At 42.5% G+C, this 60,468-nt stretch overlaps 1 protein-coding gene, 1 long non-coding RNA gene and 1 pseudogene across 3 annotated transcripts; 1 reads left to right on the top strand and 2 right to left on the bottom strand.

Moving 5' to 3' along the window:
- The first annotated feature begins 986 nt into the window (after window positions 1–986).
- LOC116204129 lies at window positions 987–2,732 on the top strand (annotated as a pseudogene).
- A 12,414-nt stretch (window positions 2,733–15,146) lies between these two features.
- Window positions 15,147–17,478, bottom strand: LOC116202313. Of its 2 annotated transcripts, XR_004156044.1 has the most exons (4): window positions 16,982–17,478; window positions 15,733–16,855; window positions 15,579–15,647; window positions 15,147–15,497 (listed from the first exon to the last, which is right to left on the bottom strand). It is a non-coding gene; the product is annotated as an uncharacterized LOC116202313 (long non-coding RNA). The 2 variants fall into 2 exon arrangements; XR_004156043.1 differs by having other exon boundaries at window positions 15,733–17,472.
- A 3,599-nt stretch (window positions 17,479–21,077) lies between these two features.
- LOC116205127 (GDSL lipase-like) lies at window positions 21,078–29,912 on the bottom strand. The gene is made up of 7 exons (XM_031537619.1): window positions 29,660–29,912; window positions 26,917–27,073; window positions 25,089–25,289; window positions 22,990–23,117; window positions 22,476–22,712; window positions 22,109–22,364; window positions 21,078–21,446 (listed from the first exon to the last, which is right to left on the bottom strand). The coding sequence occupies exons 1-7, from the start codon at window positions 29,846–29,848 to the stop codon at window positions 21,253–21,255; spliced, it is 1,362 nt and encodes a 453-aa protein (XP_031393479.1). The 5' UTR covers window positions 29,849–29,912; the 3' UTR covers window positions 21,078–21,252.
- Between the last annotated feature and the right edge of the window lie 30,556 nt (window positions 29,913–60,468).

Here is a 60,468-nt window from a genome sequence, read left to right as displayed (position 1 = left end):
GTGTCTTGAGCTCATGGAACTCCAGCCACCATTTCTGTCAGTGGTTTGGAGTTACTTGCGGCCGAAGGCACCGGAGAGTCACCAAAGTTTCTTAGGGCATATAATAAGCTTAGGGGTACGGTTCCAGATACTCTCGGCAACTTGAGAAACTTAAAGTTTCTTTCTCTTGGGCAAAATAATTTAGTTGGAAATTTTCCTTCATTAGTCACCAACATTTCTTCCATGGAAGTTCTTGACTTGTATGCTAACCAATTGGTGGGTACCTTGCCGTTGGACTTGGGCATCACTCTTCTAAATCTCCATTTTCTCTCGGTAACAGATAACTGGTTCACTGGATCTATCCCCAAATCGATATCCAACATGTCCCAACTAAATAAATTTCAAATTGCAATCAATTGTTTCACGGGGGATCTTCCATCTTTCCGAAAGATGAGTAACCTCTCCTCTTTCGGTATTGGTGAAATTATCTGGGAAGAAGGCAAGCAAATGACCTCAACTTCCTCTGCTCCTTGACAAATGCCACAAATCTCAATTATCTTGATATAGGTGACAACAATTTCGGAAGGGAAGTGCCCAAATGCATGGGCAATCTGTCCATCATTCTTGACACGTTCGTGCTGCAAGGAAATGCTTTATCTGGAACCCTGCGAAGTAGTATCGGGAATCTCATAAATCTGGAGGTTTTGTCAGTGTCTGTCAACCATTTTTCAGGTCGCATACCTCCCGAAATTGGAAATCTCAAAAAAGCGAAGGAATTGTATCTCGCATACAATATGTTCACCGGAGAGGTCCCGCACACCCTCGGGACTTTGTCAATGTTGGCTCACCTGTCCATGAGCAAAAACAATCTTCTAGGCACCATACCTTCCTTTTTGGGCAATTGTCAGAGCTTATCATTTCTAGATCTTGCAGAGAACAAGCTTGCTGGTGCCATACCCCCTGAGATTATGAGCCTGTCTTCTCTATGAATCTATGCCAATTTCTCGATGAACAATCTAACAGGCAAGCTTCCTGTGGAAATAGGGAATCTGAAACATCTCGGCGTATTAGATCTCTCGGGGAACAAGTTGTCAGGAAAAATTCCAAGTAGTCTGGGTAGTTGTATGTCACTGGAGTACTTGTCCATGGGGGATAACATGGTTACAGGTCCCATCCCTTCAGCTCTAAGTTCCTTAAAGGGGATTCAAGAATTAAATCTCTCCCACAACAGGCTCTCAGGCCAAATTCCCGATTTCTTGGAGGATCTCAACCTTACAAGTTTAGATCTATCTTTCAATAATTTTCAGGGCAATCTACCTACGGGAGGAATATTTGCAAATACAAGTGCAACCTTAGTTCTGGTAAATGAGAAGCTTTGTGGGGGTCTACCTGAATATCGGCTGCCCAAATGTATGTCAACCGGTAGATCAACTAATGGGAGAGTGAGAAATGTTTCTATCTACACGTTGTCAGGGATTTTGGCAATAGTGTTTATGCTCTCGTTTCTTTGTTTCCTCTGGCATAGGAAACAGAGGAAAACAGTCGCTTCTAGCTCCTCAAATGACCGGTTTCTGAAAGTTTCATATCAAGAACTACTGAAAGCAACGGATGGGTTCTCTTCTGCAAATCTGATCGGGACCGGTAGTTTTGGATCAGTGTTTAAAGGGGTTCTTGCTTTGGATCAGACAACCGTTGCCGTGAAAGTGCTCAATCTTGATCGTCATGGTGCATCGAAGAGCTTCATTAAAGAGTGCGAGGCCTTGAGAAACATCAGGCATCGAAATCTTGTTAAGGTACTCAGCATGTTCGGGCACCGATTACCAGGGCAATGACTTCAAGGCCTTGGTATATGAGTTCATGGTCAATGGGAGCTTGGATGAGTGGCTGCATCCACGAGTTGGAACGAGTGCAGAGGGAGAGGTTATACCGAGGCAATTAGGTCTTCTCCAGAGGGTGAATATTGCCACAGATGTTGCTTGTGCTTTAGATTATCTCCATCATCAATGTGAAACACCCATGGTGCGCTGCGATCTTAAGCCAAGCAATGTCCTCATTGACCGTGAAATGACTGGGCATGTAGGTGATTTTGGGTTGGTCATGTTCATGCCAGGAGCTCCTAGCGAGCTGATTTCTGAGCTGACAAGTTCTATTGGAGTAAAAGGATCTCTCGGCTATATTGCGCCGGGTAATTATCCAAACTCTTCCTAACCATGTTCCTTTCCATTTCCTTGTATATCTTTTTCTGTTCATTGACCAGAATATGAATTGCAGAGGGTTGAAATATGCCCATGAAGTGATAATTGTTCATGAAAGTCGAAGCATAAAGATGTCATAAGGTGTTGATCGTATATGTAATTAGTAGATGAATTCTTATCGGTGCAGAGTACGGAGTGGGGGCTGAGGTGTCAACTAATGGAGATGTTTACAGCTACGGCATCCTCGTGCTGGAGATGTTCACAGGGAAGAGGCCCACCAATGACATGTTCAGTGATGGGCTCAACCTTCAGTTCTTTGCAAAGGCAGCTTTCCCAGAGCGAGTTCTGCAGATAATTGACCCTGTCTTGCTCTGGGAAATTCATGACGAGGATGATGACCGAGACATCTGGAGAACTCGAAGGAGCCACGACAGGTTCCTTAAGATTCAAGAGTGTCTGGTCTCGATAGTGGAAATAGGATTGGCCTGTTCTTCTGAAGTTCCAAGTGGCAGGATGAGCATGAGAGACGTTGCAGCTGCTCTGCGGGAAATTAGGTAGAAGGTTACCGGAAGCTGAGGATATTGAAGACTAGGGGTGGCAATTCGTGTCGTGTCGTGTTTATACGTGTCGTGTCTAAACGGGTTCATGTCATCTAAGTCATAACCCGTACACGACACGATTATTAAATGGGTCAGGTTTTGGAAACCCGGACGGTAAAAGATGCAGTCTGTTACATCTAATTGAGTGTACATTCACGTTGTTCTAAGAATGTATATTGTAAGTTGTGATGTTGTGGTTCAACTCTAATTCCACCATTACATATGCTTCCTTTTTCTCATGACCTGAATGTTGTGAATGTTGTGATGTTTGATTTCTCATCGCACATTTCTGATTTTTCATTTACAAAACAAACTAAACGTGTATAATGGCTTGGCTACCAAAACCTTTATATATATTAGACGCTTTCAGAACCAAATATATTGTCTTATGATTGCGAGCAGAACAAACTACGTAGGAAGTCAAGTCATGACTAGAGGGACCACTAACAGCAACTCCATACAGAATCAAGTTGTAACTTCCAATCGATACTTCCACAGAATTGGCATTTTCGGGTTGACTGAGCTCAAGTCAAGAGAAGAGAGCCCCCCAAATGAAAAGAACTGCCCTCCTTTCCAGTAGCGGAAATGAAGGCACTGATGTGCTTTGCATGCTGCTGCATGTAAAACTTTTGCAGCTTGAATACTCCACAAGCAACAAACACACTGAAAAGCCCGAAAGTCTCCTTTTGTCTTCACATATCAAAATGAAGATAATGTCGGCGGAGTCCTGCTTCAGCATTCTGGCAGTTTAACTGCATCACCGCCATCGCTGTTGCTGCATGCTCCGTATATGGTGTGCAGGGGTACACGCATGGGATGGTTTATATTAATAATTTCGTAGACGAGGTAGCCACCAATAAGTTGGTATCATTCCTTTTCCAACCACCAAGACTTGCAAAGTCTTCCGGGCACAGCAAAACAGAAGTCTAAGTCATGGGAAGAGGGACCGCTAACAACAATGCCTGCAGTCCAAGTGACTGATTACTGCTTGTAAAAATCGCCAAGGCACGGTTATCCATTGTGGACATATACTTCAGTGGAAAGAAAACATGTTATGCTTTTATGGAATAAAAATGTAGATATAAATTGGCTATATATTCACAATTGTCTTACATAGGCAGAGATGCATAAAACAAGATAATGTCATATAAGTGTGTTAAATTAATCATTACTTCTTATTCAAAATTTGTAAAATTTTAAATTAGAGGATTTAGTTATACAAACAAGAAGAAATGTACCATTAAAAATAACTAACACATATATAGTGGTAGCATTTCATTATTCGTGGTTCATCATCCTTCTCCAAGGTTTTTTGATTGAATCAGTATTTGCAGGCTAAAAAAATAATTGTATTGGTTTCTCTGCAACAGATTAGCTTGGTTTAAAAAGTTTTGGTGGCAAGAAGCATCGACCATTGTAAGGAGGAGAACACAAGTTTGAATCTCACGAAAAGCACGCTTGTTTGGTGGGGATTGTAAGATTTAGAAGCCTTTAGATAGCAAAGCCACTGAATTGCAACAGATCTATGAACATTTGCAGTTCTCAGCCTCACCCAAACAACAAACAGACTCAAAAGCCCTTGATTTGGTTCGCAACTTGAGAAACTTAGAAGGTCTTTATCTTTTCTATAATAATTTAGTTCGCAATATTCCTTCATCAGTCACCAACATTTCTTCCGTGAAGCTCTTGATTTGGGTGGTAACAAATTGCTCTCGATTGACCATAACCAGTTCTTTGGATCTATCCCCAAATCGATATCCAACATGTCCCGACTAAATGAAATTCAAATTTGCAGCCAATAGTTTCAACGGGGATATTTTATCTTTCCAAAATATTAGTAACCTCCGCTGGTACCAAATTGGTGGAAAACATTTGGGTAGTGGGCAAGCTAATGACCTCAACTTCTTCTGCTCATTGACAAATTCCACATTCCTCAGGTAATTGGCTATAAGTCGGAACAACTTCGGAGAGGCCATGCCAAGATGCATCACTCTTGACGAGTTCGTGTTGCATGAAAATGCTTTATTTGGAATCATGCCGAGTAGTATTGTGAAAACCGCAAATTTTTGGTATCATACACCTACATATATATATATATATATATTATAGCATATATTTATATATTATATTGATGCTGCCTTTAATTTTTTTTTAAGAACAGAAAAAATTTATAATTATAAAAAGATATGATTCTAGGTACATATGAAGGAGGGGAAGTATGGTGGATTTTCCCGCCCGCAGCCACCCTCCCTCTTCTTTCTTTGTTTTTTTTTTTTTTAAGTTTATATTGATATTTTTATATTTTTAAAACTTTTATTTATTTGAAGTATACGTTCTTTTTTACGGTGTGAATCATTGTATATCATAGCGTCCCATGAGTCCAATTGTTGAGCGAGATTAGTCCATTAAAGAATAAAACTTGCATTGACCTTATTTAATGAGAATAATTGTTGAACTAACCCACCTTTGTTAAGAACCTATTTAAGTTGTTTCTTCTTATATGTGGCATTATAAATATTCTTATTTAACTAATTCTAACTTAGATATACTTGGTTGTGCTATGGCCACCAGATACTTCTAATGAATTTCAAAATCCAACTGCGAGTAAAGTTCGTCCACTTAAAATTAGCGGGCGACTTAAGTCTTATTATATTGCGATCATGTTTATCTAATTAGGAATATAAAAATTCAAATTAAGATTAACTTGTAGAAATATTACCTTTTATATTGTATGAAAATTAATTAGTACAATCTTTCAAAAATATGAATTATTTATTATCAATCGACGACTCATAATTTTTACAAGTAAGTAGTTTTACATTAATTTCAGTTATATTCTATATTTGATGTTATACAAATTAAAAAATTGAAGAAAAGTTTTTGAACCCGCCGCATCCCGCGAGTGTACTTTAGTTATATAAAGTGAAAGTCTTATATGTAATGATTGTACCGCGTGGCAATGTGTCACAAGACACAATAAAAAAATTATTTTTTCAACAGCAATATGTCATAAATTTGTAACAATCTATACTGATGTATTTAACACTAATTGATTTGTAACACGTTAGACGTGGTACCTCCATTACGGACAATACTTTCTCATATATAAAAGCCAATATGGATTAACTTTTAGCCCGGGCTCCACGTCGCCCCTAAAATTATTCCCTTGAACCCATCCTTTCCACCGCCATCTTATTCATCCCATTTATCTTTCTTCGATGGGTATGCTGGGGGAGTCGAAGAAGAAACAGAGGGCGAGAGAGAGAGAGACTGAGAGTTGAGTTCGTCAAGAGAGAACGAGGGAGAGACAATGAGGGATGGTGTTCGGGGTGGCAGCTCCTCTGAGAGCGAGCAAGTGCGTTATGGAGAGTTCGGGTGATTGTTGGAGGGACTAGCGAGAGTCGAAGAAGAACAGGGTTAGTCGAGTGAAGCAAGGTTAAGCAGTTCTAAAAGGAAGAGTTTTATCGATTAGGTTGTGGACATATTCGACTATGCTCATGATTGATCGGGGCAAAGGATACCGATATTGTGCAACTTGAAAGGTCAGGTTTTGGTGAACCACTTTGGGTGTTCGATGAGTTGGAGAAGAGCTTAGCTGCGCAAAGAACCATTTTTTTTATATTGGAGATTGGTTTGGAGGACTCTCTATAGCTAGATCTTTTATCTTATAGGTAATAAGAGTTTTGTAGAGATTTCTAGTACTATGAAATAGAAATAAGGGGCACAGGTGGTCCCAAATGAGTATCGAACATAGAATCTCTTGATTATCAGGCTAAGCTATGCCACTACGCTACACCGCGCTACACCCTCTTTGATTATTGTGCGGAATTCCTGATTTAAATGTAGCTAAAGATTGAGAACAAAAAAAAATCTATCAGGTTAATATAATCAATAAAGTGGTTGTCAATTTCTTTTTATCAAGAGTGGGTTGGAATATCATTTAGATTTATCGCAAGGGAGAGGAATGCAAATTACTCAGTTCAATATTTTAGTCCGAACATTAAATTAATCAATTAATTTATTTATGATGATTCATTTCACGATTATATATATATATGTGTGTGTGTGTATATTGGCGACCGATAAATTCTATCGGAAGACATATCAAATATGATCATAACATTAATTTGCAGATGAGAAAATATGAGAATCGATATCCACTGAGATGGCTAGCTAGGGATGAAAAGACTTAAACATGGCACTATTCAAGCTGGACGTCCTTTGCCCTGAGAAGAACAGACTCTCCTCCAAGATAAACTTCAAGGTGATCTGATAAGGCAGACTTGTCAATGTTCTCGTGGTGGTAGGACTTGCAAACGAAGTAAACCACGGTCTGAATGGTAAGACCAAATAGGAAGAGACCAGATAGAAGCGTGAGGCAAATGATCCCGAACCCAACTTTGGCCAGGATCCCGAACGAGTCTCCATGCACGACTAGTTTCTTGAATAGTACTTGTACGAACCCTAGCAAGAAAGTCAACATTAAGAAGGTGACGATTAATAGACCTATCTTCCCCTTGATCAAATCGTTGCTCTTGGCCATGGCTCTAAAGCCGTATTCCTCCTTGAGCACTGACACGACGCTGGCCAACTGCCATATGATGCTCATGTTCACCAGCCCCACCAAGTAGAGGACTCCCACAGCGAGCAAGATCACTGCTCCGATGATATTATTTCCCACCACCATCACCAATGCGATGAACAATGCGATGGCAAAGGCGTTTTAGTGAAACATAGTGACAGAGATACACATGAACATGACCATGAGCCGCCTCCAGACCCGAGGGACAACGCTGAGGACCTTCTGGAAGGTGACCTCCCAACCGGTGTAGACACAAGCGATGATGTAGACCACAACGGATGTGGAGAGGAAGGAGAGGATGAGGAAGAAGGTGAAGAGGGCCGCGTTGAAGAGGAGGGGCATGGTCCACTCCTTGGCAAGGACGTTAGAGAGCTTCCCATATGTGGGCATCCCGATGCTCTGATCTGGGCCAGCCGCCTCTTCACTGGTGATGATCTTCAAGAAGAGGACATCCGACACGCTGATGTGGAGGAGGAAGAGAAAGGCGAGAGGGAGATTAAGGCAAGGGAGATCTGCGCAAGGATCTTCCTCCAAAGTGAATTAACTTGATGGCCTCAGAACGTTCGGATTGTTGAATGAAATTTTCTTGGATTTTTTAATTTTTATATTAAATTTTTAATAAAAATGATTTTTTAAAATTTTTTAAAAATATATGGCATAACAAAATCCGGCTTTTTAAATCTTTTATAGATACTAGTATACAAAATGGTCCATAATTAGTTGTGTGAATCCGGCTTGCACTAACCAATATTATCATAGTTGGCATATTTAAAATTTTACACACACATATATATATATATATATCCAATAAAAATGTGATACCGTTTTGCATAAAGGATAATTCTCTGTGGTAATCCAGCAAAAAAAAAATTTCTCTCTGGTAGTGCGGAAGTGTTGAAGGATAGCTTTTTTATGGTATAATATAACTCATATTAGTGTGAATATTCATGTGTAACAAAATAAAAAATTAACAATCCGTAGGATAATCATGTTATTCTCTCAAGGTCTTCCAAAACATTATGTACAATGATCATTCCACGGGACACAGCGCAATTTTGTTTTATGAAAAGTAGGATGTCCCGTTCAAGTTGTCCAATATTTCCTTCCAACAATCCTACCTTCTTTCCACCCATTCATGGTTGTACTTTTTAATTTGTTTATTAATAATTTAATTAATTTATATATAGTTTAATTAGTTTATTAGTCATTTTTACCAAATAACCACAGAAGCAAACATAACATATAAGATATCCCTTTTCTATAAAAACAGGCAATAATTACCCTCAACTTCCTCACCTCCTTTTATGTCTCCTATCAGCTCACAACATCTCCTCCGATTCATTTTCTTAATATAAGTAACCTGGATCGCACCAATTTTTTTTTCCTCTTTCAACCTTTAATTCCTCCTTGTAAATATGTAATTATTTTGAATACAATTTTTTTTCTTTTCAATTTGCACTATGATATACGAAAATCCAATACTAATCCAATTAAGTTAAGTCAACCCACTGAAGTGCAAAACTCTCCCAATATAGATTCTCTCTATTCATAAGACTCAAAGCTAAGAATTTTGAATGCAATTTGAATATATAATTTTAGCTCCCAATTGTAATTAACATTATCAAAAAATACACTCAACTGGAGAATGGGAAATGAAAATTTCTTTTATGTTAGTTCATTTGTCAATATGTAGTTTAATATATAACGTACGACTGATTTAATATATATACCATACGTAGTATGGGTTAGTGTCGAGAATAAATGTCATTAGAATATGAAAGTCTAATGGCCAATGTATCCTTAAAGTAATTGTAAGAATAATTACATATATTATTAGGATATGTTTGGATATCAGGGCTCGTCAAGATCCATGATCTTGGCTGAAATTAGTTTGGCCTACAAACCCGATCGTTATAGATCACATTTAGTCCCAATGACATCCATGTGAGATCGGTCTGAGCATCATTGAGGCTTGATGACCCTGACAGAGATTGGACAACCTCAGGCATAGCGATCTCAACCAGGGTCAGTTAGGCGATCTGGTACAATCCAATTAGCTTGACTGAGATCAATTAAGGCCCTATCAAGTTCATATGTCAACCTCGTATAAGTTTACCAGGCCACCACCCCATAGATATATATCGAGTGATATATAATTAATTAATCAATAAAAGACATAAATGAAGCAAAAAAACAAAAGATATATATATATATATATATATATATATATTTGCTAAAATTTAGGACACCAAATAAGTACTCATCATGTCGTAGTGTATAAACAAATTACAATTACAATCCAAGAAAAACTTAAAAGTACTCCAACCAAATAGAATTATGCAAAACCAATCCATCATCAACAAAAATCCCACTCAGATTATCCGAAACATAACATGAGAGACAAAGCACCTCCCCTGGTCATTCACCTAAATGGACCGTTATACATCTACCCTCCATATTTCTCCATCTATTAGAGACTTGTCTCTATTTCTGTAAAGCAAACACAAAGAAGAAAAGCAAAAAGTGCACAAAGATAGATGGACTTGCGGGAAGAATTGCAAGAATAATCAAACTGATAGATGGAACTCTCAAAGACAAAATTTGCAATCTGCAACATTGCAAAATCACACCAAACAGGCCCATCAAGCAAACATGAAACTGTGAACAAATCAAACCACTGAAAGGTTAGAGTTATAGAGAACTACAAAGGCATTACCATGGCATTGGTGATTAACTAAACTGAAAACTGAGGCACTCTTTTCAAACTAACATATATGCCTCTTAGGTAATTTTTTCCCATTAAAATTATCTAAAAAGAACAAAGCGGGTAATAACAGATTAAAAAGAATAAATCGATAAAGCATCACGATTGTTCACGCTAAATTGCCTCGATACACAAGAAAGAAACCACGCCATCAAATCCCTTGCGTAGCCACAATCCAAACCCCGAGGTTCGGAAGTGACATTACAAACACATTTCATCTTTCACAAGTCTCACGAGAAGCAACCTTGCAATTCCAAACACAACATAATAATAATAAAATAAAGATCCATAACTAAATAAATGGCAAAAACTAAATAAAAAACAGCCATAGTGAGAGACCATGCTTGTTATACATACTGCATCTTAGGACTTTATATTGGAAAAGAGAGGCAATAGATTGGTTTTTATCCATTATAACAAAAGCATCCATATAGATAGAATATGTCACACTCAATTAAGAAAATTTTCACCATAAAAACTTATGCAAATTATCAAGCACCTTTCTACATTTAAGGAAACAACGAATGACATGTAAGTAATGATAACTAAAATGTGTCAGGATAATTTCTCCCAATTCCCTTAACTTCTTATGTCCAGAAAGCAAGCAAATAAAGGTGAGGGTAACAAGAGAATATATGGATATTGAGATGGATCTTCAAATAACCACAAACCATCAAACGAATGAATAATTGCAAGTAACCTAGCAATAGATAATCAGGAACCAATTGTTTTAATGAAGCACAGTCCATATACGCAACCAACCAAGATGCTATGATCATGTTTAAGGAGGTTAGCGGTGACAGTTGAATTAATGTTCTTAGAAATTTGCCAATTTATGGAAATAACAGATAGAGAGAAACAACTTAGCTAGACCTAGTTTAGGTACTATTACTATCAGGGAGCCCAAGAAATTAACATTTAACTTGAAAAATTATACTTGGAGGCTTTATTTATGCTAGAAGAAAAATGAACAAACTGGTCAGAAAAAACCTGGTCCTTTGTAAAAAACACAAAACAACACATAATCATAGAGCAAGCAAACATTTCAGTCATAGTGAATATCACTTCTTTGACATTCTCAGAACATGAGCCACAAGTTATATTTGATAATTATTAAGAAAAAAGGGAAAGAAAATGTTGTACTGGATGAGATTGATTAAAAAAAGAGATTTACCCAGAGATGTGTTAGCAGTACCAAATCTGAATTGCTTATACTTAATTGTATTCTGATAAGCAAGTAGAAAACAAGTAGAAAATTGAAGATGAACAAAAAATACAGAGCACATGAAACATTGCTAAAGGAGACTTACCTTGAAGGAACTCCCAATTTGCTGTGGAAACATAGGCTGCAAGCAAACTCGGGTGGAAGAGCAACAATTCTAACGAATTATATGTGGGGCAGAAGGGGTAAGTAACAGAACGGTCATAGCAGTCTTCAAGGGCATTTTATACAATTTTGGGGCACGCAAAAACAGTTGATCTAGTGAGAAAATGCATCAGGGCAATCTAACCGATGGATTTGATCATGCACTGGTGACTCGTAGTGGCAAAAACTGAACGCATTGGGCTGTAGCTGGCACTGGCACCGAGACTGATCTCTTGGAGGATGGATCGGCAAGGGGCACGAATACTTTCCGCTGCCATAACGCAGATCTCCAAAGTGGGGCAAGTACTGAGAGAGGAGAGTGGCTCGGGTGCGTTATGGCGACGACAAAAGGCAAATGGCTAGTGGGCATGGAGCAGGCGGTTGCAGAAAAGACAATGGGATTGATTGAAACGGTGAGGAGTATGCAAGAAAGTGAAGAGATGCAGGTCTTTTATTTGCAATTACACTATATATATATAAATATATATATATATATATATAGATAGGAGTTGGTGGATGTTACGTTAGAAGGTGAAGAGGTGTGAGAATAATAAAGCGGTCTCGTCGGTATTCGTAAGTGCGGAATTACAATTAGAAACTCCGACATTTTTTTTTTAATGATGGGCATGTTTATCAATTAAAAATCATTAGTTTTATAAGCATCCGCGGAACACATTAAGATTGATTGTACTCATTGACATGTTAATTTACAATTTTACCGATCTAATGTATGATGCAATTATACTTGAAACTAGATTTCTAGTTACTTTGCATGGTTTGTTTCAAATAATAGTTGAAATGAGATATTATTGAAATCAATTAATAAATGTTATCAAATGAATGGATAATGATAATATTCTCAAATTTTCATAGTTTATATGGTCATACATCTTTCTAAGTAGCATTATTATTTTTTTTGAAATTAAAAAATACATATAGTAATTTTTCTAAAAATCGAATAATTGAAAGACTTCTATTTCGTGTTTTGTGGTTCATATTTTACTTTAGAATTTTCAATTTCCATGCAATCTATTCTAATTTAGTAACATTTTTAATATCTTTGAAAATAATTCTATAAATCTGATTTTCCTTATAGTTAATTTTCAAGTATATTCCATACCTTTTTTTGAAAATTATATTTTTATTCATGAGTTTAAAACGTTTTAAATATCTTTCTTATAACAATTAATATATCAGCTACTTAACACAATAAAATAATTATAATAATTAATTTTTAAGTTTTTTCATACAGTAATTAAATAATAAAATTAGACTAATTTCCATGACTCAATATATAATTTACAGCAAACAGTCCCAATTGGTAAGCATTATATAATAGATTTGTTTAATAATAAGTATGTTAGAGAGATAATATTGTAAATGACATCCTTATGATAAGTACATATATATTTAATTCATTATCCTTTTTTCAGATATGCAAAATTTATGATGTTTAATTTGTTATATTATCATAAGTTCATAAATAACAATAATAATTTTAATCTTATAATAAAAATTAGGTTAAAATCCAATTAAATAAATGAAATTCGCATGGTTAAATCAACTCTCTATTTTTTTAAATTGTGTTCACTAATGAGAGATCATTTATTCATATAGGAGCTATACGATCATAAGTTCGTGAAATTAGTGAGAAACTAATAATTTTCATATATAATTTTTTAAAATTAATTCGATCCAAAAGAATCGTAAAAATTATCAAAAAATAGTTTAAAATCTCACACATTAATCTCTAAATTATATATTTCGATGAAATTGGACTAATTATCTTATTCAATAGTTTTTTGAAGTTCTCTTACGAATTGGATTTACATTTTCATTTTCATAAATTTTAATTTTTTCTCATGCCAATAGTTTATTTAGTCCTATATATGAACAAAAAATTGCTTTTCAATATTATTAAATTATATAGTTCATTGTTATATAATTATAAATTGACGATTTTGACCCTACTAACTATGACCCTATTTAATGTAAAGTGGAGTCAAATTTACTACATATATGCATATGGATATGGTTTGATTGTATTAAATTTACATTATACATTCGATCAATTTAATATTCCAAATCACTTATATATATATATATATATATACACACACACTAAACATGAATATGACATAAAGTATTTGTGATATTTTGCATTTAACTTCAATAATAGATATTGGTCAAGCGTATGAATATCCATGTGCACACTTGTATACTATAATTTAAATTTAATAATTAAATAAAATATAGATTATGTAGGGGAAAAAAAAGGAGAAACGCATTATCCAATAGAAAATTTTGTACCTAAATCTTTAATTTTTTCATAGAAGAATCAAAATAAAGTGAATAATAAGAGAAAGTCATTATTATAATAAAAAAGGGGGTCATTGAATCGAGTGGTCATGTTTGATAAAAGACACCATTTAAATGAAGAGTGGCGTTTTACTACAGTTAAGAGTTAAGAGAGAGTAATTATTGTCCACATCCATTGAAAGCATGAAATGGAGAGTACAAAAGCGTCCACACACATTGAATTGGCAGAAGTAATAATTACGACATACATTGAAGGGCAAAATGTGAATTATAAAAAATCGAGAAACACATAAATGAGCTTCACACATTTATATATGTACTAGTCAAAAGGCCACGTGCATTGCACGTGATGTGAGTCACTATTACTTAAAAAGTTATTTGACTTGAATAATAGAGAAATTGGGCAAAATTAGCTCATACAAAGCATTCAATTGAAACAACATGAAATAACCATGAAAGTTAGAAAAACCATTAAACAATGTTATAGAGCAAATACAAAATCTATAATTTAAATCAATTTGGCTGCAGCACATGATTCATCTTAAGAGGGCAACATATCACTTAGATAAATCACAGATTCACATTTCAATATCCTGTTGAAACGGCAACATTTGGCAAATAAATTATGAAAGACAAGATCCAATGTTTTAACCGTTAATCCAATATCGGGTTTTCCTAACGCGAGAGCAATCGCCTTCGTGAGTGTATGAGGGCTTGTATCAATAAATAGAAATAAAGACGTCATCTTTCCAATCAATGCACTTCTCTTACCAAATACCATAATATTAAATTACTGTGTGGATTATAATGTACTTCAAGCACGTAATATATCACTTCTAAAAATGTAAGTGGCCCCGACTTACTTTTTCAGTAATTTACAATTAATTTGATGATATTAGAACTAAACTGAATCTAACAATACCCAAACAAAACACTACCTAAATGAGCTTCAAATTGGCATCTTCGTTTTTCCAGTTAGCCTTCATTCTATCAGGTGCTTTGCGCAATCCAAGAGAAATTAATATCTTGTTTGGTTTGTAAAAATGATTTTAACTTTAATTTTAATTTTACTACACTTAAATCAACTTATCTTCAATTCAACAACACAATTATTACTTTCTCTTAACTATTCATTGTTTTTTTCAAAAATTCAACAACACAACATTACTTTCTCTCAACTATTCATTACTTTTTCATATTTTTTCTCATAATTTAACAACACAATCATTACAAACCAATTACAATCAAAATTCAATTCTAAAATCAAACACACAATAGCATATCTCGATCCAAGTATAAAGACAGAAGTGCATTGCCTACTTGTACTTCAAACATCATCCTATATCAAAACTCATTCAATTGAGAAAGTACGATATTTTGTTCACCATTAGAAATTTACACATAACGGTTCCAAAAGCTTATACATCTATCAGCCAAAGTTCCAAACAAAGACGAATTGCCATATGAGTAATAATTACAAAATGAGCAGCCAATTTACCCAAAAATCAGGACAAATATTTCAGTAGCAGGCATTGCAAAATGTTTTACCTAGGAACCGTCCCATTTCTCCCTCCATAAGCTGGAGGGACAGCTTTGAGTCCTGGACAGTCTCTTGCTAAATGCCCTGTTCGGTGGTAGCACATATATGAGCATCCCCACTCGCTCCTTGCCCATATACAGTTAGGCTTGCAACCTGTAAGAGTAAGATGGTAAGTTTTGTAAGTTTTGTAAGTTTTGTAGGACATATTTTTTGTGAGCTGACCATCCTGAATACCTAAATATATATATTTTTTAATTTCAATGGCAGATTTGAGTGCTTTCCGTGATCTTCACACTTAAGTTCCTGGAAAAGAATCCAAGCTAAGATCAAAAGCGAGCAAAATTAAAACAATAGCAGGCTAGATTATCTCCATAAAACTGAGACTCACTCTCGGAAGTCGAGGTGCAGCTATATAATGCCGAATGACTGTGGCATGGGCTGCAACCTATAAGAGTAAAATGATGAGTTCCATAAGATTAATATGTCAACAAATTAACAATCAAGACGACCTACAATTATTGATTTGAACAGCTAATTCAAGTGTTGTGCGGCGTCTTTCATGCTCAATCTCCTTGGAAATTGTCCAAAGTAAGATCCAAAACTATCCATTAATTAATGTGAAACAACTTATACTCAGTGTGAAATACCCAGAACTATTTGATCATCCGTGCTAAATATCCTTTATAATTTTCCACGTTATGATGAACAGTTAGATCATTTATAAGCCCAATAAATCAATTAATGATGGTCTGAACAGTTAAAAAAGAAACAAAAGAATTGCTTTGAGCTGCCAATTCCTTTTTATGAGAATTAAGCACCTTAGTACATTAGTTTGTCACGAAATGAACTACAGAAACCATATTCGCATTATGTATGACCAACCAAGTTAACAGCTTGTGCACGATTAACCCCACCCTTCTCCTAACCCATTCGGTCCATACACGAGCAAAAAGCCAAAATTAAGAGAAATAATGAAGGGATTGCCTGAAAAGAGAGGCTGGAATGATCCTCTAGTTAAGATATTAACTACTCATCGTCTTGCTTCTACAAGTAAATCAATGAAGGGATAAGAAAAATACATACTGATTAATGATGATCCGATGAATGGAGGGTTGACAATTTAAGTAAATTCAATTTATATGCTGCTGAAGAGAAATCTGAGCACACAAATAGTTTTAAAAAAGAAACAATCGTATGACTATCATAGATAATTCTCAATTGACATTAGTAAATCTCGTGCATGTTAGTAAGTAATTGGAGTGCAATATAATAAGTAAAATTAGGGGGAAGCATGAGATTAAATTTACGAATACTTAACTAACCGTCCATGAAATGCAAATTAGTTTTAAGACCAGCAAACTGATATTGTAGCAATTTTAAAAAAATATTATCGTTGACGGCCTTCTCCAACCTCTTCGGAAACATTTTTTTTCTCATTTCTGCTCCTTCTTTTTCTTATCTGCAGAAACCAACCAGGGCAGTGCGACCCTTCAAATCCAGCAATTCAACCTCTATATCGTCCACATAAAAAAAGCAAGATCATTTAATGGTCGAGGCAACAGAATTAGCAACCAAAATATCATTAATATCATAGCTTGTGCCTATGAACATTAATTTTAGAATCACATTGAGCAGACCTCACTGAAAGATGCTGACCATTGGAAACAAACATGCCTTGAAATTTGGAATAGGAGTTTCATCAAACACATGGCATGCATAAACCGAGCAGAAGCCACCATTGAGCCTCATATTCTGGCGACGAAGAAGAAGATATGAAATGATCACTCGATCCTTTGGGTCTAAACCGCAAAGCAGAACAGAACATAGAAATCTTTGGAATGAGAAACACGGGATGAACTGTAAATAGGTAGAGACGCTTCCCTCGACAGAGGTGTTGCACAGACTCGCAGCTTCCGAACGCACTGAGATCATGAGGCAAAGAGAGAGCAATCGACTTCCGGCCCCTTCAAGGGCAAATTCTGTTCAGGGGAGAATCGGGTTGCGGTTGGGCAGTTTCATTGCCATTTTCAAATGATAAAGAAAGATGCAGGAGAGAGTTGCTTTTGGCGGTGACGAGGCGCAAGCAGAACGACGGGCAGAGTTGCGTTTTGCGTTTTGTATATATTCTTAGAGAAAAGAAAAGGAAATACAAACTAAACGGGGTGCCACTTTTCATGGAGAGAAAAAGATAAATAACTGTTTGTGACCATTAATATGATTTCGTGGTACATTGCATGTAACTTAAAATTAAAAAATTTTGCATGCGAAAAAGAAAATATTTTATTATTTGATAAAGAAATAAGCTTTTTAAAAATGAATTTTAAAAAAAAGTGCATTATGGAAAAGAAAATTCTATCATTTAATCTCTTTAGAAATGGACTATTCAATTGAATGGTCATATTTGATGAAAAGACACCATTAAATTGAAGTGTCATATTTCTAAATAATAATTAAGAGGTATTAATTAAATCTAGAATGGCACTATTCAATTGAATGGTCATACTGATGAAAAGGCACCACTAAATTGAAGTATCATATTTCTGAATAATTAAGAGGTGTTAATTAAAATATTCTTTTACATGCATTTAAAGACTGCAATAGAGATTACAGGATTGTCCACATGCATTGAATGAGCGGAATTGATACTCATGAGAGGTGTTTAGGTACATTGAAAGGCAAAATGAAAATTATAAAAAATCAAAAAACACAAAGGTGAGCTTCACACTTTTATATATGTTATAAATTATAGATTAGATAGATAGATGATTGTTACTCCTAATGTGTGACACCTAATATTATATATATAGATTTTAGAAACATATAGATGTATATAGAGATCCCAATTTCGAACATCAATGTTAAGGGGTTGGGCCTTGTCGATCGGCACCTTTGTCCTCGATAACTGAAGGCTTTAATAAAGCGTCGGTGATCTTGGATGGAATAGCTACAACCACTGTTTTATCTTAAATTTTCTTAATTTACCAGATTTTTTTTTTCATTCATGAACAATACATATGTCAATGGATTGGAGGTAAGTTCAAACGGCAAGGCTGAAGTGAACTTTGCGTCCCATTGAAAACAATATTGAATAAAAAAAATATGAATTAGGATGAAAGAGATATACTTATTAATTATCATATATATTTTTATTATTTACAGTATAATGGCCTAGTTGATGTAATGTGGATTTACACTTGCAGTTGGCGTAGTCAGTCATATATACATATTTATACTAAATATAAAGCCAGAGGTGGGACTTCTGTCTCAGTTTCCATTCCCGATATTAACCCTACACTGCATTAGTCAAATAACAACCACCATTAAATTAAGGATAAAATTGTAAAATTACAACAACTAATCACTACCCATGCATCGTCCTTTTTTTTTTTTGGCCATAGTAAAATATAGATACTTCAATGAACTCTTTGTTCAGGCAATGTTTAATTCTTGATCTAAAATGAACATGCTTTATTTCATCGTCTGTGTGGGTTAAATGTTTATTTAACATACACAGATTAGAAAAATGGGAAAATACAATGGTTGTTCACTTAGTGTGCTTTATATTATGTCGTGGAATATTGTATGCTTTAGTGACAATTGAAGGTTTTCCTCTTTTTCTTTATTTAGCTCGCACTAACAATTGAAGTACCTATACTAATAGGTGGATATAATAGGTACAATATCCATCTATACAAACTTTGGTTTACACAGATGCTTTATTTTTTACTGACAAGAATAGGTGTATGTTAAGATATAGTCCAACGTGTATATTTTCATGCATCTATATCTACTCAAAATTCAATCGGAAAGCCCTATAGAAAGCGGCATTTTTCTCTTAATTATATTTTAAATTTGAAGTTATAGCCTGAATAGATTATAACAGCACATTTCTAAGTTCGCTAGCATATTTGGTTCGCTAAGAATTATTGCTACTGTAAGGTTGCTTTAAATCTTGAACCAATACTTGCATTCTTTGAATTATCATTTTATTTCATGTGGATTTCTACCGAAGAGCCTTAATTTTTATATTACCAATATCAGCTCAAAAAATTGGTCTAGAAATGTAATAAATAAATTAACTCCGCATGATATGGTATATGAAATATATCATCACACCATACTATTTTTCAATTTTAAAAATATTATATATTAAATAAATATATGCACGCACAATGCACGTGTTGTTCACTAGCATAAATAAACGTTTGAGATTATAATTACACAATACAATACAATGATGGTATCGTAGAATTTCTCGAAAAAATAGAATCGAAGATAGATTTGATCTCCGTTGCTTCCCCACTGGCTGAGATAAACAAACAACAAAACTGAAAATGTCAACGCTGGCGCACTATCTGTTGTCTACATCTTACGTTACTTTTGAGCTGGCCATGATTTACCGAGTCAGTCTATCGAAACAAATGAGCTCGATATCCCTATATCGACTCATTTGAATATGCATACACTCTTAAACTCTACCCACCAAGCGGCCGTGAGATATCGGTCCCGTTATGTAGGAGGGACAAATCCTATCTTGATCACTCACATTCATTTCCATATTCTGTGGCAATACCTAATAATTGTCTTTATAACTAGCCTGTTACGGTGGCGTCTAACAATATTAAAGTATACAACATTACATGTAGGAATCCATGGTGACTTCAAGTCAAAGAACCACTATACTACAGTCACTATGAGATCTTCTAATGACAATCACGTAACAATTCATGTAATGGCGAGTCAGTCCAATACACATTACTCTTAATGTATGCATGCGGTGTGACTTGATGTCTCCACATCTATGACCAGTGAGATTTGGTCATTAATCAATACCCACACTAGTCTAACCGTATTATCGTTGTCCTAATTAATGATAATATTTTGACTAGGGACATTTATGAATAATGTTCAGTAATTATAGGATATCATAATCAAGTCACACTTGATGCCTATTGAACCTACTATTCCAATGACATTATTGTGTAAAATCATATTCAGCACAATCCACACAATAACAAAAATACCTCTTATTATAATGAAATACATATCATATTACAGAACTGATGACATATTGTCTCTAGGATATACACCAATTCCCAACTCCAATGACCTTAAACAAGTAGTGGCGACTCCCATTGCATATTGATAAGGTCTCGAGTGCTGAATCCAGGTCCGCGCAGTAGTAAAATCTTACGTTATCAGAAACATTATCTTTCCATTCAAGTGTCAAACCCATATGAGATGACCAAAGTGGACATCGAGGTTGTGAAGAACTTCTTCGAAGAGCAACAAGAAGGTAGGAATGACAAGCTTATCGATGTAAACCGTGTTGTGGGGAGGATCATAGTGTATGACATTTTTGAAGATCCTGAACATATTGATCCAATAGTGCTGGCTTAGTTTTGTTTTCTTGCAAGGTTTATTATATATAACCCATCTAGAAAGAAAAGTTTTATTGTATATTGTTGACCATGTCCATGATGGAAAATAAGTACATTTTGTTATGCGAGAAGATATTGTAGTGATATTGAACATAAATGGTTGCCTAAGTAAGTTATATCAATGACTTTTACTAATGGAATCTAAAATATGTGACTAAATAAATAATAAAACATAAATAGCCGATACATGTGTGGCATATGTAATGCACGTGCTGTGGCATTATTAAAGCTATAGAACTGAAACAAAAATATTGTAAAAGACAAAAATACATGAACTGCACTGACAAAAAGCTAGTATCTTCAAATTTTTATCTCTTGAAATTTTACTTCACCAAACCAAAAGAGTTACAATTTTCAATTGTTCACTTATTATATGAATTAAGTACTTCAATTTTTTTCAGTGAGAAAAAGAGGCCGAATCCAAGGGGTGCAAAACACAGAAGCTACATACTGCAAGTACTTAAATTTCAACCCTTGCTTTCTTCAAATAGTTGCTTCATGTTATAAGGACTGGTAACTGAAAGGTCCCCCTCCCAGAAGAGCTTGGCTAATTGCTCATTGGCGCACTGGGTTGTGTGTCCCTCGTCAAAGAATACATAGGCGCTGGGATACTCGCACAAGTTACCGTCAGAATAGCACTCTGTCGACCCGTACACGAAACCTAAGTACGTATCATGGGAAGATAAATAAGATAGTGAGATAAATAAGGCACATTTGTTATCTCAAGATATTTACATGAATGGTATCAAAACAAGACTCATCATGACATTTTCGCATAAGCCCAAGGAGGAGTATATATAGTCATAAAAAGTAAACCACACTGCGTGCCTGGCCGTTTGGTTGTTAATTTTTTTTAATTCTACTTCACTTATCTTCAATTCAACAACACAATTATTCATTACTTTTAACACTTTTTCTCATAATTCAACAAAATAATCATTACAAACCAATTAAAACTAAAATTCAACTCTACTTAACTCTAAAATCAAATACAAACATTTTATAATCTGCCTCCACTCTACTTAACTCCACTCATCTTCAATTCAAAAACACAATTATTAGTTTTCTTTTTTTCTTCATTTTTTTACCATTCTCTTAGCTATTCATTATTTTTTCCACAATTCAACAATACAATCATTACTTTATCTCAATTAGTCATTACTTTTTCATACTTTTTTCTTATAATTCAACAACACAGTTATTACAAACAAATTAAAACCAAAACTTAACTCTACTTAACTCTAAAACTAAACACAAATATCTTAAAATCTTCACATTGCTCAATATAACAATCACCTAAATGAGGGCCTGTAATAGACTTACCGTACTCGGAAGGGTTCTCTATTCTATCCATAAGGGCGATGAAGTAGTCAAAGATGGAGAACTTGAATCCTTCTAAACGTTCAGCCAAATCCGTGAGAGTCTTATTCAGTTCCTTGTTGCTTAACGTCGGCATTGAGAGCAGGTCCGGAATGCAACTACCATTAAATTTGGGAAATTGTGTTTTGCACTCTGGAAGGCAACCCATAGGCCCGACGTTCTGGAATGCAATTTTTCGCGCTCCTAGTTCGTACATCTCCTGCATAAGCCAGGCGACAGTTAATGGTTAACTAGTATGAATCATATCAGTAACTAAAACAATTTGTGAAAGAAATATTCTCCTTTGGTTTCAAAAGTGTATCCTACATACGATGAGTGCATCTGTTGTGTTGCCGACTATATATTTCACGAACTGTTCCTGTTCCAAAGGAGTCGGGCTGCTATCTTCATCGTAGAATTTTTCGTAATAGTTGTGATAGTCATTGCCCCCAAAACTGAAAAGGTAGACAGCCTTGGCCAATACTTGTCTTGTTGTATCAGCACCCAGTGTCTCATTCCACTTTGCTACCAGTTCTTTAAATTGGATCACCTGGCCTTTAAGATTGAGCTAAGAAGTATAAACAAAAGAAAGAGATCAACCCCAAGATTGATCAAAGTGAAACCAATGCAATGAACAGAGTACTACCACCAATATTGCTATTTGCTTCCTTAATAAAGGCGAGAACCCTCGATATTTGGTTTCAAATGGCAAAGCTTCTTTACAAGGGATAATAGAGATTATCTAAAGAATGGACTTGATGAATAGGAAAAACTTCAAAAGCCCTGTAAAAGTATCATCGGAATGAAAAGAATTATGGAAAGGCAGATCTGAATTAGATGCTTACTACATGCAGGCCACTAGAGCCATCAGAATCCAAAACCGCGGCTCCTGATGAGGCGAAGTTGGCCCCATAATAGAAGTCACCCCCAGGTTGCAGCGATGGCGGAATCAAAGGCAGATTCGCGTACTCCGCTGCAAATTGGAACATCGGTTATAATTAAATGGGAGACTCGCCGCCCCTCTCTAATCTAAAAAGCCTACATATGTAATGTGCACTATATTATACTTTACTAGTTAAAGTAATTCCACTAAATTTACTAAATAAAGGAATGGAACAATAATTTTATATATTTATGGTAACATTTGATTACATATTTTCATTATCGTTTTCATAATTAATGAAACAATTATGAAGTTAGTTATCAAAGATGGTGTAATGCAATGACACACATCCTCGTCTAGTAACTCTATTAGTGCCCATCATTAGCTATTAGGATTTTTATTTTATTGTACTAAATTCATGGGTTTCATTTGTAACCAAAAACTACAAAATTAGTTTTAGTAGTCCTTGAATTTATATTGCCACAGATATGTCAATTTCCTTTCAAATCCTTGGTTTTGGCAGGAAAATCTCCAATTCTGATGACTGGTAACGGGGGGGGGGGGGTGTTAATAGTAGAAGAGATCTTAGGAAAGAAAAATAAAGAGAGTACTATGTTTAACTATTCAAATATTCAATTTTTTTTACTTGGTTAAATTTACTTTCTGAAATGAATAATTCCGTAATTTTATAATACTATTTTTTGAATTTTCAAAAAAATTAAGAATGATGATACCCCTCTTTTTTATTATAGTTTAAATATAAAAGTACAGATATTGGTAAGATATTTAATTTTAGTTTTTGGATGCTGCCTCTTTTAAATAATTATCATTATTATTAAGCTTCATGCATCCAAATTAGCGCTAAAATTTTGCAATTATTTACTTTAGAAAAGCAGCTAAAATATGTAAATATTAAATTTTAGTGGGGCAATTCTTACACCTTTAATGACTAACTAGGGAATATTCGCACCTACGTTCGAGAAGTGAACAAAGAACATAAATAATCTTTAATAGCATTTGACATTACTTTGTCATATAATGTATCTAATCTATGAAAATAACCATTCCATTTAAGATGCTGAAAAATAAAAGCACATGATAACTAAATAGGAGATGTAATTTATACTAAAAAAATATCTCATTTACGATGGACTACTACGAATATCGCTAAGAGAAGCCACCTAATTTTTCAAAATATAACTTTTACTATCAATATTTATAATTTTTGGAACACTTTGATATCTACGAGTACAATTTTGAATACCACCTATTAAATTAAATATTAATAGGTAAAACAGTGAAGATGAGCTCGATGGGAGGTACAAACGACCTTTCAAGATGTGTATTTATAACAAAAAGAGAGAAATATAAAACTATATATACATTGGTTTCTGTTGAACAACAGAAAAAGTTGTGAAATATAAAATTTTAGGCAAAAAAATTAAATATATTATATTTTAAGGTCAAGAATTCCCATTTAGTAACTCAATGTGACATACATAAGCACAGTTAATCCGGGTTTATACAAAATTATTCACTCACAAAATTGTTGTTTGAAGAGAATGATCTCAGATATAACATATATGTCTTATCAAATAAAAACTAACTGGTATGTTAGTGGCACTATAATTTTATCTCCAAGAAATCTGCCATGGGTATATGATCTAGTCTGGATTATATAAAAAAAACGAACCTATTTTTCAAATTTTATTTTTACGGGGTAAGTGGGGCTCCCCACTGACCACCCGACATTCTCCTCAAAGAATCTAGTTGGTAAGCCACTGACAGTTGTCTTTACCGATTATGATGGTATGATATCTTTCAAACTTCAAATAATATTTGGTTCTTTTCTTTTTTTATTATTAAATATTTGATAGTTTTCATATCCTTTGATGATTAAAGGGTATGAGCGGCTATATAAATGTCAACAAGAACTGATAAAAATTGACAAAAAATTAACCTCATCACTTATTAGTGAAAGTTTGGCATCATGTGCCTTAATTGCAATAAATTAACTGCTGGCTTACATTTGTCAAATTATATAAGGATATTCATACTTACCAATGAAATCTGGCAATATCCGGCCGTCACATACTCTTCCAGTAGCATTGGAGAAATAGGTGTATCCGTAAGGGTAGCTAGCTACTGGATAATTCGACTCGTTCAGGTACAGATTGTTACCCGCATCAAATGGGGAGTCTCCAAGAACGAACAATATGTTATGATCCTCCGGAGTACTCGCCCCATGTCCAGTGGCTTCGTCTAGGAAGAAACAAGCACAACAGTCATTATGTATTATCCAATCAATTATAGTTTTTTTTATTACAAAAAAAGTTCATGAGTTTAGTATAATAAAATAGAAATTATATTAACTAGTAAAGGGCGGTGGGATTACTCGTGTGCCTTTATTAGCCATCAATTATAGGTTTTTAGGTTGGACATGGCTCGAACTTGTATAAGCCCATTATAAATATAAGATATAGCATCACAACTAAAAAAATTATTTTTTATTTAAATTAATTGCCATCTCATTCTCATTTGATGTAAAAATAACAAGAGGACCAAAGCTGCCTTAACCGGAAAAGTTTGAGGACGATATTTACCACAAGGAAACGATTAAAAAGAAAAAGTATAAAGGATAGGGAGCAAAGCCTTTTTCACTTATAGTATTTATGATCATTCAAAAGCACACTGTTCTTCTATATATGTGTACTAGAAAAAATTCCCGCACTTTGCTGTGGATTAATCTCATGATAAAACAATTTCTGAAACTCGTTAAATTATCTTCAATTTGAAATTGTTTTAACTTTCTTAAATATATGCTCTATTTAATAATTTCTAGGGTAAATTACAAAAAAAACTCAAATTTTGTAAAATGTCTCAATTTTATCCTAAATTTTGTTTTGTAACAGAAAAAACCATAAGTTTTCTAAAATGTCTCAAAAATGACCTCCGTTATAACTTCCGTCAATTTTTGCCTACGTGTGACCTACGTGGACTGTTAAAGGGACCCACCATCAGCAGCAAAAATTGACGGAAGTTATAACGGAGGTCATTTTTGAGACATTTTAGAAAACTTATGATTTTTTTTGTTACAAAACAAAATTTATGACAAAACTGAGACTTTTTACAAAATTTCGATTTTTTTTGTAATTTGCCATAATTTCTAATATGAACTGCACTAATATTCCTTCATAACTCAAATTATATGGGAACTATATTATGGCAGTTGAGGATTAAGAAAGGTTGAATGGATTAAAAATATTCTTAAGAATAAATAGAAAGTTAAAGAAAATATGGAAACAAACAACATTCAAATTAATGTAGATTATGCTTGTATAAAACTATAATAGCTTATTGAGTAAAGCACTAAAAATGTTCTTTTTTTTTATTTACTAGAATTTTGGGGAACTTTTGAAAGGAAAAATATTTGCTGGGAAGTTAGGACTTATATGAAGATGAAAAACGATGGGGGGAAGCATTTGATAAAAACAAAAAGAAAATGTGAATTAACCAATAATTGATGGACACGTGTCTTCACATTTAGAACTTTCCTTTAGTTTATGGGTATAGATATAGAAATAGATAGATAAGAATGAAGGAACTAAAGAACCGTTTTTTTTTACCAACAAAAGTATTGATTGAGTAGTAATCAGTTCACTCCCGTAAAGAGGAGAATATAAGTTCGAACCCCGAGAAGTGCACTTATTGTTGGGAGGGAGAATAACCTTTAATACTTGATCTCTCGATTGGATTAATCAGATCTCATTGAGTTCTGAATACTAGAGTACACACTAAAAAAATAAGAACCGTTTTCGAAAGGCATACGATTGTAATGTAATATCATCAGATAAAATTTATGAGGATTTTACTATTAATTATGTTATACCTTGCTCCTGAGAGGGGCTTCTGATTATATCAAGGGGGAAGTTCCAAAAGTGGAGAATAGAGTATAGTGATCCCAATAATCTTTCTGACCAGCCAGTAGTGATGGGTCCGACTTCCGGAAATAATGCAAGTTCCCTCCCTCCCATTGCATGATTTTCCTGTCATCCAGAATTAACCCCGAATGTTAGTTGGACCTTACAATATAAAGCATCATTACATACATACATATATATATATATATGCTCATTAAAAATATATATATATAGTTTTTTCAGTGGTGAAAACTCTGCTATTGTAAGAGATTTAACACTTTTGCAAAAGTATAAATTATCATTATACATATATGATTTTTTTTTTCATTGATGAAAGCTCTGACTATTGTGAGAAATAGTAATTTTGCAAAATCATGCTAAATACTGGAACGATTTTTGCAAAAGTGCATCTCTCAAGGAAACTACGACATCCGACCATAGATTCGCACTTCTACAACATCGTAAATCTCTCAGTATATGTATGTTTTTTTTAAAGGGAAAATTACCCTGGGGCCCCCTAAACTATCTCGGAGGGAACGTCCTAAACTTTTATTTGGAACATTTACTCCCTCAACTATGGTCATGGGAAAATCTCCCCCCTCCCGTTAGTTTCTCAGTTAAATTTAGTAGAAAATGGCACTTGTTCCACATATGACCGAGAAAATTTTTTTAAAAAATCAAATTACGAAATATAAAAATGAAAATTTGGGAGAGAATTGGTGAAATGAAGCGGGTCGGGTTGCGGAATAGTCATGTTCTCCGATCACGCCCACTGGGCTGGTGGAGCCAATGACAGCGGGCCAAGAACCTTCGACGATCCCTGATGAAGAGAGAGAGCCAGGAATAGACACAGACTTGGTGAAGAAAGAGCGACGAGCCAGGACCATGGAGAAAGAAAACCACAAGCTGAAGGACTATTTGAGGACGGTCGTACGTGGTGGAAAATTTATTCATTTTGTTTCGATTCATTGATCACCTTTGCGAATAGCCCTTAGGTCAATTGGTTTTTTTTTTTAATGGTATCGCCCTCATATAGTACCGTAATTAATCTTAAGTAATACTTTGACATGTAATGGGTCGATTTTGCAATTTGCATGATTTTACAAAAGTGCCAAACCTCTCGATTTAACGTATGATTGGAGAGATTGAACCCAATATTAGTTAGGTTCAATCAATTGCCTGTATTTTCACTATGTAATTCCCCGCAATGATCCAAACTTTGAGTGGCGTATAAATTACGGTTCATCAAAATGGAACAAATGATGGTTTTACCGTGGGAAGTATATTGTCGTTCAGTGAATATATAGTGGCTCTTCTGCTGATAAAGTTGGACCGACAAGCTAAAATAATCAAGAATTATTACCTAATAAAGCATTATAATTTTATTCATGCGAAATTTTTTTTTATATATATAGATTCCTACAATTCAATTTTTTATTAAAGTTCTTCTATTTTTTCTATTTTTTCTATTTTGCATTGTTTACTAAATTATTAAAAAGTCTATTTGTTAGTTCAGCGTCATTTTACCATCTAGTATAAGACGATATATAATACATAATCACAACACTGAGAGATAATAACATAAAATTATAACAATTACGAAAAGAGCCGTGCATTGCGTGGATGTGTAAAGAAATTAAAGAGGTGTATCTTATTCGACAAAGTTCTAGAGATATAGCTCTAGTAATTTGGCTTTTTCTTTTGATATTTAATTTAATAATTACCTAGCAGACTATTTGAAAAGTCAGATACATTTTTTCTAGAGGGAGATGGACATGGTGAAGTTGAAGCATTTCTTAACAAGGAGAAAACTGATGGAGACGGACTGAGTTAACGTGAAATACGTACGGATTATGATAACGTTATTTTATTTTCTCGATAGCCTAGTATATAAAATGTGGAAATATTGTGAAAGAGACAATGTACTTTTGATATATTAATGATAAAAACGGACAAATACCTGAAATTCTGATCAAAAATTGAATTTTTCGAGGAGTCAAAATGATGATTAAAAAGTGAATTAAGACGCACACATGTATCACTCCTCATTTTTTATATATTAAATTAATTTGGAGCAGCCATGCTCACGTAAGGACTAGCCAAACTCAAGTTATTGATTTGCTTAAATGAGTTTGGGGAGAACGGGTGCTGATAACAGTTGAAGAAAATATGTGTAAAATATCCATTGGGCCCAATCGCTTATAGGCCCAATGGATATTTCAGCGCATGTGTGTGGGTTCACATCCAGCCATTTGAAATGTCTCTTTGTCGATGGGCAGCCGAAGTGCGCCCATGTTTAGCCTAAGTGTGGAGCTTGTGGTCTCTCTGAAATCTGTGTGCGGAGAAAAACCCGCCTCATCTTAGTCCGGCCCAAGCGTGGTTTTATTGTCAATTGTTGTCCCCCCTCCTCCCGAGCATGGAAGTCCAGTCTCGGCTCGTAGTTAGTTCTTGAGGACGGGTTGTTCTAGTCCACGTGGCACGTGTAGGTGAATGTCAAAGTCACACGTTACCACGTGAGGGCGGGTGTTGAGTGTAAAAAATTTCACACGGAAAAACTAAGAAGAATCTAATGGGTTTATAAGAGATTGGGTACTACAATTTATCAGCTCAAGCTTTTGGATTGGAAATGGACCCAATTGCTTATAGGCCCAATGGATATTTTACAATATGAGAGGGGTAGTTGTTAATCTGAGAAGAGAAGATCGATCTTACCCCAAGTGCATATTGAACCGGAGAAGAATCGGCAGCCTGATTAAGCTCCCGACCAGTTTTATCGGTTCGGAGTTCCGACTGTCGCTCGTTATTCACTTCATTGCCTTCTCCTGAGACGCAACCGATTGTAATGAGAAGTAAGGCAAGAGATAGAGGCAAAACGCAGCAATGGAGAAGTGCAGCTGCCATGAGAGATGAGCCCAGAGCTTTTTCTACCTAACTTAATTGTTCCATATGGACAAGAGTCTCTCCTTCCCCGACTATATATATAGATATAACATATTATTTTCCGATATATTAGTATTGGATGTGCTTTCTAAATTGGCAGCTAATTAGTTTTTTTTCCCTAATGAAAGCTAATTACTTTTCTGGGGCAATGACTTGAGTCAATATCAGTTGTTGCAAACATTAAGTCGATATCTGTATTTCAAAATTTCGTTGTCAAACATAGCTAGTCAGACTTCACGTGATAGGTGTTACTTATATATTGGCAATCTAACTTTCATTATTTGCTTGTAATCCTAATGTCAAACTATGCAACCACCAGGTGCATTGAAAGTTGATAAATTGCATTGTTGACGAGATAATCTTAATTAACGATGGCAATAATGGATGCTTGTATGATTGTTAGAATCGCGATTCAAATCATAAAATCTTACGATTCTACAATTCAAAAAGTAGCTAGCGATTTCGATTATATGACATGAATCGGGAAGGTAGAATCGTCGATGAATCGCGATTCGAATCGTAGAATCGTACCGATTCTACGATTCTAGTTTCAACCCAAAGTCACATGCCCTCCCTCTCTCCCTCCTGATCTTTCTCATCGTGCGACAATATTGCTCTTTGGTTTCTTATTTTATCAAAAGTTTGAAACTTGTATCATGGCTGTAAGTGATAGGGACCTGAAAAGTTTCTGCAACTGTTTCAAATTGGGTTTCAGCCGATTCCTGATTGCCGTCTAGTTTGAGATGATATGATTCCAAGAAGGGATAGGCCAAGAAGAAATTAGGGAGAAAAGCAGCTTCGCCTACAGGATCCGTAATCACGGTATTATATCAATTTTATTGGAGATTGTTATAGTGGGAGCGCTCTCTTGTGAAGACTAAGCACCATTTGATTTTGATAAACAAAGTAGGAGGCAGCAAGATTTATCATTTAATGTTTACTTTAACTATTTCTGACATGAGATTCGGTGTGTGTATATATATATGTTGTTTTTTTAATTACAATTAAAATTTTACGATTCACGATTCGATTCTACGATTCACGATTCGATTCTACGATTCACGATTCCACGACCATCGACCGATTCTAGGTAGAATCGCGATTCTGACAACCTTGGATGCCTGAATGAGAATTTTTTTCTAGTAAGGGGCCGTTTGGTTCGCGGATTGTTAAATCATAGGGAATGTTAGATTGTTGGGAAAGTAAGTCAAGAAATGTTATATTACAATGATTATGATATTATTGTATTTGGTAAATTATTATGTATTTGTGAAAATATAAGGTAATGTGAGATTATTATATTTGATATATTAAATTAATCAATGAGAAAGTAAAGTTTGGTTTTTTTTTTCCTCTTTACTTTTGGCTACTCGGTATTGGAGAAAATCAATAGAAAATATCAGAATATTTGATCTGACATGATTTGATTAGGATATTGTGTATATGTATGAAATCGCATATATTTAGTGGAAATATCTTTCTATTTTATGTACTTCAAATCTAAAAAATGCTCCACACTATTGCGCGCGTGTGTGCGACATTCTGTCGATTCTCTCTCATTTAGAAACTCTAATATTGCACGAGAGTCCAAGATCTTGGCATAGTTTTCCCCAAAAGCATTGTCATTGTGCGCACCCGAATTTCGTCTCGTCGGGGTACGCATGCGCGCGCCTAAATGCAACGCGGCTTGGGAGAGTCCACCTTCCTGGGGATGCGCGACGGACGCACGTGAGAAGGAGTCGCCACTACCTGTTTACGACCCGAAGGTCGAGGGCCGGTGAGTTGCCCGGGTCTAGGGGTACGGGGTACACCTAATTGCTAAGGCATATGGTCTGCGAAACCCGAGGATCCGAATTCAGGGGTTCTGTTACATGCGAGCCTATATCTCGCATGCCCTATTGGTAATCTAGCTTGTCTAGGCTTGCCATTTTTATTTAATTACCGCTTAATTAAGTTCCGCTCATCTTACGCGTTTTAACACCGTAAATTCGAAGAAACACTCTGACCGTCCACTCTCCGACCGGGATTTTACATGAATATATATATAATATAAAAACCTTACATTGTTCTCTCAAATAAAATAAAAGACAAGCTACAATAACTAGATCCCAGTCGGTTCGCATTCGGCCATGATTACACTCATGCTCACCGTATAGTTTTGGAAAATTAACCGAAAATTAACTTAAATGCGCACTCGGTATATGGGGGATTGGACTCCGTGTGAATCGTGTCCTAAAGGATCAGGCTCGATCCGCATAACAAATAATTGTAAAAAATGTAACAAGCAAGCTCAAATAAACAAACAACGGGATTCTATTATCGCCAAATATACGTGAATTAACTGATTATTAACCGGCGTATATTGGCATACAAATCCTACCTTAAGCAGACAAAAGGATGATGGATAGGGTATGTGGCATTCATCATTATTTTAACGGACCCGACATACGTGATGTCCATAGTCAAGTCTCGAATGTGTGGGTTGTTTTTTAGAATATTCTATATCGTGACAATATGGCTTTTACAGATTAAGAGCATTTTCACCTAAAAAACCCAAAACCTAACCCTCTATTTGACTATTGCCCATGTTTGATTTAAGCCGAGTTTGAAATTAATTCGTTTTCCCATATTTTAACCCGTTCTAAACACAAACCTACACTAGAGTGACGGCAGGACAAGAACCGGTAATCATGCCCTTGAATCAATAAATATGTGTGTACATGAAAATCAAGATTACGTTGTACGTATCTCGGTGCTTTTGAAATTGTGAATTTTGAAAAGGGCATGACTAACAGTTCTTGAACTGTCGATGCGATTACAGATTATTAATCAGTTCGTGCAGTTCATTTAAAAGAGTCAAGTGATTTAATTTGGCCAAATTTAACGTCCCGATTACCCCGTATGTAGAATTTTAGGTTAATTAGAAATTTGCCGAATGCTTTAATCTACGGATTTCGAGTCGTCGAGATAGCCATTAATTGACCGCTCGATAAACTCTAATTTCCGACATGGTCACATTGTATACATATAGTTACAAAAATAAGATATTTAAATGGGGCACATACATTGCCGGTGGGTGATCCAAGTAGGAAAGGGTCGGATATTTTTGAAAATGTCCAGGGGACTGAATTGAACGATTTTAAAAGAGCAGGGACTGATTTGTAAATTTTGACAAAATTGGGGACTGATTTGAAAATTCTAAAAAAATTGGGAACTATGTAAAAATTACTGAAAATGTCCTAGGACTTATTTGAAATAAATTTGAAAATCTGGACTGATCTGAAAACAAAAAAAGCCCCGGGACTAAACTGAAACAATTCGGAAAGTTCTTTGGGATGCTTGAAAAATTCTGGGAATTCCAGGACTGATTGGAAAATAGTAAAATGACTGGGACTTGATTGAAAAGAATTTTTGAAATTCGGGGCAGACTTGAAAAGGGTGAAAAATGGTCCCGGGACTAAACTGAAACAATTTGAAAAGTTCTTTGGGATTCTTGGAAAAAATTCTGGAAAATCCAAGGACTGATTGGAAAATAGTAAAATGACCGGGACTTGATTGAAAATAATTTTGAAGTTCGGGGCAGATCTGAAAAGGGTGAAAAATGGTCCCGGGACTAAACTGAAACAATTTGAAAAGTTCTTTGGGATTCTTGGAAAAATTTTGGAAAATCCAAGGACTGATTGGAAAATAGTAAAATGATCGGGACTTGATTGAAAATAATTTTGAAATTCGGGGCAGATCTGAAAAAAATAAAATACGTCATCTGGACTGAAATGTGACAAAATAGAAAGTTCGTAAAATTGAGTTCGGGACAAATCCGATCACCCACGCGACCCAAGAACACTCATTTCACATTTTATCCATCAAGCAATAAATAATATCCAGGAAAGGAGCCCTCATCATGCCACTAAGTTGAGAATTTACCTAGTTCGGAAAGTTGAGGGGCTTCTCTGTAAAAATAAAAAAAATCGCCGGATGGATCGGGTCGGATCGGATCAGATCAGATCGCCCGCCCGAAGGAGTAACCGCTCAAAAGAGAAGCTGGGCCGAACTGAGGAGGTTGGGCCGAAATGGGCCGAACTCTTGGGCTGGACCTGCGAGAGAGTGAACTGGGTCGAGGCCTGTTAGTCGGCGGGCGGTCGGGGTTGCCGGGAACTGCAGTGATGCAGCTGCGGGCGGCGGTTCTCGCCCCTGGACGCCGCGGTGAGGGCCGGAATGGATGCCGGTGACGGTTCTAGACACCACCGAGGCTTCGCCGTGGTCGATTTGGGCCTCACCGGAGTTAAAACCGTCGGGATCGGGGAGAATTTCGCGATTTTCCGGCGACGGTTCCCGAGTTCTTCCGATCTCCAAATTCCTCCAAACGAGAGCATATTTTCCGTTTTTGTTCTCTGGGTCCTGTTCCTCTCTATCCGAATTCCATTTCTGTTTATTTAATTGCAATTTCTTCCCCTTTTCGTTAAGATTTCGGCCGATTGAAGAAAATCGCGGAAAATCGCGATTTGGGGAGGGGTTCCGAGCCGGCGGGGATCGCGGGCAGCCGGCGAGCGTTGCCTGGCCTGCTCGGCCCTGCTCGAATCTTTTTTTTTTTAAAAGGGCCAGCGGTCACGGGCAGCCGATCAAAGCTGCCCGACCGTGCCCGAATCTTTTTTTCTTTTCTTATTTATTTATTTATTTATTATTATTAATTAATTTTTTTTAAAAAAATGATATATTGGAAAATGACAATTTTGCCCCCCCTGGAGTCGATGGACCGAAATTGGGTGCTGACAGCTTGCCCCTCTTTGGTTGCGTGCTCGGATAGAGGATGCAGTCAAAGACTATGAGAAGCACATCGTTTGGTCCTGGCGATCGTCTGGCCTGTTGCAAAATAGTAAAAACCATAAATTAGTAAACGTAAACGCATACTTGAAGGACCTTAAATGTGGAGAAGAAGTCCGGAAAGCGACATGGACACGAAGTCCAAAACGCAATAAAAGTGGACACGAAGTCCAAAATGCGGTAAATGCGGGCACGAAATCTGAAACATAATAAATGTGGATATGAAGCCCGAAACGAAGTAGGTGTGGACACGAAGTCCTGAAAGCAGTAAACGAGGACACGAAGTCCGAAAGTGGTAGATGCGGACACGAAGTCCGGAAAGCAGTAAATGAGGACACGAAGTCCGAAATGCAATAGATACGGACACGAAGTTCGAGAAACAAATGAGGACACGAAATTCGGGAGATGCAAAATGCGGACACGAAGTCCGAAAAGCAGTATATGCAGACACGAATTCCGGAGAACAGTATATGCGGACACGAAATCCAGAAAGCCGTAAATGTGGACGCGAGGTCCGAAATGCAGATGCAGACACGAAGTCCGGAAAGCAGTAAATGCGGACACGAAGTTTTGAATGCAGTGAATGCGGACACGAAGTCGGGAAAGCAGTAAATGAGGACACGAAGTCCAGAAAGCAGTAAATGCGGACACGAAGTCCGGAATGCAGTGAATGCGGACACGAAGTCCGGAAAGCAGTAAATGAGGACACGAAGTCCGAAATGTAGTAGGTGCGGACACGAAGTCCGAAAAGCAGTAAATGCGGACACGAAGTCCGGTATGCAGTGAATGCGGACACGAAGTCCGGAAAGTCGTAAATGAGGACACGAAGTCCAGAAAGCAGTAAATGCGGACACGAAGTCCGGAATGCAATGAATGCAGACACGAAGTCCGGAAAGCAGTAAGTGAGGACACGAAGTCCGAAATGCAGTAGGTGCGGACACGAAGTCCGGAATGTAGTAGGTGCAGACACGAAGTCCGGAAAGCAATGAATGAGGACACGAAATCCGAAATGCAATAGGTGCGGACAAGAAGTCCGAAATGCAGTAGGTGCGGACACGAAGTCCGGAAAGCAGTAGATGCAGACACGAAGTCGGGAAAGCAGTAAATGAGGACACGAAGTCCGAAATGCAGTAGATGCGGACACGAAGTCCGAAAAGCAAGTAAATAAATGCGGACACTAAGTCCGGAAGGCAGTAAATGTGGACACGAAGTCCGGAAAGCGGTAAAATGCAAGAGTAAGAGTCACTGTTATGGGATAGTGTAGGGCTATCTGTTCGGTGTTAAGCTGGTATTGTACTGAAATAATGCAGTGATAACCGCGCCCTGTCGCTGGTCGTGCACCTATCGGTTTGTTTGGCGAAGTTGGCATGCTCCTTTTCGGGTCCTTCACCCGGATAGGGATTGCGACTTGTCGAACGAGACAGACATACACCCGCTCGGGGGGACGCCTCCCGGGACCTGTACACTCAGACCTGTACGCAGGAAAATGATAACCAACGGTCGTTGTCAGTCGCGCAGAACTTGCTGAAATTGCGATATGTAAAGAAATCTATGTAATGATATTCCGGGAATTTAAATTTAGTGGCCATTTGAGGGGTGGCCGCGTCCCCGAGTATGACATGTATTTGACTTAAAGGAATGGCCTTTGCAAGGCGGGCATGATCCGCAGAGTTTTTGTATAAAGGTAAAAGGAAGGATCTTTGGGGATCCTCTAAATCAAGGATACGACGATTCGAACTCATTTCGAGGCATGCCTTGAACCCAAAGAGTCGAAGAGAGTTTGCTTGCGTTGAAAACCGCTAAACCACTACTTGTCATAGCTCCACATGAGGTGTTGCAGCTCTTTTGTGGTTGAACCGACAATTTCCCCAAATTTTTGCCTAGGCCGCAAAAAAAGACGCGTGACGACCTAGCGGGGTATTTTATTTTCATTTTCCCCTCATAAATACTCACATTTTGTTGCGACCGCCCAGGATAGGGTTCGATCGTACCTCTCGGTTTCTTTAACTTTTGCCTAGACCACCCTTTGTGGGTTTTCAGCCTAGCAAGGATATAATTCATGCTCTCCTTTTGCCACGGCTCCCCTTTGCAGGATTTTAAGCCGTGCCCCTCGTTCCCTAACTTTTGCCTAGGTCGCCTCAAGGAGGTTTTCGACCTAGCGGGAAAATTATTCTTTTTCTCTCAGATGTGCCTTTATATGGGAGGATTGGATGGACGGGGCACGTGTGTGAAAAATAGAAAATGTGATGAGGTAAAATGGCATGGAGCCCAAAGAAAGACAGAGGAAGATAAGGGTCTGGAAGGTGGCCTGAAACTTGCGAGAACACAAAGAAACCGCCGGATGACAAAGAGGCCATTAAGGGTAGTACTTCTTAAGGGCATCGGCATTGATTGGGAGCGCGTTTTCGGTCCCGTCCATGTCGCTCAGGATAATTGCCCCTCCGGAGAAGACTTCCTTGACGACAAAAGGTCCATCATACTTGTATGCGAACTTGCCTCGAGAATCAGGTGTAATATGTAGGTCTTTCTGCAGGACGAGGTCACCGGGTTTGAACTCGCGATAGCGGACTCTCGCATTGAACGCTCGGGCCATTCTCTGTTGGTAGCATTGGCCATGACAAAGTGCTGTTAGCCGTTTCTCGTCAATGAGATTGAGCTGTTCACAACGTTGCTTCGCCCATTCTGCTTCTTCAAGTTCGGTCTCGGCGAGGACCCTCATGGAAGGAATCTCCACTTCGATCGGGAGGACGGCCTCCATGCCGTAGACCAAAGAATACGGAGTTACCCCGGTTGAAGAGCGGATAGATGTTTGGTATGCCAAGAGCGCGAAAGGGAGCATCTCGTGCCAATCTTTGTAAGTCACCGTCATTTTCTCGATGATCTTCTTGATATTTTTGTTTGCAGCCTCCATTGCACCGTTCATTTGTGGACTGTATGGAGTGGAGTTGCGATGATGCACTTTGAATCGCTCACAGAGCTCGTCAATGACCCTATTGTTTAGGTTTTTGTCATTGTCGGTGATGATCGTCTCAGGGACTCCATATCGGGCGATGATGTCACGCTTGAGAAAACGTGCCACGGCATTTGCAGTGACTGAAGCAAGCGTTACGGCCTCAATCCCCTTGGTAAAGTAGTCTATCGCCACCAAAATGAATTGGTGTCCATTGGATGCTTTGGGGTTGATAGGACCGATCACGTCGATTCCTCACATTGAAAAGGGCCATGGGGCTGCCATCGGGCGCAATTCGTTAGGCGGTGCTTTGATCTGGTCGGCGTATACCTGGCACAAGTGGCAATGCTTAACGTGTTTGACGCAATCGGCTTCCATGGTGGACCAAAAGTAACCCAAACGCATGAGTTTCTTGGCCAGCATAAGCCCGCTCATGTGGGGTCCGCAGCTCCCCTCGTGTATCTCTCCCATGAGGCGTTGTGCCTCGACCTCGTCGACACACCGGAGTAGTGTGGCGTCGAAAGAACGGCGATAAAGAGTTTCTCCACTCAGGAAATAATGTGCTGCGAGTCGCCGAAGTGTTTTTCGATCACGACGGTTAGTGAATGCAGGGTATTGACCGGTTTGCAAGAAATGCTTAATGTCTTCGTACCATGGCTGCTCATCGGTCACCGCGATTGCGTCGCAGTGAGCAGGGCCTTTGGCGATCTCGATCTCGAGTGGCTCGATGAGGTTTTCTTTCGTAATGTTCACCATGGATGCGAGCGTCGCGAGTGCGTCTGCAAATTGGTTCTTAATGCGCGGTGTGTATGTGAATGAGATTTTCTCGAAGTTCTCCGCTAACTCCTCAAGATACTCGTGATACGGCACTAGCTTTTCGTCCTTCGTCTTCCATTGCCCCAGAGTCTGGAAGATTGTAAGCATTGAATCCCCGAACACTTCCAATTCCTTCACCTTGAAGTCGATCGCTGCTTGTAGGCCAAGGATGCATGCCTCGTATTCGGCCACGTTGTTGGTGCAGGAAAAATCGACTTTTGCTGCAATCGGATAATAACGTCCGTCCGGGGATATCAGCACTGCGCCGATACTAGAACCGGTGGAATTCACTGCGCCGTCAAAATACATCTTCCATGCGAATTTATTCTCCTCACTATCCACTTGGAGGATCCCTTCGTTCGGAAAGTCAGAGTTGATCGGCGTATCGTCTTCAATTGGGAACTCCGCTAAGTGATCCGCAATTGCCTGCCCCTTAACTGATGTGCGGGGCACATATTCAATGTGGTATTCCGTCAGCTGACATCGCCACTTTGAAATGTTATTCATGGAAGATGGACTATCGAGCAAGTACTTCAGGGATCCGCTTTTGACAATAAGCGGATAGTGTGGTAGAGCGTGTATTGTCGGAGTCTCTACATAACTCATACTAACGCGCAACATATCTTCTCAATCTCCGGGTAGTTAGACTCCCCTTCGGTAAACTTCTTGCTCAAATAATAAATGGCGTGTTCTGCGCGTGTGTACTCGTCTTCCTGCCCTAACATGCATCTCAGGGATTGCCGGAGTACTGTCAAATAAAGGATCAGCGGGCGATCTGGTGTCAGCGGAACTAGCACCGGTGGCTGAGCCAAATATGCCTTGATAGTATCAAAGGCCTTCTGACATTCCTCATCCCACTCAATTGCCGCATTTTTACGAAGCAGACGAAAGAGTGGTTGACATTTGTCTGTCAAGTTTGAGATAAATCTTGCAATGTAGTTCAGCCGTCCCAAGAAACCTCGTACTTCGCGGGCCGTCGATGGCTGACGTAGCTCACTGATTGCCTTCACCTTGTCCGGATCAACCTCAATGCCTCGCTCACTGACTACAAATCCTAACAGTTTCCCTGACTTAGCGCCGAATGTGCACTTCGTCGGGTTGAGTTTGAGCTTGTACTTCTTGAGGCGGTCAAAAAGGCGCTTTAAATTAACAAGGTGGTCCTCTCCTTCTTTGGATTTGGCAATCATGTCGTCGACGTAGACCTCGATCTCTTTGTGCATCATGTCGTGGAATAGCGTGATTATCGCCCTCTGATATGTTGCCTCGGCGTTTTTGAGGCCCAAGGGCATGACTCGGTAACAGAAAGTGCCCCACATTGTGATGAACGTCGTCTCGATCTTGTCCTCTTCGGCCATCCGAATCTGGTTGTATCCGGAGAAGCCATCCATGAAGGATAACAACGTGTGGCGTGCTGTGTTGTCGACTAAGACGTCAATGTGAGGCAGGGGGAAGTTATCTTTGGGGCTGGCTTTGTTGAGGTATCGGTAGTCGACGCAGACTCTAACTCTTCCATCCTTCTTCTCCACGGGCACAATATTCGCTACCCACTCAGAATAATTGCAAACCTCCAGAAACCCTGCGTTAATCTGTTTAATAATCTCCTCTTTGATGCAGAGGAGAAGGCCGACACGTTGCCGTCGTAAGTGCTGTCGCTTGGGTGGAAACCTCTCTGTATCAAGCAGTAGGAAGTGCTTGACTATCAATGGATCTAAGCCCGATATGTCGGCGTAGGACCAAGCAAAGACCTCTTGGTAATCGGTTAGAAATTCAATCATCCTGGCTCGTTGTGTAGGGTCAAGACCCGTCCCAATCTTTAGAGTGCGAGGTTCTTCTTTGGAACCCACATTGATCTCCTCTGTCGGCTCCACGGAAGTGAGTTGGCGGTTCTCAAGGCGGCGCAAACTCTCTTCTATCTCGGACACTCGACCATCCTCGTCGAGTCCTTCCCCGAAGTATATGAGTCGGGACTCTTCAAGGAGTTCCTCGGATGGTTTCGAATCGACGCGTTGAAGATTCAGATTCGAGTGGAGCCTGGCGATTTAAACAAATTGTCTTTGAAATTTTAAAGTGCTGCGAATGAGTGAGAGAGAAAAAGAAAGTAGACGCGAGAATTCTGAAAAATGCATGTAGGGATTTTATTAATGATGAGGGCGCAATGCCATAACAAGAATCCCTTTTCCGTCGTGTGGCTTATGGCTATGCCGACACGCGGGGAATATCAAAACATAGATGGCCTTACACATCAGCGATTACAGCCGAGTAACGCGGGACTGAGGTCCAGTTGTTGAGCTCCTCATTTTCCTGCGCGAGGCGGATGTAAGCTTCTGGAGTAGTCTCCTCGGTGACGGCGCATATGTTTGGCAGGTCAACAGGCTCGCTGTCTGAATCCGAAGAGGGACCGTCAAGAGTACCTCCGACGATGTGTGGAGGCCCAGGAAAAAAGTAAGAGAGCGGATGAACCGAGATGCCCCTGTTGATCTTCCCATAGCGTGTAGCGAGACGGTGAAGGTGCTTGCCCCTGCGAGCCTCAATAATCTCATGGCAGGAAGGGCGAAAATCGAGTCTCCTCCTGTTCTTGTATTCTTCAATCTCAATGGGGCGACTGATCCCCTGACCATGTGCTCCGAGTCCGGTGCCGGGGATGTAATTGTGCCGCAGCAAAATCTTCCCCACCATGCAGTCAGCGCGGGTTGGACCGATCTCTCCGTAGTCCCGGATGACGGAGATGGTGTCGAACGAGTGGAAGGGGAGGTTCTGATCGTCCCCAATACTGATGTAGGAGACAACTGTCTCCTTATAAATCGCATAGTCCTCCTCACCTTTGACAGTGATAAGTCGCTCTTCAACGATGAACTCAAGTTTCTGATGCAAGGTGGAGGGAACTGCGCCCGCTGAATGGATCTACGGCCTCCCGAGTAGTAAGCTGAAGGCATTCGGGATGTCGAGGACCTGGAAAGTGACATTGAATGAACATGGGCCTACCTCGATTAGAAGGTCGATCTCTCCGTTCACTTCCCTCCGTGAGCCGTCGAAGGCTCGAACCGCAGACTTGCTTGGACGGATGCGGTTAAGGTCCACGTTCATCTGCTTCAATGTGGAAATCGGGCAAACATTAAGTGCCGAGGCATTGTCGATCATGACCCGACCGATGATAAAGTTGTTGCACTTGCAGACAATGTGCAGTGCCCGCGAGTGTGCCCACCCTTCTGAGGGAAGTTCATCATATGAAAATGAAATATTGTTGGAGAAGATCGAACTGATAGTCTCCTCAATCCACTCCGAAACTGTCTCTTTAGGGATCTGTGCTGCCGTCATAACCCTTAAAAGGGCTTCTCGGTGTGCCTCTGAGTTTAGGAGGAGAGCGAGTAGCGAAATATGGGCCGGAGACTTGGCCATTTGCTCTACCACCTTATATTCGCTCGCCTTAATGATTTTCATGAAGGCCTCAGCTTCTCCTTCAATCACCTTCTTCTAGGGGATAGACGAGGCTTCCGGGGCGACTCCGAGCACTGCAGGGGCTTTCCCTTTTCTTGCGGCCTCCGGGTTCTCGTACACCTTGCCCGAACGCGTCACGCCCATGACGTTGAACTGTTGCTCGAGATTCCCAACGCTCTCTTCGTAAGTCCACGGGACCTTACTATCCTGATACGACTCTCGCGCCGGGACTTCTATTATGAATGGAGTGGGTGCAGGCCCGACCCCTGCGAACCCTACAGTGGTTTTCGGGGGGGACATATTCGATCACGAACGGGGAAGGGCCCTCTTGTTTGGCCTCGTACTCTCCAATAGTGCCGACATCGATCATGTTGATGGTGGGTCCCGAGCTCGACCCATGATCAGGAAGGGGATTTGCATGCACATTTGGAGGCTTGGCAGCATTGAATACCAGTTTCTTTTCATCAATCATTTGTTGGATTTTCTCCCGCAGCTTCCAACAATTGTCGGTATTGTAGTCGGGTACCCCCGAATGGTATTCACAGCGCCGACTCTGATCTTGGCTGGTCGGGTGTCAGCACCCCCTTTTGGCCCACCGGCGCCCTACACGAGAATCTCCGACCAAAGCCCGGGTTACTATTCATCATCCCGGCAATCGGAGGCGAACATGCGGGCACGGAGACATGAATTACAAGAGGAAATCTGGGTGCACTAGAAAGGCAGAGGAGAGCCGTCAGAGGAACAGACAAACGAGGAACCCGAAAGCAGCAAAGCCGGCACTGTGGCACTATTCATCACCGAATCTATGAAACACTGAAAGGTGCCTAATATGGGACTCTAATAATCCCTCTTAGTGCCAAAGTGACCAACGACACGTACCGGGCGCGTTTCGAGGGCATACCGCTTCAGCCGGGAAACCCCGATCTCTCACGGACGCCTTTTCTGACATGGCTCCCGGGGCTCGATCCACTGACAAGTAAACGGCCCCCCAAAACGGGCCTGCAGGCATCCAGGGACCACCGGGATCATGGAACAAGCTTCAGACGACCTTTCGGAAAACTACAGGGTTTCCCGAGGGACGTTTCAGTGGTAGCAAACACCTCCCGGTGAATCTTCGGGGCACTTTTACAGGAAACAAAGATCACAGCGATCCCTGAACACCTCAAGACATTCGGGGAACACTGAGAAAGCCTCGGCCACAAGTCCCTAGGTCTTCCCGGGGCAACGATCTTCGGTCAGGGACGATGAGCCAACGATCCCACACGAGGCAAAAGGGTCACCGAAACGAACATTAAGATGCACAAAGGGCAATCGGGGACCGGGGACGCTCAACTACACTCCGAACGTCCGAACAGGGCAAAACCGACTCTCGAGGTGCCGGGTCACCCGGACATTCGTTCACATAACGTATGGCGATATTAGGCTCATTCAAACCCCCCTTCGTTCAAGCATTCCAAATCTATAAATTAACCGGACATCGGAGATCGGACGCGCGTTCAATCGAGTCTCAAGCTCTTTCTGGCTTTCCTCTTAGTCGAATGGGACCCACAGCTCAGCCAAGCCAAGCCACCAAGCCACGGCTCAACCCTTCAAGCCTCGGCTCGCCCGCAATCAGCCGCGGCTTCCCCCCATGGCCGGCGGCTCATGTCTCCCTCCACCACAAAATTCAAATCTCTTACACATCCATCACCTCCTATCATCCATCCATCACACCCATCACCCATCGTCTTGCTTCCCCTACACTCCATTTGACATTTTCCCCTCCCTAATCCCTTCTTGAAATTTCGGCAGCCCCCACTTACCCATCTAACCGTGATTAACTTCATCAAAGCACACCATTAAGCTAGCCTATAAGTTCCCATCCATCATTAACCTTAATCACTTCTCCATTCTCATTCTCTCTCAAGCCAATCTCTCTCCAAAAACCTCTCAAACTCCAGCCCTTTCCCCCTTTTCGTCCAGCCCTTTGCCAAGGCCAAAACCGACCAAAATCATCGGAAAACCACCCGGTATTCCGGCAACCACCCGACCCGACTTAAACCAAAAATCACCAAACTCCCTATCCTACATATTTTCCACCCCCTAAGTCCATTTTCAGTCTTAGTTTTGCCATTTGAAGTCTCCATCAACGTGTACTGGCCGTACGAAGAATCGGCTCCCAAGAACACTAGCCGGGTGCAACCGTGCCCTCAACACGTGCCATTTCGCTCCACGACTTTGCCGAGTCATGCCATCACGTTCAAAGGGTTCCTCATAACCCTCACCCTCCCCCGTGAAGAGGTGGTCACGATCCGAGGGCCGATCCACCGTGCACAACCTCCGTTCCATCCGCTAGTTCTTTACCGGGTCCGCCCTTTTTTTTACCGAGTTCATTCTCATTGTTTCGGGTTTGTCCAGGCCTCGGCACGTTCGGGATTGTCCACGGACGTCTAGATCTGCCCCTTAGGAGTCCAATGAGGCCGATCTCGCACCGTGCCGTGACCGGAGCTAGCGTGCCGACCCCGTTCTTCCCGAGCTGCCGCGGCTGCCACCTTTCGGGTCCCTCTACCCGTAGCCTTCAACCGAGTCTTGCAACTCTCAAGGCCACTTCTCCGACTCTTCCCCTAGTGCATCGAGGCTAGGTAACATCTCTTTACAACTTAGAGAAGTTAGGATCCTTGATATTCGTTTACATGAAACGTTAATATGGCTTAAAGAGGTCGAAAAGCATGAAAGTTTACTTTTTTTCTTTCGGATCCGTGATTCCCATGCACTCCCATACAACGTACGTCCGTTATTTCCGTTCGTATATCCATGCCATGTCCATATGATGCTCGAGCTTGCGTTCCATGATGGGAAACGGCTCAGATCCGGACGGGAGAGGCCCCCCCTTGGCCACGGTTGAGCCACGGGACTCACGGCCTAGTCTCTAGGGAGAGACCCGTGAGCTCCCTTGGCCTATCCGGGGCTGTGGTGGCTTCTCCTTTCCCGAATTGAGTCGATTCCTATGTCCCTATACTGTTAGTCACATGTAACACATTAGTATGATGGGAAATGTTCCGAATCGGGGTCGAAGAAGCTCTCCCGACTCGCGTGAGTCATGGAAGCTCACGACCTCCCATGAAGGAATGTGGCCGAGAACTTCCTTGGACCACACGAGTCCGGAAAGCTTTCTTCCACCTCGGGACGGGCCGATTCCCGTGTTTTATCCATTTGGATATTAGTTGAGTTGATGTTGTCTTCGTTGTTTCCGCTTAAATACCTCGTTTGTGCGTGTTTGTATGATTTTACGTGATTATGATCATGGCGGTATCGAGATAACTAAAACATGTATTATTATCGTGATTGACGTGTTGTGTATGCAAGAAACGATTAGAATCGGCGCGGGAGATCGCTTAAAATTCGAGACGAGCCAAGGGTCACTCGGCCCCTTCCTTCGGGAAGTGGCCGAGAGTCCCCGGACTCCTCCCGGGTTTAAGGCGACCTCCCTAATCTTTTCGGATCGTCCCTTGGAATTGGGTGTCTTAATGTTCGGGTCTTATCATTAGTTATGTGGTAGTTACATGATCGACGCGTTGGTTTCGGATAATTACACACCGAATTCATATTGTCCACAATATAAGGTCACCACCACCGAATAATTTCACAAACGAGAGAAACGGGACGCGTCATTCGACTAATTAAATCGCTCGGACCAAATAATTGGGTAAATTGATTATTAATTCGTAAACGCATCGATGGTTCACGGAACGACAGGAATGCCCTTTTCCATAAAAAGAACTCACAATTTCAAAGCATCGAGGCGTGCAACACGACTAGAATTGTCGTCTAACGAGTACTCGCGAGCTACGACACCAGTCCGGGCCCGATTTGAGGCGGGTCGAGTCGAGACGCGCGAGTCCTCCTTAGACTCCTTCGTGTCACACGGTCCCTAATTTGTACACGAATCTCACACGTCTTATCATTCAAGGGCATAACAGTCATTCCGTGACTCACCGATACCCTAGGCTTTAGGGAGTTGGAAACACCTAGAACTATGAACGAGAAAGGACAACCCGTTCAGGGGCGAGTTTCATTCGCGCAGCCCATTTCGTTCATTTTCGGTGTTTCTTTCTTCCTATCGTAGATTCGGTGGGGAGCATTTTATCTCAGTTACAAAACACAAAAAACCGGATTAATCATACATTTGGCTTAATCAAACACTAGATAATGGATAGGCGGAATGATAGATTCCAATCTAGAGTCTAAACACGAGTTTGGCTAATTCGGTGAAACCGCAGTGTCACCTCACTGAATAAGAGTCTTAAACAAACACACACATGTAATTGGCTTAGAACCCTATTCTAGTCCACCATCTATGTTTGCCTAGGTTAGACACATTGTTTGTTAATCAACCCCAGTTAATAACTGATTAAATCACGTGCATCCGACTTAATGCACCATTTGTCTGTATTCGCCTTCCTTTGTCAGTTGTTGCCTGTTTTCCCTTAGTTCTATCATTTTTCTTATGTATTCCACTTATCTTTGCTAATTTGTCGCGGTTTGGGCCCGAACCCATAGGTTACGTGTTGTACGGGGTCCAACACCCCAAACCACCAAACACGAGGTCCAACGCCTCCTAACTCACTGAGCGCGTGCAACCCGAGTGCGGAATGAGATCTAGTCTCGATTCACCATCCTACTCCAAACATGGCCTATGTGGAATGCAATTTGGATTGGATGTGTGAAACGTGTTTAGATATCACCCGGGAGCTCGATCGGTCCAACGGTTACAGTGGGAATCAACCGGTTCTCCTGCAGACCGTTGGTTCGATCGGACCTGACCCCCGGCTCCTTGAGCCCGCGTTGCCTTAATTTATTTATCGGTTATTCAAAACACACGGTGAGCCGGAGCGGAATATTGGCCCAACGTAAACCAATCGGGATCCATTTACTTATTCAGTTACACTTTGTAATTATTCGAGAGAACATTGTGAGAATTTTATTTGTATATTCACTCATTCACTTGTAAGGATCCCGATCGGCGAGCGAGAGGTCCGAGTGTCGAATCGGTTAAGTTGGATTATCATCACCAAGATATGAGTAAACTCGAATAATCGTGGTCTCGGTTCGCGCAGGGAATCGACCATCATCCCTCAATGAACTGTAACGATAAGATAGTGAACCGATCCCTCGACGCACAAGTCTACTCATCTTTCGGGCTCTTGGCCCAACTTAATTAATTCACCAAATTTACGGTGTCAAAACAGGTGAGTCAAGTGCAACCCTAAAATCACGCAGTAAATAAACAAAACGGCAAGTCAAACAAGTTAGAGTACCGGAAGGGCTTGCGGGATATAGGCCCGCACGTAACAGAACCCCTGAATTCGGAATTTTCGGTTCCGCACGACCATTGCCTTAGCATTTAGGCGTACCTTGTACCCCTAGACCCGGGTAACTTGTCGGCCCTCGACCTTCGGGTCGTAAAATGGCAAGTGGCGACTCCTTCTCACGCGTATCCGTCACGCGTCCCCGGGAAGGTGGACACTCCTAGGCCGCGTTGCATAGGCTTCGCGCATGCGTGCCCCGACGAGATTAAATTCGGGTGTGCACAGCTTGGCGACTCCGCTGGGGATACTTAGAGGGTTCGGGCTCGATTCCGTTTGCTTGCTTGCATGTTTATTTACTGCTTTCCGTACATTTACTTTTAAGCACATTTATTTCTTGTATTTGCATCGCATCATTCTAGCGGGTTCTTAGGTACCTTGTCCGAAATCCCACGGGCACCAAAATAGGAAACTAGGTTAGTCAGAGGTTCCAAGTAAGGGAACGGATCGAGTCGGCTATGCCACCGGACCGACCCCCAAAGATCCTCGCTCGATTTCAAGGAATTCACACCCTTGTATCGGGAGCCCCCATCCCTAGTTAGCAGTTACACCAGTAGCACCGAAAACCATCCATACACAGGGACCGTCATGCTGGACCCATCTTTACCTCCATGCCGTCAACCGACCCAAACGTCAAGTCTTTGAGTCGGCCTGTAGTTTTTCTTTAGGACGGGCATTTTGTTGTTTTGTAAGGAAGAGTGATGTATACTGTAAAGAACACGACTATAGTTTATCTTCCCACACTACATGCATTATTTCCGAAAAACTTAGGACATTACATTGATTTGATTCTTAAGACGTTAAGCCGGCATCTCCTCCATCTAGGTAAGGATGGACCGCCCGGCTCTCGGTCTCAGACTCGAAGCGATCACACCACCAAGGCAAGACATCATGCGCATCTGGAGGACTCTCCGACCGGTGGATCGCGCCTTCATTCAGGGCATCATCGGGGATATGGTCATGTTCACGGAAACTCTGGTGGATTGGATCTTCTTGAGGACCGCCATGGAGTTTTGGGACTCTGAACACGCGGTATTCAACTTTCAGGGGACGGAGTTGTCCCCCACGATCGAGGAGTACACGGCCCTCATCTAGAGGCCCACGCCTACGACCCAAGGCATCTTTGTGCCTAACCCGTTCGCGACCATTCGGAGTCAGCTCTCTAGTCTTCTCGGCATACCCACCCAAGACATCCACGAAGAGCTTTATCGAGGATGGGACCACGGCATCAGGATTGCATGGCTCTCTGACGGGATGCTCCTCCGCGCACTGACACCTTCGCCGGCATCCTATCAGCGCGACGCATGTCACGGATTCCTGCTCTTAGTCTTCAGCACTCTCTTGTTCCCGTACTCGCCGAACCTCATTGACGGGGCTATTGCCCAAGTCGTCCTCCAAGTGGTAGGAGGCCATAGTTACGTGGAGGCTTTACTAGCCGAGACCGTTCGGTCTCTAGACTATGTTAGAGAGGTTCGGCACGGCAGGATGAGGGGATCCCCGCACCTGCTGCAGACTTGGCTTCTCGCGCACGTCCGCCCCTTTTGCTCATCACATCCGTTCTCCTACATCACCGACGAGCGTTCGCTGATTGAGCGCCTAGTACCGGTCATCCCACCTCCCGAGCACAGCTTCTTGGAATGGAGGCACTTTTGGCGCGAGTTGACGCCCGCACGGTTCCTATGGGCCGCTCGATGGAATCCCGGTGGCCTCATGATCACGGGATGTCCCGAAATTGTGGGAATTCCCCTTCTCAGCCACTTGGGGAGCACCCTCATATTCCCCGGCCGGGTAATTAGACAACTCGGCGGCATACAGGACATTCCCGCCGAGGCGGACCGCCTACCCTACCGCATCCCTTGGGCCGACTCTACATCCACGGCCCCCGCAAGATTGCTACATATTCGGGAGATCCGTCGTTAGCGGGACACTAGCACCATACAACGTCTGTATTTCCCCGAACACCCCACCGATGAAGAGCGAACATTCTCCGCCACATCAGCATGCGTGGCCCGGTTCTACCCACGAGGGTCGACATCGCCACAACGGTCCCAGGCCGCCCCGACTCCCCGAGCTGCACCTACCCCCGCTCCTGAAGCCGAAAGCTCCACTCAAGCAGCCATGCGCTCGGAGCTACGGGCCATCCGGGAGGAACGAGATAGGCTCCGTTGCGAGCTTGTTGACTCCCGTGCAGAGGTTGCGGACTACAGGGAGCTTCAGACGGAGTTGGCTTGAGCACGCGCTCGAGTCGCACATTTAGACCGGGAGTGGCCCGTTTGGGCGCGAAGTTGGATCGAGTGCACAAAAGGGCGCGCGCAACCGGCCACCGAGCGCAAAGGGATGTCGACTTTACGTTTATGTTCCTTTTTTTCGTGCGTTGTATTTTGTAAAAACTATGGAACTTGAATCCAATCAATGTAATGACATTAGTATTTTGAAAACTCATGTATCTCATACATCCTGTCATCTTATTTATTCCGTACTTGTCGTTCAAAATATCGACATTGTCCTTACATACTTTTGGAATTCTAGGTGATCGCAACTGGCATCCCACCGTTACCTGACTCGTCAGCGTCTCAGGATGGCGGAAGATGGTCGAGTCGATGTCTCCGAAAAAGTCAATCCACCGGTCCCGACTCATTCTCAACCACCCCCGGCACACGCTCCGCCGCCTCCGACTCCCGCAGGCATACTCCCGGCTTATTCGGGCGCCCCTCCGACACATCTCCCGCCCCCGACGTCTACAGGGACGCCCCTTCCACCAGTCTCACTGACATCATCCCCCTCCGATGACCAAGCCCGCATCACGGCACTTGAGGGCACGGTCAACCAAATGGCCGCCAACATGGCGGAACTACTCGCCCTGCTTAGAGGACCAAACCGTGCATCCTCGAGCTCCACGCCTCCACCGGGACAAGGGCCAACAGTCGACCCGACTTCTTAGGTTCCACCGACTCAAGCCCCAGAGAAAATGGATGCGCCCGCCCCACCAACACTGCATACGTCCATGGCTCACCCTTTCACCAGCCCATATCCGCCACCACCAGCCCCCACGACTGTCCCTCTTCCACCGGCGACCTTCCTGTCCCCAGAGCAGGCCCCGTCCGTACCTCCTCTTGTCTCTATACCGGTCCCAGCTGCGGCCTATGCAACGCCTCCACCATTGGTCTTCCCGGCATCCAGTGCACCTGCTCCGACTCACCTCCAAACCGCGGAGCTTCCCCCTACCCGTCTCTACAACCCCACGTCGGCCTCTCTTACCAAGCACTGCCCCCTATAAATACTACCTTCCACGAACCAGGCACGTCGACTCATGCGGCCCAGTTCGCCTCACCAACGCACTTCTTCCCGGAGGCCGACGCTGAGCAGGAGCGTAGACTGAAGAGAATGGAAGAGACAATACGAGCCCTGCAAGTAAGTGATGCTCGGCCCGATGCACGCTACGGCGACTGTAGCCTATTCCCGGGCATGCGACTGCCCCCGAAGTTCAGGATTCCGGAGTTTAAGACCTACGAGGGCATGACGGATCCACGCCACCACCTCCGCCACTACCGGGGGAAGATGCTACAGTATTGGGAGTACGAGGAGTTTGTCATCCACTCCTTCCAAGACAGCCTGTCAGGATCCGCCCTCGATTGGCTCATGTCATTGAGGGCCGAGGATATTCCGACGTGGGAAGACCTCTCCCGGAAGTTTATAGACCAATACCAATATTGCGCGGAAGCGCCTCCCACCCTCCTGGAGCTGAGCACAAAAGAAATGGCACAGGGCCAAAGGTTCGAGGAATACGCCACTAAGTGGCGTGCCCAAGTAGCGAAACACATCCCTCCGATCAATGAAGCGCAACAAATCCAGTTGTTTCACTCCACACTGAGGGGAGTGTACTATTCACACCTGTTGGCCCACTCTTCGTCGTTCTTCGACCTCATCGAGGCCGGGAAGAAGCTAGATTTGGGGATCAAGCTCGGAAGGATGGAGGGCCCCGCCAGTAAAGGAGAAGAGTCATCGAAGAAGGTCCTCGCGACGTCGTCTTCTTCCGGCGGAAGGAGAGGGAAGGAAGTTTCAGTGAATGCCGTCAATACGGCACATCAGATGTCCCAGCAATATTCGGTGAATCTCACGATCACACCGACCACCGCTCCTACCTACTTCCCTCCGCCCCCACAGCACCAGCCTCAGTCGATTTACTACTCGACTTCGCCGGTCCCGCCACCAATGACCTCCCAACCTTACGACCACTACACACCCGCATCGGTTCAGCCCCCTCAACCTAAGCCCTCGGTGTCGAGAGCTCCTTCATCGACGCAATAGAACCCTACTCCACAGGGTCCGCAGGTCGGCGGCACGCAAAACCAACCCCGCAGACAATACACACCACTGCTTGCTCCTCTCTCTCATATATATCGGCAACTCCTGGCGGGTAATCAGATTCAGCCGATATCCCCGGGCCCGAATTTCGACCCGTCCACTCAAGATCAGTCTAAGTACTGCGAGTATCATCAGGGCGCGCCGGGGCATACTCTCGACAATTGTTGGAGGTTGCGTGACGAGATCCAGAGGAGGATTGACAGCAATAGGCTCACCTTCAACGTCGTCGGGCCCCCGATTGTGTAGGCCAACCCCCTCCCGGACCATAGGCCGAGTTCAGGGCCTTCCATCAACATGATCGCCGTGTGCGTCTCGGGGAGGGACGAAGACGCTCAGGACAACCCCCTTCCCTTTGTGATCAACTACACTCCCGAGGAACCCATAGTCGGATTCACAGGACATGTGGCCTCGCCGGCCCCATTCGTCGTAGACATCCCCGCTCGGGAACCATACTCAGACAGCAAGGTCCCCTGGACCTATGAAGGGAGTATCGGGAGTGTCGAACAGCAGTTCAGTGTCATGGGGGTGACACGTTCGGCGCGGGTGTACGAGAACCCGGCAGCCAAGGACAAAGGGAAGGCGCCCGCCGCTGAACTTGAGGCGACGCCCGAAAGCTCACCTCTTCCGTCCAAGAAGGTAACTGAGGAGGAAGCCGAAGCATTCATGAAGATCGTGAAAGCAAGCAAATACAAAGTGGTCGAACAAATGGCTAAGTCCCCGAACCACATCTCTTTGCTTGCCTTCTTCCTCGGCTCGGAACCACACCGAGAAGCCCTCCTCTAGGGTACTGATCGCGGCACAGGTCCCGAAGGAAACGCTTCCCCATAGGATAGAGGAGACTATCGGTTCCATCTTCTCTAACACTATCTCGTTCTCGGACGACGAGCTCCCATCCGAAGGGTGGTCACATTCGCGGGCATTGCACATTGTCTGCAAATGCAACAACTACATCATCGGCCGGGTCATGATTGACAATGGGGCCGCGCTCAACGTTTGCCCGGTGAACACCTTGAAGCAGATGAATGTGGACCTCAACCGAGTCCGCCCGAGCAAAACAGCGGTCCCAGCCTTCGACGGCTCACTCAGAGAGGTGAACGGGGAGATCGACCTCCTCATAGATGTCGGCCCGTGCTCGTTCAGCATCACATTCCAGGTGCTCGACATCCCTAACGCGTTCAGCCTGTTGCTCGGGAGGCCCTGGATCCACTCGGCCGGTGCCGTCCCCTCTTCTCTGCACCAAAGGCTGAAATTCATCGTCGAGGAGAAGCTCATCACGGTGAAAGGAGAGGAGGACTACGCCATCTACAAGGAGACGGCGGTGCCCTACATCAGCGTCGGGGAGGACGAAAACCTCCCGTTCCATTCATTCGAAACCATCTCCGTCATCCGGGACTACGGAGAGAGTGGACCGTCCCGTGCCGACCGCATGATAGGGAAGGTTCTCCTGCCCAACAACCACATTCCGGGCTCCGGTCTCGGGGCGCGCGGACAAGGGATCAGCCGCCCTATTGAAATCGAGGAGTACAAGCACAGGAGAGGACTCGGCTTTCGCCCCTCCTGTCATGAAATCATCGAGGCCTGCAGGGGCAACCACCTTTACCGCCTCGCCACACACTATGGTAGGCTCAACAGGGGCACTCCAGTCCCTCCGTTATCCCACTTCTTCCCTGGGCCTTCATACACTATCGGGGGCACCCTTGACGGCCCTTCCTCGGACTTCGACGACACTCCTGCCGCTCCGTCAGCCGTGTACGCCGTCACCGAAGAGATCCCTTCAGGGGTTCACATCCGCTTGGCGCGGGAAAATGAGGAGCTCAACAACTGGACCTCAGTCCCACGCTACTCGGCTGTAATTGCCGATGTGTAAGGCTTATCTACGTATAAGATGTGCCCCGCGTGTTGGCATAGCCATTCGCCACACGACGGGATAGGGGTTTCTATTATGGCTTCGTGTCCACATTATCAATGAAATCTCTCACGCATTGCTTCATCTCCTTTTCCTATTCTCTATTTCGCAGCACTATAAATTTTCTAAGACGATTCTCTCGAATTTCTAGGCTCCACTCGAATCTAAATCTTCGACACTTCGATTCGAACCTATCCCAAGAGCACCTCGGTGAGCCCCAACCCGTATACTTTGGGGAAGGGTTTCCCGAGGACAGTCAAGTGCCCGAGATAGAAGAGAGTTTGCGTCGCCTTGAGGACCATCAAATCACCTCGGTCAAGCCAACAGAGGAGATCAACATGGGCACTGAAGAAGAGCCCCGCACCTTGAAGATCGGGATAGCCCTCAACCCTACGCAGCGAACCCGGATGATCAACTTCTTGAGGGAATATCAGGAGGTCTTCGCTTGGTCTTATGCCGGCATGCCCCGCCTAGACCCCTCAATAGTCGAGCACTTCCTTCCACTCGACACCGAAAAATTCCCGCCCAAGCGCCAACAGTTGCGACGACAACGGGCTAGCCTTCTCCTCGCCATCAAGGAAGAAGTCGTCAAGCAGATCAACGCGGGATTCCTCGTAGTCTGCAACTATTCCGAGTGGGTGGCGAACATTGTGCCGGTGGAAAAGAAGGATGGAAGGGTCCGAGTCTGCGTCGACTACCGAGACCTCAACAAAGCCAACCCTAAGGACAATTTCCCCCTGCCGCACATCGACGTCCTAGTTGATAATACGGCACGCCACGCCCGATTCTCTTTCATGGACGGCTTCTCCGGATACAATCAAATCCGGATGGCCGAAAAGGACAAACTCAAGACGACTTTCACGACGATGTGGGGAACTTTTTGCTACGGCGTTATGCCCTTCGGCCTCAAGAACGCAGGGGCAACTTATTAGAGGGCTATGGTCACATTGTTCCACGACATGATACACAAAGAAGTCGAGGTATCTGTCGACGACATGATCGCCAAGTCTAAGGAGGGAGAAGACCACCTTGTTAACCTGAAGCGCCTTTTCGATCGCTTAAAAGAATACAAGCTCCGGCTTAATTCGGCAAAATGCACATTTGGTGCCCGATCGGGAAAGCTGGGAGGGTTCGTAGTCAGCGAGCACGGTATCGAAGTGGATCCGGACAAGGTCAAGGCGATCAAGGAGCTTCCCCCGCCGTCAATGGTTCGAGAGGTACGCGGCTTCTTGATGCGGCTGAACTACATTGTGCGCTTCATCGCGAACCTGACAGATAAGTGCCAATCGCTCTTTCGTTTGCTCCGCAAGAATGCAGCGATGGAGTGGGACCACGAGTGTCAAAAGGCCTTCGACACCATCAAGGCCTACCTAATTCAGTCGACGATATTGGTACCACCCGTGCCGAATCGACCCCTCATTTTATACCTCACGGTACGCCGGCAATCCTTAGGGTGCATGCTAGGGCAAGAAGACGAGTCGACGCGCACGGAAAGGGCGATATACTTCTTGAGCAAGAAGTTCGCTGAAGGGGAATCCAATTATCCGGAGATCGAGAAGATGTGTTGCGCGTTGGTATGGGTCATGCAAAGGCTCCGACAGTACACGCTCTATCACACAATCCGCTTGCTGTCAAAAGCGGACCCCTTGCGGTATTTGCTTGATAGCCCCTCCTCTATGAGGAACATTGCAAAATGGAGCTGTCAGCTGACAGAATACGACATAGAGTACGTGCCCAACACGTCTGTCAAGGGACAAGCAATTGCCGACCCCCTGGCAGAATTCCCGATCAACGAGGACACGCCGATTAACACGGATTTCCCAGATGAAGGGATCCTCCAGGTAGATGAAGAGAAAGAGGAGCCAACATGGAAGATGTACTTCGACGAGGCTGTCAATTCCGTGGGATCCGGAGTTGGGGCGGTTTTGATATCCCCGGACGGGAGTCATTATCCGGTCGCTGCGAAAGTGGATTTCTCCTGCACCAATAATGTGGCCGAGTACGAGGCGTGCATCCTCAGTTTACAAGCGGCGATCGATTTCAAGGTGAAGGAGCTAGAGGTATTCGGTGACTCCATGCTCACAATTTTCCAAACGCTGGGGCAATGGAAGACGAAAGACGCGAAGTTATTCCCGTACCATGAGTACCTTGAGGAATTGGCGAAGAACTTTGAAAAGATCTCATTCACCTACACTCCACGCGCGAAGAATCAGTTCGCGCACGCACTCGCAACACTCGCATCTATGGCGAGCATCTCAGAAGGGAACATCATCGAACCCCTAGAAATCGAATTGGCCAAAGGCCCGGCCTACTGCAACGCAATTGAAGCATGCGAAGCGAAGCCGTGGTACGAAGACATTAGGAACTTCTTGCAAACGGGCTAATATCCCTGATTCGCCGACCGCCGCGATCGAAAGATGCTCAGACGCCTCGCGATGCATTACTTTTTGAGCGGCGAGATATTATACCGCCATTCCTTTGATTCCACGCTTCTCCGGTGCATCGACGAACACGAATCGTGGCGTCTTATGGAGGAAGTGCACGGAGGAAACTGCGGACCCCATATGAATGGCCTCATACTCGCTAAAAAGATCATGCGCTTAGGCTATTATTGGTCTACCATGAAGACTAATTGTGTAAAACACGTCAGACACTGCCACCAATGCCAAGTTTACGCCGATCAGATTAAGGCGCCGCCCAACGAGCTACGCCCCATGACAGCCCCGTGGCCCTTCTCGATGTGGGGGATGGACGTGATTGGCCCGATCAACCCCAAAGCGTCTAACAGACATATGTTCATTTTGGTGGCAATTGATTACTTCACCAAATGGATCGAGGCCATCACTCTCGCATCAGTCACCACAAAAGCCATGGCCCGTTTTCTCAGACGTGACGTCATTGCCCGGTACGGGGTCCTTGCAACGATCATCACAGACAACGCCAAGAACCTGAACAACAAGGTCATCGACGAGCTCTGTGCACAGTTCAAAATTCGACACCGTAACTCCACCCCATATCGTCCCCAAACGAATGGTGCGGTGGAGGCGGCGAATAAGAACATCAAGATCATCGAAAAAATGACAGTGAACTATAAGGATTGGCACGAAATGCTCCCTCATGCACTCTTGGAGTACCGAACATCCATACGGACTTCAACCGGGGCAACCCCGTACTCCCTGGTCTATGGCATGGAGACAGTCCTCTCAATCGAAGTGGAGATCCCTTCCATGAGGATCCTTGCCGAGGCCGAACTTGCAGAAGCGGAATGGGCGACACAACGGTACGAGCAGTTAAACCTCATTGATGATAAAAGGCTGAAGGCACTATGCCACGGACAGTGCTATCAACAGAGGATGGCTCGAGCATTCAACGCCAAGGTCCGTCATCGAGAGTTTAGTCCCGATGACCTAGTCTTGAGAAAGGTCTTACATGTCGCACCCGATTCTCGAGGGAAGTTCTCGTACAAATACGACGGGCCATTCGTCGTCAAAGAGACTTTCTCCGGGGGAGCAGTCATTCTGAGAGATATGGATGGCACCGAAAATGCCCTTCCCGTCAACGCTGATGCCATCAAGAAGTGCTATCCCTAAGCACTTGTATTTGCTTTTCATTCGCCGGGCTTCGCACCCGTTTCATTTGTAAGATATTTCCGTTCACATGCACGAGTACCAACTCCCACATTTGTCCAATACAAAACTTTCTTGAGAGAAAAATAATCTCCCGATAGGTTGAAAACCTCTTCGAGGCGGCCTAGGCAAAAGTTAGGGAACGAGTGGCACGACTTAAAATCCCACAAAGGGGAGTCGCGGCAAAAGGAGAGCATAAATCATTTCCTCGCTAAGTCGAAAACCTCTTCGAGGCGGCCTAGGCAAAAGTTAGAGGACCCGAGGGGTGCAATCCTGCCCAAACACGGGGGATTGTAGTAAAAGGTGAGCATTCATGTGAGAAAAATCAAATAAAATACCCTGCTAGGTTATCACGCATCTCGCGGCCTAGGCAAAAATCAGGGGGCAATATCGGCTCGACCACGAAAGAAAGGCAATGCTTATCCGTGAAGCTACACCGAGTAGTGGTTCGACATTCTCCGACGCAAGCAAACTCTCTTCGACTCCCCAGGCTCGAGACTCGCCCCGGAATGGGGTCGAATCGACGTATCCTTGATTTGGAGGATCCCATAAGATCCCTCCCGCTACCTTTTATGCACATAATTCTACGAGTTACCCGTCTCAGAAAAGCCGTTCATCGATAAGGACACGGCCGCCTTTGAAACGGCCACCGATATCATGTCCCCGACACATCTTTACATTGATTCCTTTTACGCATCGTAGTCTCAACGATTTCGCGTGACTGACATCCTTTGTAGGCTTTTCTTTTCTACGTGTAGGCATGATCGGGAACCCCAAGGGTCATCTTCTCCCTAACGGACTCATATCTGCCTCACGCGACGGGCCGTGCTCTCGATACGTCGAAAACCGTCAGGGGATGTTCCACACCGCCTGATGCTTTACGCGATCCCAGTTTCAAATTCCTGCTCGGGTCTATCCCGGTTTCAAATTCCTGCTCGGGTCCACCCCGGTTTCAAATTCCTGTTCGGGTCCACCCCGGTTTCAAATTCCTACTCGGGTCCACCCCGGTTTCAAATTCCTGTTAGGGTCTATCCCGGTTCCATCTGCATTCGAGTCTATCCCGGTCACATTCAGGTCCATCCTGGTTCATCTGCATTCGAGTCCATCCCGGTCACATTCTGGTTCATCTGCATTCGGGTCCATCCCGGTCACATTCGGGTCCATCCAGGTTTCATCTGCATTCGGGTTTATCTCGGTCACATTCCGGTCCGTCCCGGTTTCACCTGCATTCGGGTCCATCCCGGTCACATTCAGGTCCGTCCCGGTTTCACCTGCATTCGGGTCCATCCCGGTCACATTCAGGTCTATCCTGGTTCATATCCTTTGGGTCTATCCCGGTTCTAATTTCCTGCACAATGTCCCGATATATCCAAACAGGGCACGAGTAGCCATGGGGGAACGGTATTCAAGGCAGTCGCCGGACCCAAAAAGGGGGGGTGCTTCTTATCATCTTTGGCTACATCCTCTAACCGAGCATGCAACCAAAGAGGGGCAAGCTGTCAGCACCCCATTTTGGCCCACCGGCGCCCTACACGAGAATCCCCGACCAAAGTCCGGGTTACTATTCATCATCCCGGCAATCGAAGGCGAACATGCGGGCACGGAGACATGAATTACAAGAGGAAAGTCGGGTGCACCAGAAAGGCAGAGGAGAGCCGTCAGAGGAATAGACAAACGAGGAACCCCGAAAGCAGCGGAGCCGGCACTGTGGCACTATTCATCACCGAATCTCTGAAACACCGAAAGGTGCCTAATATGGGACTCTAAAAATCCCTCTCAGTGCCAAAGTGACCAACGACACGTACCGAGCGCGTTTTGGGGGCATACCGCTTAAGCCGGGAAACCCCGATATCTCACGGATGCCTTTTCTAACAGGGCTCCCAGGGCTCGATCCACTGACAAGTAAACGACCCCCCAAAACGGGCCTGCAGGCATCTAGGGACCACCGGGATCATGGAACAAGCTTCAGACGACCTTTCAGAACTCTACAAGGTTTCCCGAGGGACGTTTGAGTGGTAGCAAACGCCTCCCGGTGAATCTTCGGGGCACTTTCACAGGAAACAGAGATCACAGCGATCCCCGAACACCTCAAGACATTCGGGGAACATTGAAAAAGCCCCGGCTACAAGTCCCTAGGTCTTCCCGAGGCAACGATCTTCGGTCAGGGACGACGAGCCAACGATCCCACACGAGGCCGAAGGGTCACCGAAACGAACATTAAGATGCACAAAGGGCAATCGGGGACCGGGGACGCTCAACTCCACTCCGAACATCCGAACAGGGCAAAACCGACTCTCGAGGCGCCGGGTCACCCTGACATTCGTTCACATAACGTATGGCGATATTAGGCTCATTCAAACCCTCTTCGTTCAAGCATTCCAAATCTATAAATTAATCGGATATCGGAGATCGGACGCTCGTTCAATTGAGTCTCAAGCTTTTTCCGGCTTTCCTCTTAGTCGAATGGGACCCACAGCTTAGCCAAGCCAAGCCACCAAGCCACGGCTCAACCCCAAGCCACGGCTCAACCCTTCAAGCCTCGGCTCGCCCGCAATTAGCCACGGCTTCCCCCCATGGCCGGCGGCTCAAGTCTCCCTCCACCACAAAATTCAAATCTCTTACACATCCATCACCTCCTATCATCCGTCCATCACACCCATCACCCATCCTCTTGCTTCCCTTACACTCCATTTGACATTTTTCCCTCCCTAATCCCTTCTTGAAATTTCGGCAGCCCCCACTTACCCATCTAACCATGATTAACTTCATCAAAGCACACCATTAAGCTAGCCTATAAGTTCCCATCCATCATTAACCTTAATCACTTCTCCATTCTCACTCTCTCTCAAGCCAATCTCTCTCCAAAAACCTCTCAAACTCCAGCCCTTTCCCCCTTTTCGTCCAGCCCTTTGTCAAGGCCAAAACCGGCCAAAATCATCGGAAAACCACCCGGTATTCCGGCAACCACCCGACCCGACTTAAACCAAAAATCACCAAACTCCCTATCCTACATATTTTCCACCCCCTAAGTCCATTTCCAGTCTTAGTTTTTCCATTTGAAGTCTCCATCAACGTGTTCTGGCCGTACGAAGAATCGGCTCCCAAGAACGCTAGCCGGGTGCAACCGTGCCCTCCACACGTGCCATTTCGCTCCACGACTTTGCCGAGTCATGCCATCACGTTCAAAGGGTTCCTCATAACACCCACCCTCCCCCGTGAAGAGGTGGTCACGATCCGAGGACCGATCCACCGTGCACAACCTCCGTTCCATCCGCTAGTTCTTTTCCGGGTCCGCCCTTTTTTTACCGAGTTTATTC

The sequence above is a fragment of the Punica granatum genome, chromosome 4 (genome assembly GCF_007655135.1).
Source record: "Punica granatum isolate Tunisia-2019 chromosome 4, ASM765513v2, whole genome shotgun sequence".
Classification (NCBI taxonomy): Eukaryota; Viridiplantae; Streptophyta; class Magnoliopsida; order Myrtales; family Lythraceae; genus Punica; species Punica granatum.
This window is presented reverse-complemented; position numbering and strand designations above follow the sequence as displayed.

Bases quoted from the DNA above. Each gene is read 5' to 3' on its own strand.
- LOC116205127 (XM_031537619.1), bottom strand. From the start codon at position 29,848: ATGGCAGCTGCACTTCTCCATTGCTGCGTTTTGCCTCTATCTCTTGCC. The intron at 22,713-22,989 runs GTAAGCATCTAA...TATACTTCTTAG, and splicing joins GCTCTAGTGGCCTGCATGTA to CTCAATCTTAAAGGCCAGGT. The intron at 22,365-22,475 runs GTATGTAGGATA...TGGCTTATGCAG, and splicing joins ACACAACAGATGCACTCATC to GAGATGTACGAACTAGGAGC.